At 40.5% G+C, this 70,195-nt stretch overlaps 6 protein-coding genes across 11 annotated transcripts in view; 4 read left to right on the top strand and 2 right to left on the bottom strand.

Moving 5' to 3' along the window:
- Nucleotides 1-9,161, bottom strand: part of LOC115583893 (vasopressin V2 receptor-like) — an 11,080-nt gene extending 1,919 nt beyond the window's left edge. The window contains exons 1-2 of one of the 2 annotated variants that reach the window (XM_030421122.1): nt 8,693-9,161; nt 1-92 (exon numbers count right to left, since the gene is read on the bottom strand). The exon at nt 1-92 is cut by the window's left edge and continues 783 nt beyond it. In XM_030421122.1, coding sequence (XP_030276982.1) covers nt 1-52 — 52 coding nt within the window. In that variant the 5' untranslated portion in view covers nt 53-92; nt 8,693-9,161. Of the gene's footprint in view, nt 93-268; nt 577-8,692 lie in introns of those variants that run through there. The other variant, XM_030421121.1, reaches the window with a different exon arrangement.
- vhl (von Hippel-Lindau tumor suppressor) lies at nt 1,476-4,902 on the top strand. Its single transcript, XM_030421123.1, has 3 exons — nt 1,476-1,962; nt 3,132-3,254; nt 3,671-4,902. Exons 1-3 carry the CDS (start codon nt 1,776-1,778, stop codon nt 3,862-3,864), a joined length of 504 nt encoding a protein of 167 aa, XP_030276983.1. The 5' UTR covers nt 1,476-1,775; the 3' UTR covers nt 3,865-4,902.
- Nucleotides 9,162-10,647: 1,486 nt separating the features above from the next.
- Nucleotides 10,648-17,652, top strand: tatdn2 (TatD DNase domain containing 2). Of its 2 annotated transcripts, none has more exons than XM_030421120.1 (7): nt 10,648-10,934; nt 12,191-12,500; nt 12,647-13,054; nt 13,278-14,216; nt 16,129-16,256; nt 16,633-16,816; nt 17,049-17,652. In XM_030421120.1, exons 2-7 carry the CDS (start codon nt 12,201-12,203, stop codon nt 17,187-17,189), a joined length of 2,100 nt encoding a protein of 699 aa, XP_030276980.1. In that variant the 5' UTR covers nt 10,648-10,934; nt 12,191-12,200; the 3' UTR covers nt 17,190-17,652. The 2 variants fall into 2 exon arrangements, with proteins under 2 accessions (XP_030276980.1, XP_030276979.1); XM_030421119.1 differs by having other exon boundaries at nt 10,649-10,934; nt 12,175-12,500.
- Nucleotides 17,653-18,497: 845 nt separating this feature from the next.
- Nucleotides 18,498-20,156, bottom strand: ghrl (ghrelin/obestatin prepropeptide). 2 transcript variants are annotated; one of them, XM_030418498.1, is made up of 4 exons: nt 19,980-20,156; nt 19,295-19,372; nt 19,088-19,199; nt 18,498-18,972 (listed from the first exon to the last, which is right to left on the bottom strand). In XM_030418498.1, the coding sequence occupies exons 1-4, from the start codon at nt 20,091-20,093 to the stop codon at nt 18,953-18,955; spliced, it is 324 nt and encodes a 107-aa protein (XP_030274358.1). In that variant the 5' UTR covers nt 20,094-20,156; the 3' UTR covers nt 18,498-18,952. The 2 variants fall into 2 exon arrangements, with proteins under 2 accessions (XP_030274358.1, XP_030274357.1); XM_030418497.1 differs by having other exon boundaries at nt 19,088-19,202; nt 19,980-20,124.
- Nucleotides 20,157-20,967: 811 nt separating this feature from the next.
- Nucleotides 20,968-24,728, top strand: ccdc174 (coiled-coil domain containing 174). The gene is made up of 11 exons (XM_030418496.1): nt 20,968-21,110; nt 21,325-21,438; nt 21,528-21,628; nt 21,718-21,776; nt 21,867-22,014; nt 22,260-22,355; nt 22,456-22,592; nt 22,688-22,782; nt 23,234-23,381; nt 23,486-23,638; nt 23,919-24,728. The coding sequence occupies exons 1-11, from the start codon at nt 21,072-21,074 to the stop codon at nt 24,599-24,601; spliced, it is 1,773 nt and encodes a 590-aa protein (XP_030274356.1). The 5' UTR covers nt 20,968-21,071; the 3' UTR covers nt 24,602-24,728.
- A 16,153-nt stretch (nt 24,729-40,881) lies between these two features.
- Nucleotides 40,882-65,970, top strand: fgd5b (FYVE, RhoGEF and PH domain containing 5b). Of its 3 annotated transcripts, none has more exons than XM_030421478.1 (21): nt 40,882-41,068; nt 42,010-44,494; nt 49,887-50,040; nt 50,476-50,534; nt 50,629-50,659; nt 51,791-51,942; nt 52,052-52,208; nt 56,547-56,634; nt 56,717-56,767; nt 57,197-57,255; nt 58,305-58,376; nt 58,578-58,646; nt 60,615-60,698; nt 60,986-61,065; nt 61,254-61,350; nt 61,474-61,611; nt 61,737-61,839; nt 62,942-63,072; nt 63,207-63,332; nt 63,508-63,665; nt 64,891-65,970. In XM_030421478.1, the coding sequence occupies exons 1-21, from the start codon at nt 41,059-41,061 to the stop codon at nt 64,925-64,927; spliced, it is 4,341 nt and encodes a 1,446-aa protein (XP_030277338.1). In that variant the 5' UTR covers nt 40,882-41,058; the 3' UTR covers nt 64,928-65,970. The 3 variants fall into 3 exon arrangements, with proteins under 3 accessions (XP_030277338.1, XP_030277339.1, XP_030277337.1); XM_030421479.1 differs by having other exon boundaries at nt 56,544-56,634; nt 63,207-63,305; XM_030421477.1 differs by having other exon boundaries at nt 56,544-56,634.
- The last annotated feature ends 4,225 nt before the right edge of the window (nt 65,971-70,195 follow it).

The raw sequence follows: 70,195 nt of genomic DNA, 5'->3' as shown, positions 1-70,195 counted from the left end.
GAATCTCATCTCTCGGCACGTCCTCTGTATCCACAAGGTCACTGTCGTTCATCGTGAGGGAGATAAGACTATACAGGCGACCGAAGAACAGGCTGTTGGGGAAAAGAAGTACAGATAGTCAGGTTATAGGCTACTGAAACTTGACATGTTTCCAAACAACAACTTTAAAACTGAACAAAGTTTTTAATTTGCCGAAAGGACCCTTTAAAATACAGCTAATAAAACAGTTATCCCAGCAAGGAACTCCGTGACAAATATCCTCTCCTACCTCAGAGTGAACTGAAGCTCAACTTTTTGTGGGAATAATCTCAAGAGAGGAGGGTGCTCCTACTGGAGAAAGTCTCTCCAGCTGTGCCCCTTTGTTTTATATATGGGAAGGAACTGGGTGGAGCCTAGATTCCTTCTGTGATTACCTACCGAATACATACCATTGTTATTATCATTATTCTTCAGGTAAAAATAATAAAGACTGGACTACAGGTCATATGACTGAAAGGTCTAGAACAGCTATTTAATAGACGATGAGAGGATCGTTTTTAAGTTATTGTCACGTTTAGTTAGACATTCATCATAAACCAAACACAATAGGAAGAGTTCCTTATGCGTAATTGCTTTTAATGTGTTGATTGGCGGTGTTGAAAAAGAACAGATTCAGGTTTATTTGAATTATAGCAACAGTTTTTAAACAGCTTCAGAATCATTTTGATGGTTCAGCGACTTGTAACACGGTGAATGGTGTCTCTGTCTCAGCTATTATTTGTTTCTGCACTATGTAACTTCAGTGAGAGGGTAGGATCACAGCTTTACAGACATTTTACTTCAAAATACAGGTTTTCAACATATAACATTGTTATGATGTAATGAGTCTTGTTCGTAGTAAGCACCTGGCAAATTGTTACAGATGGGATTTGTATTTAAGACAGTGGTGTTTCACTCTGAAACTATGAGGGGCTCGCATTTCTACATAATGTGGCTTTAAATAAAGTTTTAACCTGAAAACTGTCACTGTCATCCAAAATCAATTAAAAACTGGCAAGGGATTCTCATCTTCTGGGTCAACTTTATATAAAAAGCCAAACGCAGATAAATACAAGTTAACATTATCTAATGTATGTCACCTTAATACAATCACAAACGGGCCAAGGGAATCAAAGGTTCTAGTACAAAAAAAATAAAAGGGCCCAAAAATCAAGGATTTATATCATCATCATCATGTACAGCTGACAAAGGTTATATGTTTTTGTTATTCTGATTCTGAAAACATTTATTGTTTCACTTAAGAAGCCAGCTCCAAAAAGTTCGGCTTTTTGTTCATGAAATTACTCATAAATAATCAGCAAATTGATCCCTGAGAACAGATTCCTGTCATAGTCAAATGAATCCTGACTAATAAAAACAACACGCCCGCATTGGGACTTCCGTGGGACCGTGATGTCATCATGCCTCTCGACCAATCACAGTACAGAATAGTTTGACTTCCCAGGACTTTTCAACCGGAAGAGGGAGTGTAAACACAAAATAGCTCGAGAAGAAGTCACAACAGACGGTTCTCCTGACGTAGTTTCACTGAAACAGTTGATAGTGAAAAAAGTAGGCAATCTAAAATACGTGCTAACGTACTAATATATTAAGTGATTAAGTCATACTGATTCGACGATCTTCGTGTCGGCCGCTGTCGACATACATGGATAGCTCACCAGCTAGCTGCTAGCTAGCATTAGCTAAACAGCTAAAACCACTGCGCTGACTATTTTGCGTTCGCTAATTAGCGACCAATGCCTCAAGAGGGAGAGCAGTCTCTTCCCCTGGTCCGCTCCCTGAACAGTCGGATACCCGTGAAGGTGGTGTTTTGTAACCGCACTCCCCGCGTCCTGCGACCACTATGGATAGATTTCCGAGGGGAACCTCAGGCATTTGACGACTTACAGCCAGGGACGGGACGGCTCATTCACACCTTCATCGGTGAGAGAACTTGTCTGATATCATAAACTACTTGTGCGCAGATTTGGGTTACGTGTCCGATGAAAATTAATTATCTAGGACCAGCTAATGTCCCCATTTATGTTGGTGCTGGCTTAAAACAATACACCAGATTCGTATAGTCCTCGTTGTTTTGTCTTCATAATATTTTGCAGCTCTTTGATAAGTGGACATGGACAGTTTCCTCACTCACAGGAGACAACAGAGGAGCTGCTGCTCAGACTTCATCCGAGGATGACGTGTCTGCAAAACTCACATTCAAACAAATATCATTTGAATGTATGATGTCATGAGTGTTGGGGAGACTTAAACTACGCGTAGTTTAACTACAATTTGCTGTAACTTGCTGGTAGTTAAACAACATTCATATTTTGTGCTGCTTCAAGTATTTCAACTACCTTTTGGGTAATTTTTTGTAGTTTAAATACTCAATTTACAAAATACAATTTTGGCCAATAACATGAAATATTTTTCATAGAATTAAGACCTATATAATATATATATATTTTTTTCTATCTTTGATGCCAAAATGGATGAGGTGAAAGCCTTTGTGAAGTCACCAGATGAGTCCCCACAAACCTCTGCCCAAAATGTCCAAAGTGTTTAAGTTCAACACTGGTGTCCCAGCCCGTGCAGCATGTGAGCGGCTTTTTAGTGTTGGTCAAGATGTTTTTAGTGCCAAACGGAACCGGCTGTGTTAGTGCCTCTGAAAAATCCTCTTTAAAAAATAAAACTTGAGTTTAGAGGCAAATTTCTGCTGGCATGTGAATTTTTTGTAGGCTATTATATTTGGTTTCATATATATATGTTGATTTATTTAACACTGAGTTAAATGAGTATAATGAGTATAAGTAGTTGCTAAAGCTACTTTTTTTAGCAGTAGTTTTACAAACTACATTGCTCCAGGGGTAGAAATGTAGTTTGTTCAAACTACTGCCAGGCTGAACTACATGTAGTTTTGCAATGTAGCTTCCCCAACACTGCATATCAGACAAAAACATTGTAAACTTTTAAGTTGGTCACCAATTCATGTTATTGGACCACCGAAAAGTGTGCCCTGACGACATTAAGTCATAAAGTCTCGATGCGGTGATTCGCTATTTGTTATCACTGTGTTATACTCAAAAATGTTTCCTGTCTGGTTTCCCAAGGTCACCCATGGATGTTCAGAGAAGCAGAGACTGATGAGCCGCTAAGGGTGAATGGCAAAGAACTGTTTCTCCCTAAACCAGCAGAGGGTGAAAATGCCACATCTGCCACTATTACTTTACCAGGTAAGGTCAGCCAAATGCCTTTAAATACCAGCTACAAAGAAAGAAAGAAGTTTACTGACAGACAACAGACAGTTGTGCCATTCAGTTGATGCGTTTTGTGGTGAACACAAATACAGATATAAGTTGCAAAATATTTGTCCGCATGATCATTTTAGCATTACCATTTTCTTTAGGGGAAACAACATGATGTGACATCTGTTAGGGTCCGTACCAAACAAGCATGAGAACAACATTTGTTAGCCGGTACATCTCTGCAGCACTACACATTTTACCTTCCAAGAAAATTGTAGCCTCTTAGTCTAATAGTCTAAGTCTAATAAGACGATTTATTGTGCAGCCTTAAATGCTATATTAGGAAAGCAGTCTCTACTCAACATATGCTCAACATTTGACAAACACTTCTTTGACTCCTACAGTTTACAGCCTCAAGGATCGTGCTCTTCAGGTTATCCGCCGTATGGTACGACCTGAGGACTACAGGAGGTTGGAAATAGCACGGTGTCTCCATGAGGAACTGGAAGATTGTCCCAGTGCGTTGATGGATCTCCGTCGCATGAACCAGCGAGTAGAGCAGCATCTGCTGGAGAGGATTCAAGGCCAGGAAGAATGAGGCATGAAACTGGATGGATACCAGCCACTTATGGACAACAATATTGTATTTCACACTATTAGAAAAAGTAAAGAATCTTTAGAATATAAGATAAAATGTGGAGTTACTTCCTGGGTGAGAGAGCAGCTGTTACAAAGAGTTCCCCAGAGATCTTACATGTTCCAGCAAAGGACTTTCATCTGCTGCCTTTTATACTGAGTCTTTGGCAAATGTCTTCCTCAGCAGAAGTAAAGAGGTGATTTCTATAATGAGATGCCAACATCTTCAAATAAACAATATCGTTTGTCCTCTAAAATGTTATTGAAGCATTTCAATGCTAATTCCTGGAAGACCACTAGAGATATGTGGAATACAAGCCTTCGATACCTGTCTGATTATGTGACTCTACTGTATTCTGCCACATTGACAGGTTCTGTTCTTACTTAAGTCCCTCCAAAAAAAATCCCATTTGACCATTTGCATGACCTTACAAGGAACTGACAAGAATGTTTTCCGACATGGATATAATCAAACTTCTGCCCTAAACATCACAATTTCTAAAAGATGCAAGATAAAAAGTACATAGTCACATTAGGAAGGATTTTAAGATAGCTTTATGTTGTTAATATTCTTATTGGAAATGCCTGAGATGATCCAGTTTACTCCCCTCCAACAACATCTTACTTTGTTATCAGAGCTATAAGCTCAGCAGTTTAACAAAGATTTCGCTTTCAGCACTTTCAATCCAGAAATGAATGTTTATGGATGCATTTTTCAAGATGACCTATTTTGGAAAATGGAGACTTTTCAGAATAAACCTGCCAATGTAAACAGGTAGAATGGGTTCTAAAATGTTGTCTTTCCAATAAATTTCCTATAGATTAGGATGTGTAACACTGTGACTGAGGAGCATATGCCTTTGTTTTTCCTATTTTATTATTCTCTGCCTCTTTTGTTATTCCATCATCCTGTTAAATTCATACTCCTGCTACTGTATCTCAAAGTCTTTAATTGTCTATTTGTGTAATAAATAAATAAAAGATATATTTCTTACTGAAAGGTGCTGTGATGAGCATTATTTTAGTTATTTGTTCAGGTTTTATGAACTAGTCAATCATAAACATGAGGTCACAAAAACAAAAATCATGAAATTGAGACCTGATTTCTCAGAACATACAGAGGTGATTAGACACTACAATTGTATTAATCGAAGACTACAACAATTTAAGGAAAATATTGACACCCAGCAGCATCTGTTATGACCACATACACAGAAACTATTACAATTGTACAGTTGTATGCATGCAATGTATTCATGAATGGAACTACTGATTTATGATTTAGATATGAACATGTAGCGCTGTAAAGCACAATTAATTTAATTTAAGTTCCAACACTCAGATGATTATTTGACATACCCTATAGTTTGACATGCAAGGATCTTCTCAGAATTTTCTCAGAATTTCTTTATATTTATGATATATCATATGTCTGATATAAAGTAAATTGATTACATTTGACAACATATAACTGAGCAGCATTCAGCATTTGTGAACCAATGCCATTACTGGCAATTCTGTCAGTGCAGATAAAGGGTTTTATCTGGAATACATCAAGCTCGGCACACGCTGAATAACTTGACATAATTAACACTTGTACGAACCCAAACTGTATAAGCTTACAGACAAACACAAAGTCACATGTCAAATTGTGAAATTATAACCAGCCCCAGTTTAGCACAGCAGGGCTACTGTTGCCAAATGGTTGCTAAGCGACAAAGTAACACAACCCATCTCTGTGTTCGAGAGTGGCGGTGAGCCTGGTGCAGTAAATATCTGGAACATGCAGGCAGGGGAGAAGAAAAAAACATGGGACGCGAGTCGTTTCAGGCGAGAGCAGTAAGTACTGTCAGGGGCTTTCTGTGTGTCTCGCATGCATGCACAGTACTTGTTTTGCAGCTGGGATCCAGTGCGTGCTTGATGTGGAATAGGAGTTACTAGCTAATATTCATGATCCTTCAATTTTCTCCACCAGCATGACGTTTTGGTCAAGGAGTGACCCAGTCACGTTTCCACATCTCCTGACAGACCACTGGAGCAAAATGAAAACAATGGTAAAATGAATTGAAACAAAACCTTCTACTAACAGAATGATACAGACACTAATGTGGCTTTATTGATTACTAATTTAAAAAAAAAAAAAAAAAATTACATCCTTGTGATACTAAATACAGTTAATCCCTCCCAGGTTCCAGGTTATCTTGCATCAGTTCCAGCTGCCTTGTTGAAGGACAGAGGTTTGTGGAAATTACCCTGTTTAACAGATAACGTAAATTGGGTTTTGTATACGTCTCTAATTTGGCTTTATTACATGCTCCAGTACATGCATCACATGAAGGCCTGTTACCTCCTCTGACTTGGGATGAAACTGCAGTTAATGATCCCTTCATGGTGCACAGTAGGTCCAACAACAACAGTTTTTTTTTTTATTTATTTTTTACATATCTTCATTTATTAGTTTCCCATGTGTTTTTCTAACATGTTTTTCTTTAGACGTGCATCAACACACACCAAAAAGCTCCCCTCAAAACATGCTGCAGTACAGGAATGTGTTCAACGACCGTGCCAGGAGAGACTTCTGCTACTGGCTTGTTGAAAAGAAAGGCCCGACATGTAAGTAATGATTAATGTTCTGACTGCAGCAAAATGTCACCTACACAATAAGTATCAGCTTCGTGTCATATTCACACTCACATGTGGCTGAAAGGAGTGAGATCCATATTCTAAATGTCTTTCTTTACTGCTCAGCCTTTAAAACCGGCCAATACTCGATCCTGATACTGATACTGACATTACTGAGTAAAACATTCTTATATCAATATATATGGGTCCGTATACACACACTTTTTGCACTGATCCCTCAAACGTGATTATAAAAACACAGTTCAACAATAAACTTTGCCTTTTTTTAAATGACAACTGGCAAAGCAATAATTATTAGTCACCTCAAGCATCCTTTTCTGCATTATTACTTCTAAAAATATATATATGTGTATATGATGATATTAAAGATCTGTAATAAGATAATATTGCCTGCCACCTGAGACATTGGTCGGGCTCTAGTTTTGAAGCTTACTTTCAAAGCTGAAGTCCCTCCCTGCTCTGTCCTACTGACCGACTCTGGTACATTGTTGTGTGCAGCCGCTCAGACCTCCTGGCCTGTATGCGTATCGTTTCCATGTTGGTAAATGATTGAGTGATTGGGGTCAGGATCAAAATCGGCTGAACCTGTTTGTCTGAACAGATGATCAACATCTTCTGTAGTTCATAAAATGAGTGCAAACGCATCTTGATGTCTATCATAAGTTTTCACAATGGTCAGAGGACTGATGCCTCTTCATTACCTCCTTACAGGTAAAGGATACAGCTTTGGCGCCTACAAGACCTCTCTGGGATTACCAAGAGTCTGACAAAAACTCTTACTGTTAAGGATTCCCCCTGCCTCTTAAACCATTTAATTTCATGCATTATTTCGATGTTATCTGAGTGTGTCAACACACTGAAGCTGTCAAGACAATCAATGTTCAGTACCTGAAGAGTGAAATGCCACTAAGTGTAAATACGTTTAAAGTATTAAATTTGGGATTAAAGAAAATTAATGAATTAATGTGTACTCTTCGGATAACATGCTGCAAGCCAGCCAAATTAGTGCATTTTTCAATTAACTTATTTTATCAACAATCAGACAAAAACAATGATTCCAATATCAGAAAAATGCTGAATATCACAACTGATAATTGGCCAGGTAGAGAATCATTCAACCCATAATACATGCATTCAATTAAATATATGTATCATTTACTTTTACTTGTACTTTTGATACTTTGGTACATTTGTGGCCATGGGATTACTTTTGATAAGAGAGCACATTTAGTTTCAGATACATTAAGACTTTTAGTCAAGCACTATTTAGATATGTGAATTCCACATTCCAAAAGTCATATTTTATCACAACGTCTTTAGTTTAAAATCAAGCATGAGTTTTGGTCATTCATACAACACTGTTAAAAGAAGAAATTTTTGTTTCAATTTACAATGTTGTCAGTCTTTCTACAGCTACAGCTCCGAGACCTTGCGCTGGTGCTCTGTACAGTCTGGACTTATAGTTGGATTCGCCGTGTCGGGACGCGAACTTCCCACCTCCGCTTCGCAATGGCTGTGCGCATGCGTACAAAATTCTACTTCAATTGCATCTATTTAAACCGCTCAGCCACCGTGGATAAGGGTAATCTAATGCATATAATCCCGCTAAATTCACGGGTGGCATAATCACGTCCGGTGCCATAAACTATGGATTACCAAATTACAAAACACTGAATCAACGACAGCAATATTAAAGAACACAATCTCTAAGCACGTTAAGATATTTTTTTTCACAAAATCACAACATGTCGTGATGATGACGATTAAAAATATTCATATTCATATTCATATTATAAGCCTATTAATCAGTCATTTTCTCATTGGTGCACCAATGAGAAAATGACTGATTAATAGGCTTATAGGCAAACTTTAAGATAGATCAAAGTCATTCAAGCCATAACACGACGAGTGTGCACAGATGCAAACATTTACGCAGCCAATGTGTAAAGGCCTTTAGATTGACACGTTACACTTCGGTGCACCCTAGTGATCGCATCAAGAACACAATGAAGATTAACTACATACAGGTGAAGGATGCGGCTCTGGTGCCTACAAGACCTCTCTGGGATTACCAGAAGTCTAACAAAAAGTCTTACTGTTAAGGCGACTTTCAAACCACTTGATGTCATGCATTATTTAAATTTTACCTGAGTGTGTCAACACATTGAAGCTGTCAAGACAATCCATTTTCAGTCCCTGAAGAGGCAGTTTGGCACTCGCTCAGTATAAATGCTGTCAATTTTAAAATATACTATTGACTAAAAACAATGTGGTGAACTCAATAATATGTTTAAGATAATGAGTTATATAACTGTTAATCTAATCATTCTTATTCGACTCTATTCATCCCACTAGATAAGTTATTAATCTAATTCATGTTAAAAAATAACACACCAACCACATGTCAGTGCGGCAGCTTGCCAGATCTCAGTCCTACCCGACTCGGCTCCAACGCTAACCCGAGTTCTGTGTGTTTAACATACTGAGTAACTCCGTTGTGAAGCGACACATTGAACACTGACCAGAGTTCAGTGTGGGTAACACACTAAGTTACACAGGTATGCAGGGACCATCGCACACACCGAACCTGGATCAGTTTGGATCAACCGAGCCTGAGAGCCTCCAGCTCGCTTCTTATTCATAACGAATTCCACAGCTATTTAAAGGGCTCCAGTGGAGACCTCGTCTCACTGATGGTGCCAATAGTTTTTTTTTGTTGTTGAAAATATTATGCCTGACACACTCTCCCAACCAAAACTCACTCGCATGTCACTTTTCAGATTTGAAATCGCTTTACTTTTTAAATATTTGGCCTCAATTTAGTCGAAATATAGCCTTGAAAGAATTCTGACAACCAATCCAGTGAATGTGCATTTTTTAAAATCAAATTTTCATCTCGTTTAGTCTTAGGCTCTGAATCTTCTTTACTTTATGCTATTTTTTTGCGAAAACACAACATGTCGTGATGATGCTGATTGTTAATATTAACATGAATATTATAACCCTATCAATCAGATATGTTCTGATTAGTGAGGCGGACTATAAGCTAAATCAAAGTCATAACTCATAACATCTGTGTTATGTGTATAGATACAGACCAAGTTAGACTTTGGTGCCCCCTAGTGATAGCATCAAGAACATAATGAAGATGTTGCACGTACAGGTAAGGGAAACAGCTGTGGTGCCTACAAGACTTAGAAGATTAGCAAAAGTCCAAGAAAGCGTTACTGTTACGGATTTGATTTCATGCAGAGTATTTTTATGTTACCTGAGTGTGTCAACACAATAAGGATGTCAAGACAAACACATTTCAGGAGGCTACCTGAAGTGTGATTTTGTGGCTCAGTGGAAATGCTGTTAATATATTATTAAATAAGTGTTAATCTTGGGACAAAAAAAAAGTGGTGAATTGAATAATATGCTGAAGATAATGAGTAAAATAACGTATCTACCTACAGTATGCTTAACATTTCATACGGAGCTGAACACTATCTGACCCTCTTGGTATTATTAATTTCCAAAACGGGAGGATGACCATTGCTTAAAGATGATTTGTAGATAATAAAAACATTTGAATGTAACGAGTACACCTTGTTTTGATAACTGCTCAGGATTAGATACTCATGGCTTTAATTCTGTCCTGCCACTGACCACCTTTAAAAGCTGATTTAAATTCCTATATTATCTGCTCTCCGCTCTCCGAATCTTCTTAATATAATATTTATCGCTTTTATCCTCTTTTAATTTTTCAATTTTCATTTGTTCGTTATGAGCATTGCCTCTCAATATGTGTCCAGTATGATTCTTTAATTCACCTTTCTAAAAAGCTTGTTTTCAGCTCCGTTTAATGTTTACATTTATGCAGTGTTATACTGTATATATATCTATACCTCTAATGACTTGACTACAAGACATTTCTTAAGCTAGACTAAATTGAACGTCTTAGTTCGAAGTGGATATTGCGCTTACTGTCGTCTGTCGTCACAGGTTTATTTTTAGTCTATTAATCATATCTGATCTGTTCCTACAGGAACCTTGTATGGTCTACTGATCAGTCCAACAGCCACCCCACCTCTTCTCACCAAGTACTCAAACCTCGTTGGATTATGACGGGTCGAACTGATCTCGCGAGATGTAGAATAGACTTGACGCTTGGTTGCGTTGAAACAGTTTTCCACCATCTGGCGGCTCTTTTAAACTCGAACCTCGTTATTCAATACAAGGTCAAACATAACAATGAAATATCTCATGTGTTGTTTTTGTTAAGAGACGTTGTTAAGCAAGACATCGTGTAAGATATCGAGAAGTCCCTGGCTGGCCGAACAAACCGGATAAAGTGACCGCTTACTTTGACCTCCCACACAGTCCCCCACTGTGCCCAGTGTGACGGTAATTTATCAACTCTTTATCGTTAGCGGTGTAGCTAACTTACTACATGTGTGATAAATAAGTGTAAAATCATCATTAAAAAATAACGGCGAGGGGGCCTGTTTTTAAGTGAAAAAATTTAGCCTTGTTTTGAGTTGCAGTTAAGAGGTTAGTGTTAGCTAACAGTTGGCTAGCATTAATTGGCTAAAGTGGCGGTGCTAGCCAAATGGCCTGCTTAAATTCCCGAAATGTCGCCAGTGGTTTTACCCTTCAGGCGTCTTTTCTGACTAACTTAGGACAGGCCAGACTTAAGTTATAGTTTTAAAAAAAAACCAAAACACTATTGTAGGTGATGTCCAAATAGGTTAAGTTTACAGATGTTTTGAATTGGATCCTCATTAGGTAGTTCTAACTCCGGCAACAGCAACTCCTGGTTTGCTGTGTGAGCATTTTTCGTCTCAGAATATGCACTTAGTGACCAAAATATGAGTTGAGATAATGTTGGTCGAAAGTAGATTTTGTCACATTGCTTCTCCTCAAGAAAAGATCAAGATCATATAATAAGCAATAGCCACTCAAGGGCATCATTTCAGCTGACATTGTGTGACAGTCAGTTATATGGACACCAATCCGCCAACATTAAAATGTCTGACTGCAGCAGTGAATAGCTTTGGATTATCCTGTTACAATATAGTGTTCCTCTGGGAGACCTTTGGCCTTGACATTCATATGGGAGCAGGTTTGGAGTCCACCTCCGCCAACAACATAAAAACGTGATACTCCTTGAATGAATATGAATGTAAACATGACAATAACTTGACTTGAAAAGCATTTTTCTTTTTCCTTGTTACAAAGTGCTTTTACAAAGCAAAGTATTTCAGTATACATTTAAGAATAAAACCAGATAAATTGGATAAAATAATATCTAGGAGACTTAAATAGGTATGGTTTTAGCTAACATTTAAAACAAAATACAGAGGTAGCAGTATGGATTTTGAAAAGTAATTTATTCCACGGTTTAGGCGTCATGTTCATGAACATGTACTTGTTATGCAGAGAATACTGTACACTGGATAAGAGTTATCCATTGTTTTATCTTAATCTACAAACTAAACTGTGCATGAGACAACAGCAATCCTCTTATTGTTGGAAAAATTAATGAACACTGCATCTTTTTGACCTGAGTATTTTAAAAGTAATGCTTATATGTTCTTGCTTTGATGGCTGATGATGAATCAGATGTGTTTATTTATTTATCCAGCTGTGTATTGATTTAGGATCTTCAGCATGGACAGCAGCAGAAAGAAGGTCATGTTCAAGTGGCGACAAACTGCAGTCACCTCACCTGTACATCTTCAGGGGAGAGATGTGGGCTCACGCACACCCTCTTTCTGCAATATGTGGCCAAAAGAAGAATCGCCCACTTCACCCCTTTGTGACTCTCCAGGACCTGACGGCCTCGGAGAGCTCAGTCTGTACACTCCAAAAAGAAAAGCAGCGGCGCTCGGTGAAGGCACGCCCTCTTTAGGCAAAGTTAAGCTGAGGAAGCTGTCCCAAAAAAATCATGAACATTTCTTTGCTTCAAAGGTAAATCTTAACTGCAAAGCTTGCATTGACCATCATTTAATGGTACTTCTAAATTGTTTTTAGATTCTTAAATGTGCTTTCTAATGCAATAAGTTTCCAATGCAATATGTCTGATTAATTTGTCCTTTTTGCTTCTCAACCATCAGGAAAAACCTATGGACAACTCATCCAAGCAACTTGAATTTGCAGAGAGCGAAGTATCACCACCTCCATCTCACTCTTTTGTCATGAAAAAGAAAGAGAGGACACCTGAGGAGGGATCAAAGGCTATTTACAGGAAGGCAGTGATTGCAGCCATCGACAGCACCAAAGGAAGACGCAGCACTACTGACATGCCCAAGACTTTGCTGTTCGAACCTTCCCCAGTGACGACTGAACTGCCCAGCCCAGCTTCACTTGATAGCACAGTCATGAGTATTAACTGTTCCTCGATCAAACCTGAGAATAAATCGGACGACGACGACACTGACCAGGACGACCAGGGGTCCCCCTTACGACTGTTTGAGGACAGAGAAGCCCTAGGTGACCACTCAGAGACTAAAACAGACAGAAGGGTAAGTTTACAGCATAACATGTTCATTTTCTTGTCTGTTATTTACATTTGCTCATTTGTCTATTGTTTAGAAAAACAAATAAAAGTGATAATATTTGTACAAAAGCCAGAGAATGTATGTTATTTTATCTTGTGACCTTAAAATAAACCAGGAACCACTGAGGATAAGAGACTAAAGTGAAATGCTTTTTGTAAATTTTCCAAAAATTATTTATGTTTTTCAGAGTATTGTGCTCAAAGGAGAAGATTCACCTGAGAGGTTTGTTGCCCAGGAATCCGTGTTTGTAGAGACAACCTCTCAAGATGAGTCATTTGCTGCAGGAACTACACCAGAGGCTGAGGAGTGTGACTCGCCCTTCCGCTCTCTGGACTGTGTCCCAGATTCTTTGCCTAGTCTCACAACTTATCTTACAGGCAGCCAAAGATACACTAATGAAAACACTGGGGCTTGCCTGGCAGCTGCAGGAGGCATGGCGATGCCTATCCCACCATCACAGAGGCAAGTTTTTGTTTCATTCAAGCAGTCCCAACCACCAAATACAGGCCCTTCAAAAGCATCAACAGCTGATTCTGAGAATTTTCACACCTCCAACATTATGGCCCATTTATTGGATCCCTTTTCTCTGCCACTACAATCTAACAATCAAGTATCGAAGCCTTACTTAAACCCCAAAACCACACGCAGACAGTCAGATGGTGGTTCTTCCCTGCGTCACTGTCTTACTCAAGGTGGCACGCCTAAAAGAAGACTATCCATGAGGGCAGAACCTACATGGAACAGTTACTCCTACCAGGACAGACAGGTTGGTTTCATAGACACACACTGTCATCTGGACATGCTGTACGGAAAACTTGGCTTCAGAGGGACGTTCAGCAGCTTTCAAGGGCTCTTCCAAAGCAGCTTCCCTCCAGAGTTCAGAGGCTGTATTACCAACTTCTGCAACCCAGGGGTCATGTTGAAAGAGGCCCTGTGGGAAGGTTTGCTGGCTGAAGACATGGTATGGGGGGCTTTTGGGTGCCACCCCCACTTTGCCAAAAACTATTCAAGTTTCCATGAACGCAATATACTGATGGCCATGCGGCATCCAAAAGCTGTGGCATTCGGTGAGATGGGCCTGGATTACTCCCACAAAAACTCCACGGACACCCCCAGGCAAAAAGAGGTGAGGTGTAGTTTAATGGTGTCTCAATAGAATAAGACTTTGTAGTCCCTGAGGGTTTCTCTTAAAGTCCGTGTAAACCAAAATCAGCCATTTTCTTCTAAACACATTAAACAGGTCATAAATGTGTTTACTTAAACATGTAAAAGCCATTCGGCCATGTAGAATTTAATTTTGGAGCTAGGCTCACAAACAGTTTTTCAACATTTCTGTGTTCAGGATTTAATGGGCGGGTCAGAAATCATGCAAATCATGGCCGCGTTACGTAACGCGGCTATATGATTTGCATAAACCCCGCCCTGCTGCGGAAGTGGTATAAATACGTTCAGTGCGTCAGCTTCAGCGGTTCTCCCACTCACTCTCCAGTCTCGGATAGCATTGCTTACAATAGTTTGCAGCTAGCTAACCAGTCAACCAGTCAGCTAACCAGTCATGTCTCCTCCACATCCTCTGCATCTTTCCTGGATGCCACAGTGTGCAGGGTGACGGCGCTGTTAGCTTATTTAAGTTTCCTTCGGATGACAACGTATGGAAACGGGGGAGTCCGTTGACACAGGTCAACTCCGTCCCCGGCTTGCATCCTCTCCTCCCGCCGACGAGGAGATGTGGCCGCTGCTGACCGCCGCTGACACTCTCCGTCCCGCTGACGGCGGGTCCCACCGGCATGATGTGGCCGCGCCGCAGCCGGCCCTCCGTCCCGCTGTCGGCGGGTCCCACCGGCATGATGTGGCCGCACCGCAGCCGGCCCTCCGTCCCGCTGTCGGCGGGTCCCACCGGCTTGATGTGACCGCGCCGCCGCCGGCCCTCCGTCCCGCTGACGGCGGGTCCCACCGGCATGATGTGACCGCGCCGCCGCTGACCCTCTCCGTCCCGCTGACGGCGGGTCCCACCGGCAGTATGTGGCGGTAGTATCAGGGTCGCATTATTGGTGAGCCGTCCCAGTGTGAACGGATAATCCGGAGGCGCGGAGCGAGGGCGTGTCGGTCTGACAGTCTGATAACTGCACAGGTCCTTCACTCAACTAAATACAGAGAAATGTCCCACAAAGCAACGTTACATGACCGAACAAAAGTAACGTAGTAACTATAACTGTCTTTACCAACTTAAATGAGGAAAACAAATACCACAGCTGTATGTGGAGAAGCGTCTGTCCTCCTGTCCGTCCCCTCCCTGTCCTCCCGACTCTTCCTCACATTTCTGCTCACAAAACAACGTCTGTCACGCTTGACACAAGAGTGTTTAACTCACCGAGTGTTTGACGAAAATAAATCACCGCGACCGCCAGCCCTCCTGACCGAGACTACAGGAAACTGTCCCCCAGAAAACAGCCTCCGTCCCCGCGAGTGACAGAGTCAGACAGCGTCCTGTTTACTGATGGTGATTATGTATAATTATGTAATTTAGCGCGAAAAACGTAACTCGTCACTTTCCAGGATGTTTAGTGGGTCAGGATCTCAATCACTACACGTTATAACAGCATCTATATGATTATAAACTGTCCGCGGGTTTAGATAGACAAGGGGAACACCTGGGGAACACCTGGGGAGACACCGACGTCATTAACATGATGTGTAGCCCCCGCCGCATGGGCGTGGTTCCAGCGCCTCTAACTGACACGCCCCCAGCGTTTCACAGCAGAAAGAAGTGCTTGTTTTTCCATGATTTTGAGACCTAATTTTATATACTTAACAATTTTTTTAATCTTTCAAATTTGGCTCAGTGGTCAATGATACACGTTTCTTTGGTGTGACAAACTCATAACACAATTTTTTTGCCGCTTTACATGGACTTTAAACTAGATGGGCCTTATCATTGTGCAGTGGTCAGCAATATACTGTGTGGAATGGAATGACGATGCTGTAATATAATAATAAATGTTGTGGTCTCTGTTTTGTTTCTTTGCTTCTCTGTGAAGGTGTTTGAGCGTCAGCTGCATTTGGCTGTGGCCATGAAGAAGCCTTTGTTGATCCACTGTCGGGATGCAGATGACGACCTGCTGAAAATCATGAGGAAGTGTGTCCCAAGGGATTACAAAATTCACCGGTGAGTGTTGAGATAAAGTAATCTGACTAATCATTCCCATTTGGGATGGGCGATAATATTTTAAGATAGCTTGGTGGAACATTTTGGCCATACAGCAGCCCACCCCTGATTCTAATTTTTCTGTCTTTTATAACTTTTTTCTTTTCTATCAACATGAAAAATGGTTTGGAAAGTGAGACTCTGTTCTGTCTGGTTTAAGTTATAATCTTTAAGGTTTCATGAAATCAAACACCTTTTTGATGCTATGTATTTCTTGCAATTTACATTCAGTAATTTTCTCTCTATGTGTCAGTTTTCATTGACACCACAATTATTGCTGAGTATAAGTGAGTCTTTTAATCTGTGAATATTCTTTCTTGAATACTTTTGTTTCCAGGCACTGTTTCACAAACAGTTATCCAGTGATCGAGCCATTCCTGACAGAGTTCCCCAACCTGTATGTGGGCTTCACATCCCTGATCACCTACTTTAGAGCGATGGAGGCTCGAGACTCTGTCCGCAAGATCCCTCTTGACCGCATTGTGTTGGAGACAGACGCACCATATTTCCTGCCCAGACAGGTACCGGTTAACTTCATTAGTATTTGTTACAGTCTATCTTTCAAACTCAACATTGACTGAATGATGTTTGAGCATTGCTTGAACGGAGATGGATGGAAAAGCATTTATGAGCCTTGTGTTGGAGTCCTTAACTCCAAAACACATCATAGCAACGCATCAATTTGAGGTGCTTTTTGTATTGATTAAATTTTGACTACGTACGAAAAATAAGTGTGTCTTACTCTTTTAACAGGTGAAAAAAGAAGTCTGCCGGTTTTCACATCCTGGAATGGGCATACATACGCTACATGAGCTGAGCCTGCTGAAGGGGGAGGACATGGACACGGTTCTCACCACCATCCGAAACAACACCTCTCAACTCTACGGCATATAATCCTCAGAGGTGGTGGATAAAAACCAGCATGACAGAAAACACAACGTTTCAGAGCTGGTTTGTGACGTAATCATTTTAAGTGGCGTTTTGTTTTAGATTCATTAATCCTCCATGTAGAGATGTCAGAAGATGGAGGAGCAGTCTGATTTTAAACAACTTCAAAGAGCTGATTCTGATTTTGAACTGAAGAAAAAGAAGTGGGAAAAATGGCTGAAATGAAGATTTCTCTTGTCTAATAGAGATGCTGTATATCATTGTTTATCTGATCATATTTGATGTCGTTGTTCATCCTAGAAATTAATTCCTTAATATTTTTGTTTTGTAAGTTATTGTGTTTGCTGTGTTGTTTTGACATCCTTTACCTTGTTCTAATGTGTCTGGATGTTGGTGATGTCTAGTTGATAGAGTGATACAGTGTAATACAGTGGAGACATATTAAAAGCCTGATGTTTTTTGTATTCTACAGTTGTAGTTTGTTGAACTCATTTATGCACAAGAATGTGAAGATGCGAAATGGAAGAGTGAAATTCTCTCTGTAATACAGTGACACAGATGTGTTTTTTTTTCAATGAGCAGAGCTTGTTCTTGTAAGGAAGTGGTCCTCACATGAGTCCATTAGCTTGCATTGATACCACCATCTTTTGCTCACACATTTGGCTTGAGTGCTTTTTATTTTGCGAAGTATCAGTCTGGCCTACTTGTGACATTTTCTGTTGGTTAGAAAAGGTCTTCTGAGGATTAGAGTAATGGTAGATGGATGGATGTGTCTCCCGTAAACACATCTCCCGATGTGTTAAAAATACATACATTCACCTATGCTTGGGTAATGATGAAAGCCTGAACAGTTTCAGAGAACACCATGTCCTAGCTGTGCACTTAATAAAGGCTGCGAGGTGGAAGACAGCACGACACAAGTGATCAAAGCAGTTTGTGCTTTGCCATGTTTGACCCAGTTCCTGTGATTTGAACAAGGAGTTGAACAACCATGTTCTGGGATTTGTTCATCTGATTTTTACCCTTTTGAAAGAAACAATATTTAAGCCTGTGAGATGCTAAACACCTCAGGAAGCTTTCAAACCAGCAGACCTGACTTGAATATTGTTGTGGACAGTTATTTTTATGTCCTATTTCTCTTGTTTTGTTTTGGCCAAATGCAAGGTAACACAGAAGTGTGTATCCCAACACAGAACCTGTCCTGAATTCTATAACCCCATTAAAAGGAGGAAATGTAACCTATGTTCATTCCTCCATCTAATTCAATTTCACACCGATTCTTTACTTGGACAAAGACGAGACAGAGAGACAGAGGTTTATCAATGCTTCATTTATATGGACACATGTAGGACTATGATGACAAATGAGGACAGGTTGTACGGTACATTTCTTTAGAATTACACAGGTAAGAGTCTGAATGAATCATCAGCTGAAATGAGGCTTTTACCAAAAAATAGACTATGTTTGATAAAACAGTCTGACATATTGACGATTCTCTGAGTAACTCACTGCAATTTTACATATTTGAGAGGGGAACATTCAATTTTTACCTTAAAAAAAGTAGTTTGGATCTTAAAGTAATTAATACTTTGAAAGATTGAAAGATTTAGTGATACATGCCATAGCCACATTCTGACTAATGAGCTAAAGAGTACACAAAGCTTTAAAAGAAATGAGATCAGCATGTTTCTGCCGTCAGTATATTAGGAATCACCATCTAATGAAGCTGACATTGCAGACGGCAGATTCTTAAGTTTCCTCCATGATCTTCAGAGTTGTGGCGGTCCCTCTGAAAGGTGACAAAAATGTGTTGAAAATAAAAAAGATATTGTGAGTAATTTGTTTACTATACATCAGTCGAAGGGAACACAAGTTTTGACGTATGAAACATGTATTTGGCAAACCTGCTGCCTCTGTGCCTCCCAGCAGACGCTGAATGATCTCCTGCAGCACCACACCGTACTCCGCATAGTCCTCTTCTGTCATGGAGATTCCAATTTCAAAGGGGGCGCTTATCTGCTTAGAGGAGAAGAATACCAAAAAGTAAGAGGGACGATTATTAAGGGTGTTGGTGGTTGTGTGCTGTAGCCATGAGTGTTATTTCCGCTCACTGTGATGTGTTTGTCATCAGTGGGTTGATGAGGCTCCTGCATGACTTGGCGGCCGACCCTGGAAGACTTTCCCCTGTTCTACAGAGAAATGTCATGTTTGTAACCAGTTCAGCTTCACATTAGACGTTCAGAGTCAGTGATTAACATACTTAGTAGGTATAGCCAACAATGCTGTCACCGCATTTGAATTTCATACTATGATTGCATTCATCTGATGTGGTATGTAAACAAATATCCCTCTTTTTACTCCTCCAAATGTATTGGAAATGACAAGACATGACAATGACTGGCAAAAAAGCATGATGCAGATACATTAAAGGATGCAGTTATTATTATGCAAAACAATGCTTAGTCGAAATTGTGAAAAAAAGTGTCATGAAGTGAATATCAGGCTCAGTGGGACAGCAGGATATTATTATTATTATTATTATTATTATTATAATAATAATAATAATAATAATAATAATTAATAATCTTGTTTTCTAATGAGAACTCAACAAAACTTAGTCTTCCTTGTGTTGAAAGTGATGATATAATACCACTTCATACTCAGAACACCTGGATATAAAGGAAACTGCTTAATTAAATGCTCTAAGTGAGAATTCAAACAGACTGAAGTACAATTAAATTCATAAAGAGTTAAAGCATTGATCCACATGTGCTAAAAGACAGGGAAGCTCCTTACCTGAGGTTTTTGTGACGGGCTGAGGAAGCTCGAGCCTGCACTGGTTGACTTGCACCACAAAGTCAGAGAACAGAATAAAAACACCAGCAAACAGGTGTTTCTTTTCAAAAACATGGTGTATTAAAGATGTAGGATGCTCGTTCCACTGCCAACAATATGACCCACATATGACACCAACCTGAGTTCAGCTTCTGACTTCATACCTTTATATAGCTTCCATTCTCTTTCATTTTGGTTTAAAAATGCATCCAGTATAATAGTAAATGGTGCTTGTGCTGTCATATCTTGTTTGCGTTGGACTGTTCAAATGTTTAAGTTGATAACAAAGTAGGCATTTCTCTGTTTCAACCTGCTGATCATCTTATCTGTTCAACGTGGTAATGAAAGTAATGCAGGTAATAGTATTGGTGTCATAGAGACACTGATAATGGGAACTAATTCAGCCTGTTATGCATGTTTGTCTCTCCAGCAGCATGCCAGTGTCGAGTTAATATACCCAGGAATTGTACAATGTCAAATATCAAGGTTGATATTTGACGATCACGATGCTTAACACAATAGAGCTCTTTTTAAAATGAGTCTTATCTGCAGAATTTGACAAAATCCACACCAATAAATGTTTTTTTTTTATGTGGTAAAACCTTTCAACAGGCCTCTAAGTTTTACTTATTTTTCATAATTAGAGGACAAACGTAATTAAACTAAGCTGGACTAATACAGAGCAATCTGATTGATCCAGAGTCCAGCTGGTTTCCACTTAGTCTTCCTCTTACAGTGACCGTAAACCGCCTCTTATTGAGATGACAATGTGTGCAATAAGTAGGTAACTGCTTTTTAATTTTTATTTTTAAGGGTTAGAATACATCCAATTCTATACACCGTCCATATGAAACACTTTCAATGTTCAGAGCTTCTATTCACACAGTTTACTGTAACATGACCTTGTTTGACAGATATTATAGTTACATAACAAACGCCACTAGTCGGCGGTAAAGAGACAGTTTTTTCTCGCGAGAGCTGCGCCACCAACGAAGAAGTCGGTCACAGCAGTAGCAACACAGGGATTATGTCGTAGAAAAATAACTAGTAAGCATGGAAAAGAAGAAACCCTTCAATGTGACTGCTTCATCGGTGAGTTACATTTAAAAACAGCCGTACAAACATTTTACTGATATTCTGTTTGGCTCTGGGACGTTTAATTAAATGATTATAACGGCTAACGTTAGCTAACCTGCTGTCAGGCTATATTGCTAGCAAACACAGTTAAAGTTGTTTTAGTAGCTAAAGAATAAATATAAACAGTTTGCTGTCGATTTATGTTTCGATAAAACCTTGTGTGTTACAGCTAGTGGACCTTAAAGCTGAACTTTACAGAAAGCAGGAGCAGTTCAAACAGGATAAACTTGGTCGAGAAAACTCTGGTGCTGGGTTCACATCAAAATCACACCAGAAAGTCAAGGTACAGTTTGTGGCATTTAGAAAGATATTTTTACCTGCTTGTATGACAACAGGACACTAACCGTGTCCTGTCTCCGTGCTCTTGTTTAGAAACCTAATGTTTGGAGCAAACAAAATGCTGGTGTTTCAGCAAGAGCCGAGAAAGATGCTGAGCAGCTGGCTGAGGAGCAGAACACTCTTGATACAGCAAAGTCAGTTCAACACATCATACAGCAGATTTACTGTCATGATAAAAATGGTGACCACAACCTCTGACTGCTCATTTATCTGCCTATAACAGACGCAGGTTGGAGGAGAAGGCCAAACTCTATGAGCAAATGACAAAAGGAGACTTTCCAGGTGGGTGAAGCGTAAATTACATCGTTCTGATATTTTGTTGTATGACAGAGTGTGTTTAGTTGGTAATAAACTTGTCTTGTAATTTGTCAGATGAAGAGACAGAAGGACTGTTCCTGGTTGACTTCACCCAGAAGATCATTGACAAAAAGAGAGAAACACTTGCACACAAAGAAAGAGATGATGAAGAAAGAGACAACTCATCTCCTATCCCCCCTCCTCAAAACCCAGATGAGGAATGGTAACGTCTGATTCGTTCATTATCAACGGATTAAAAAATGTAGCTGAGTTAGTATTTTGATGAATAGTATATACAATATCTGTACAAATAAACAAATCACTAGGACTACCCCCGCCACCACTTCTAATCTTAGGAATGCAAGTTAAAAATGAAAATGGTACAAATAAAAAAATAATTCAAAATGTATATGTTAGACATTCTACAGTTTGAAAGCCTTTCATTGTTAACACTTTGTTTCTCTGTAGGGTGGATTATGTTGACGCCTTGGGCCGATCTCGAAAATGCATGAAGAAAGACCTGCCAGGTTTTAAGAAAATGGACCAAGACCTTAAAGGAAAAGGGTAAATATTCTACAGGACACTACAGGTCATAGAGTTGGAGACTGGATATTGGTTTCATGTTGGGAACTTAAACTGTTTTTGATATGACTTTACTGTGTAGAAAAGCGTCAGCTGACAAGACCTTACTCTCAGAGGACATGCGGCGAGAGCTGCAGAGGCAGGAGTGGGAGATGGAGGAAGCGGAGGCTATGAAGAGGCCTGTTGGACCGATCCACTACGAGGATATTAGGGGACAAGGTCACTGTTAAAGCATTTCTAAAACGTTTCTGTGCACATATGAATTAAAGTAAATCATGTGCAGTAAAAACATGTTGTTTGTTTGTTTATCTCAGAGGCCCGGGAGCTTGGTGTCGGTTACTTTTCGTTCTCTCAGGATGAAGAGCACCGCAGGAAGCAGAGAGAAACTCTGGATATGCTCAGAGACCAGGTGAGGTGCTGATATCTGGATGAATATGAACACAGACATATTTATCTTAAGAGTGTGTGTTCAAATCATTTGACACTACAAGGAAAACTCCACGAGACCTGTGACAGTAATTATGTTATTGACTTATTGTAAACATTTTATCAACTTAACGATGTATGTTCATGAACTAGATCAGTTTTGCTGACCTCGATATTACCAATGTGTTTCATTGCAGTTTTTGTAAAGAGACCTCCCAAGTTTTTTTGTTGCATAAAAGAGGGTAAAAATGACAATAGTATTGTTTGTTGCAATTATGTCTTGCACAGTACAACGTCCAGTAAAAGTAGTTATCGTGACAGGCCTTACTCTTACATGTAGGTACATTAAACACATATATAAAGAATAAAAGCAATTTTTAAAACCGTTGAGTTTTTCCTCAGTCTCTTTCTTTTTCATATGTCTTCTCCTTCAGACAACAGAGCAGCGCACCAAAAGGGAACACCTAAAGGAAAAGAGGCAGGCCATTCTGAAGGACCGACTGGCCAAGGTGAGGCAGAGGAAGATGAAGAAGGCAAAGCTGGATGGCACTGAGGACGAGCAGAGAGAGGAAGAGAATGAAGGTTAGAATCCACACGCACCTTGTGTCAAATGTAGCTGTGACTTTTTTATTTTTGTGTTGATCACATGAATGTTAATGAAGGATTGTATTGTATCTTCCCCCTAGGAGAGGAAGGGGAAGGTGAAATAATAGGACCCTCGCCTCCACCGGAAGACTTCCCAGAGATCAGCACAGTGAGGAAGGTGGAAGTGGAGATTCAGGAAAGGAGGGACACTAAACCAGGAGTTCCTCATGTCAGAGAATGGGACAGAGGCAAAGGTAAGCCTCCTCATGTAAAGTTCCATGTTAGAAATAAGTCTCCTTATATCATAATTTCAGTAGAGACTTGAGGCTGTAAAGTGACATGTATGCACAGTTTTTTTTCTTTTTTATGGAGCTGTGCTTGGATAACTATGATAGAATGTTTCATAAGTGAGACAAGAATTCACACTGAATTATGAATTATGTCTGTTTTCAAGTGTAAAGTTACTGTGTGTCATCTCTATGTCATCATATAATTGATGTTTTTTTAACATTGACTCTTTACTTCTTCTTCCAGAGTTTATGTTTAGTGAGTGGAAAAATCGATGCCGAGACGAGCGAGATTTAGAATTTGCACCTCCCACTGCATACTTTACTGAGGACAAGAGACAAAAACCAGTGAAGAGTAAATCTCAGGAGAATAAATTTAAGACGTCCTTCAAGTGGACCAAAGGCCCAGGAACAATCTCTGACAGCAAAGAGGAACCACTATCTAAAGCTGCTCCCTCACCTCCACCAAGTCCTCCACCTCCTTCACAACCACAGACCTCGTCACAGTTTTCACTTTCAGATCACCCAGCAGCTTCAGCTGCAGTGTCTGCTCCACCATGTAATTCCCAGAATCCTCCTACTCCGATTTGTCCTCCGTTTCCTCCTCCCACCCCCCAGTTTGCTGGACCGCCTCACCTGCTCCCTCCGTTTCCCCCACATAACCCAAACCAGTATCCACCCCAGTATCCACCCCAGTATCCACCCCAGTATCCACCCCAGTATCCAAACCAGTATCCACCTCAGTATCCACCCCAGTATCCAAACCAGTATCCACCCCAGTATCCGCCCCAGTATCCCCTCCATTATCCCCCCCAGCAGCCCCCTCAGTATACCCCTCAGCAGCCCCCCCCACCTGGCCTAGACAGTAGCCAGGCCCAGCAGCCTGCACAGAGTCTAGACGACATGCTGTCCTTCTACAGGAATCTCTAAAATGTTTCACACTGCGAGTGTAAATTATAATGTTTCCTTTTTTGAAGAATCCACAGAAAATGACAGAACTCAATGCCGAAGATCTGTGGAATTTTAGGATTTAATAAATATCAGCAATTTAACTCGACAGTTTTTTGACTTGTTTGTTGTTGCGTTTTTTTGGGGGGATGGGGGAATTGTGGAATAACACTGTTGTTGAATCATTTTGATCATGACAAGAGAGCATGGAATGATCTGGTTACGAGTTGCTGTATGGATATTTCCACCAGATGGTACTGTACACCTTCCTATTGAGAGAGTCTCTGCAAGTGACCAGACTGGTTGTTTACTGCAGTGATTTATCTGAGAGGGTAAAAGAAATCCTTCTGGAGTTGCTGTTATTTTCATTATTGATTTATCTACCGATTACTTTCCCCATTTAAATGATTAGTTATGCTTTTAAAATGTTGAAACATTTTGAAAAAAATTGGGGGGGACTCCACAGTGTAACTTCTGCAAATTGAGAGTTGAGAGAGTTGAAATAACTTGATAATTATGTGATTTTTGTTCAAACATCACTATTTTTTGCTTAGATTTAGTCACCTTTCCTTATGGTAGTGTTTGAAGTGCACATTTCTGTTTTGACAGTTTGTGGCTATGATAAATTGTGTCATTTTGGTGATTTGATGGAATCACTTTAGTTCTTTCTCACTTGCTCCTCACTGTGTAATCGGAGTAATATCCAAATTATGTAAGTAGACTTATCGATGCTTGGGAGAAACACTGTGGTGATAATATTATCATGCTGTTGGTGACAGTCATTAAACGAGTATTGTGTAATCTTACAGTAGGAGATGATTTAGGGACTTCTCAGACGACCCACAGCAGTGAGTGAGACTGACTGACTGTAAAAGTGGATTAAACCATGTGATCTTATTCAGAAGGTTGAATTTCACTGGTTTTTATAGCACTTCTACTACTGTCAGGCAGAGCATCTTGAGCTCTGTATCCAGGATCAATTTAACCAATACAGTTAACAGAGACATGTAGTCTTAAAAAACAAAGGACAGTATTTCTACCGCATGTTGACACAGTCAATTGTCTGACTCTGACCTCCGCCTCTGCCCTGGTCCACAGAAATCGTGTGAGACCTGAAACAAGGTCAGGAAACTCTTCAGAGTGTGTTGATCATCGCCAGTAGTTTGATTTATGAGAGCTGGAACTAAAACTTGATCACAGATCAAAGAGCAGATCAGCCCATTAACCTCTTAATTAGATACTTGGCTTGATTTTCTGGCTCCCTCGTTTCCTCTCTCAGGCAGGAGAATAGGTAGTTGGGCACTTGGTGTGTTTTGCTGATCTCCTGTATGAAGAGGTGGTTCTCTTCCTGGTGTGGTGGATTGTTAACCCCACTGTGACCTCAAACACTGTTTTTTCCCCCATTTGTTCCTGCAGCAGCAGTCTAAGCAGGGTGGGAAGTACACGCTCAGACGGCTTCAGCACTGTCCACATAGTACGTGTGTGTTTATAAGCGTGTGTTCATATACAGTATGTGTTAAGGGTTAACTTATGTGCTTTTGTCTGAATTGTTAAAGCCAATTTGCTGCCTGAGTAAATCTGCTGCCCAGGAGGTGAGATGATGGTCATACAGTGACAAGACCTCACACAGTGATCGTCCTAAATACGCTCTTATACGCATACATTATGCTGTACAGACTGCAATATTCATATCAATAAAAGAAAACTCTTTTTATTGAGGTTTCTGGCAGAATAATCCAGTAGTCCCTTTCTTTTTAGCCATTGCAGTGTCAGTCTGTTGATCCATTGCTTTGGCCCCGACTGAAATATCTCAACATGTGCTGGATTGGTGGATGTGTTGTTCAGACGTTCATGGTTGCCAGGTTGACATTTGTGGTTTTGAGTAAAATGTCTCATCAACTCTTGGATATATTGCTACAAAATGTGGGTTTCTGACCAAAAACCAGCATAGCTCAGCTGTGTGTTTCTGCTAAATGCAAATAGCAAATGTTAGCATCACTAAGCTAATTTTGTGACTGTAGAAAAAATCAAACCAACTTAACACCAACATGTTAGTATTGTTATTGTGATAATGTTAGCATTTAGCACAGAGCACTGCTGTGCATGAGTACGTTAAAGCCCTTACAGAAATGTGACCATTATCATGATGGCATTTAACTCAAAACACTGCTGGCATGTTCATAGGCTCTGTATGTATTCAACATTTTCTTCGGCAAATAAAATAAACAGGCTGTAGCCCTCAGAGCAGTTTCTTTTGTTATTTGTTAACCGTCCATCCCACACTGAGCAGAGCAGGAAGGCATCCTGACACCTCTTCTGAAATTACTGCAGCATAAATAAAATTAATAATAAGAAAAATGTGCATCTTCTCAGCTTAATTGTACTTGCTGACTGGTCGCTTTGATGGGTCTAATCATTTATAAGGGACATGCGGGTGTGTCTCATTGACAGATCCGCCTTCCTCTCAGCGACCGGCTGCTCTGAGAAATGATCTCTGCATTAAGTTGTGGCAGTTTAATCCCGCTGTGGCTGAGGAAAATGGCAACCTGCTGTTTTCATAACAGAAAATAAATTACCTTCAGCACACGGAATGAGCTTCAGATCTAATGTAGTAAAGCAGCTTATAGTTTTATTGATATTTTTTTTGCAAAGCATTGTCTGTTTAACCAGCAGTCACTTGTGCACAGTTCAGACACACGGTCACACTCGCAGTGCAGGAGTCAGTTTACTGAGTGCAGCTGTAAAGCTGCTGTAGCACCGGAGCAAATGGCCTCTTTATGAGGAAGGATATGAGGTGAAGGTGGTGTCTGACACTTGTTCCTCAGTAATCCTGTCTTAGACTGAAGCCAGGCAATCAATGTTGTCTTTATGGCACTGCAGGTCCTTGATCCAGAGAGGGAAGGAGGGAGGGGCAGGTCTGGCCCCTTGTTAATGCAGTTTGACTGGGATAAAAGGAAACCAAGGCACGGCCTGGACAATACGCTGCAATGTTAACCCCTTCTACGAGCAAAATGAAACTTCAGACATGGTACATGTTTTACAGGCTTGAGAGGTGTTAAGATGTATTCAGGTACACCAGAGTCATGCAGAAGTTTTGTGTTATCAGCACAGATCTGCCATCGATTGTGTCTTTATTGATCCTCATCTGTAAAATTTCAGTTTTAACACAAAAGCATTGGCAAAGTAGACTAAACTTATCATGAACAGAACTAAATATTACTTTGTCTAGATAGATAGATAGATAGATGTGAGTCCAGGTGTTTATTCCTCCAGAAGATCTGGCCCCTTACCTGATGCTTATCCAGAGCTGGGTGGCTCTGAGCAGCAGAGAGAAGGTTGATATTACTCTCATTACTTTTAGCCTAGCTTAGAATGGAAACAGAGTTAAGCAGCTGACCTAGCTGTGTCTGAAGCTACAAAAAATCCACCTAACAGCAACATAAAGCTCACTGATTAACAAGTTATGTATCGTTTCTTTAATCTGTCCAGAAAACGTGTTAAAACTACAATTTGCCATTTTACCAGACTTTAAAGAATGTCTTTGCTTTTGCTTGTACTGTAACATCACACAGGTCTTCCCCAGAAGCTGCATATAGTTTACTACTGGTGTAACTCCCAATGAGACCCAGACGCGGTGCAAGCGCGGATAAGACACTCGTCTAGAAGAGATTTTTAATTCTTCGGGCTCAGAGTTTCAATGAGCCAACTGGGGACTGAAGTCACAGACTGGGAGAGGGAATCAAACTCATAAATTGTCGATCCCAGGGTAAATGCTGTAACTACAAGTTCACTGAGCTGGATGAATCTTTGATATTGGAAGGATTACTCAACACAAGAGCACTGCAATTTTCCACTGCAACAAAAGACTCAAAAACAGCCCCAGAGAGACAGGATTTTGAGCTTTCAGGATCAGTTCGGGATTCTTCTTTAAATTGCCTACATTAACATAAAAACAAGTGAAGGGAATACTACTGGCTCCATTAGGTATAATAGGCCATTAAGACCCGATCAGTAAAATCAAGCATATTGAGCCAGCAAACAAATTTAGAAGACTACAGGATAATGAGAGGTTTATAAAAATGTTAAAACAACAGTCTTAAGGGACAATGCAGTTTTCCTACCTAGAATTTCTCCTTAAACATTATTTCAATTTCAATGGCAGTGACACTGAACATCAAACAGTGTTAATTGGTCCATGACCGAGGTTTTTCATTCTCTTTTTCTATTTCTATGAGCATCCGTCCGTTTCCATTCTAGCATTCAGACATTTAAGTGGAGTATTATAAATGCATTTGTCATTTGCAGTTTTGCTGTCATGTATTCCATTAGACTTGTTTCAGTCTCAGAGTCCATTGAATTTATGGTGGCAAAAGCGCTTTCCTCCAATGTTTATTTTGATTTTTCTTGCAGTCATTAAATCTATGCAAAGTGTTTATCTTTGGTCTTTTCCTGTTACATTTTGGGGTGATTAGTAAAAACAACACAGGATCCATTGGGCTGACACTCTCCTCTTCTTCCAGTCTCCTCTTTTATATCTTACCAATAACCCTGCAATACTGGACAGTCCCAGGAAATATGTGAATTGTCTCCCACCATCTAACTAATCCTCCAACACAGAGGTGAGCCTATATTAAACAATAGAAAGAAAAAGAAATGTCATCCTTCCAGTCAAATTCCTTCAATTGATGACTGTTGTGTTGTGGCCCTGCAGGGCAAATCGCAAAGCCCAAACATAACTGTAAACCACAAAACACAACGCATTACTTCTACTGGAAAATGGAGAAAAAGTACCTACCTTCTCTGTTAGGGGTTTATATCATCAACTTACTTCTTTTGCGGTTCTATTTTTCATGTTTGCTTTTGTGATTTGCACTTCAGAGCCACCGTACTGTTTATAACTTTGTGGCTATTACGCACTATAAATTGCTCCTGAACACCAATGGAAAAGTGTTATTTTTGTCAAACCAAAGCCAAGAACTTAGACAGATTTATCAAAAGCAGAATAAGATATTGATGCACAACACTTCATACCAGTGGACATATAAACTCACATAATGAGTTTCATAAGATTTGTTCAGGATCGAAGGTGAACATATTGTAAGTAAGTACTACTGTCTTGTCAGGATATTTGACAAGAGATTTTGTGTTATAAATCATAAGTACAAGAAGAATAGTTTAAATAAAGACACACACTGTGTTAAAAGAACATTGATAGAAAACTGCCAGACAAGCAGTAAAGTAACTTTGAGATGAGTGGTTTTTTTTGTGGGGTCATAAAACAATAGCGGGTCTTTTCGTGAGGTCCAGGAAGACCGAAAGAGAGACAACGTGGAAACATAGCATTCATTAGAGCTTATTACATTTCATTTCTGATACGTAAGCAGGTTTATCCATCTAAATTAATTTCACCTTCTGTACTGTACCACCTGAGATGGACAGCTGGTGGATTTCATTTCCTTTCACTGCGACATGATTCTCGCTTTGGGATGTGAGTTGTTCTTCTGTGTGCTTATCTCAGCTGTGGAGCGCTGCAGGAGTTTAACTTGTTATCTGATGTCAGACTGCTCCTAGAAATGCCACACGATATAAACTAAATGAAAGCTGAAATATAGATACAAGGAAGGCCGTGTTTTTGATGCTTCACATGTTACACTTATCACAAACTCATCACAGGGAAGTACATTTTTCACAGTTCTGAGAGTAAGATCTGCACAGAAAAGTAAAATATTAAGACATAAAAAAAACAGACTTATTTGACCAAATGCTTTCAAATACTATCAGTGTCCACGGGCCAGACAATCACAACCCATTATTGCCTCGACACCCCACACTGCTCAGCGAGAGCACTGTTTTGCTGCTGTAGGCTTCTTTAATGGTCCATCAGTGAATAGCATCTTCCATCGGCGTGCATCGCCACCTCCACACCGTGAGACGATGTGCTTCAGATGGAGGCCCGGGTCCCTCTGTCAGCATCACCACACAGTGAGCTGTAATGAGTTGGTGTGTGCCGTAATGAAAGCTAATGCTGCCACAGCTATTGAGCCGCTCTTGCCACCAGGCCATAATGCCACTCCTGCTGTGTTGTGTCAAACAGCCACATGCAAAACAGACTGGTGCCAGTGAGCTTGATGGCAGGCCTGCTGCAGCGTCTCTCCCAGCAGCAGATGGATCACAGAGAGAGGGACAAAGGCCCCGTGGAGCCTCAAATGACAGCGTTTGGCTTGCAGTTCAGCTCACAACATGGGGCGGCAGAAGTTATGTTGTAAGTAACACCTTTGCTCTCTGTTGACCATGTTTACATCAGGGCTGGGTATCATTTGAATGTTTTCAGCTCTGTTGGCGATACAATGCCTGAGATTTGGTCTTGATACTGATACTTGTATACAAACATGCTTTCTAGAAAACCCTGCAAAATTAACAAAAGTACCTACCACTCTTAAATATTAAAAGATTGGCATTGTGCTACAATGTTAATGTCAGGAAATCCCGTGAGATGACCTGAAGCAGCAATGAATTGATCCTGCTATAGTAAGTGTTGTCTCTGTAACCAAAGCCTCTGTGCCTTTGTTCACCCACTGTTGTCCATCATCTATTAAAACACATCAAAGCCTTTAGCACCCACAGGAGTGAAAGCAATAATCGGATCCTTTAAGTGAGTCAAAGTACACATACATTCATGTGAAAGAACTCATGAAAGAATTCAAAATCCCACTAAATTAGACTGGCACTCAGTATAGTGCATAGCTCCTCCCAGGCCCAACAGTCCCCTTTAATCCAGTCAAACCTAATCACTGTTGGTACCTTTCTGAATCCTCATCATCTCAGCTGCACTTTGATGTTAGATGGACGTTTTTTTCCCTACTGGTTACTATGTAAGTGGCAGAAAAATACAACCCCCTGACAGCACATTTAAGTCTAGATCTGGATTTTTATTACGATCTACATTAAAATTTACTCACTTCTAGATACCAGCCAACAAAACATGCCGGATTCTTTTCATCAGGAAGCATTATTCCCTAAAAATTAAAGTAAATCTTATTTGTCATGTTAATTTCTGGTCCTGAACCTAAAGTTATTGAGGGCCTTTTCTGGGCCAAGACCCGTCCTCCAACAAAATTTCACGGAAATCCATCCAGTAGTTTTTGTGTAATCCTGCTGACAAACCAACCAACCAGCAAGCAAACAGGTGGAAACACAAACTCCTTGGTGGGGGTAATTAAAGGTACCCTTAATTATGACAGTTAATAATGATGCAACATAAACATAACATAAACAATATATAGATGACATTGAAGCATGGTGTAGTAAAAGTATAACGTGGCCTAAAATGGAAATAATCAAATGATATACAGCTTTGTTAAGAATGAACATGGGAACTGTAGTTTTTCATTGAGCCAGTCCCCGCAAATGTGACTCGATAGGGCTCAAATGTGTATGCATCTGCATGCTGAAAATAGTCCCAATGAAAATAATTTTTACTCCTGTAAAACTATGTGACCTAGCATTAAAGATACGTCGTCAGAGAAAGCGATGGACTTGAGACTGAAAGCCACAGACAGATCTAGGGAAGTCAGAAAAGGTTAGTGACAGATTAATGACTGATCTTTTTGATACTTTCATTAAATTTGTGGTCAATAAGAAATGTTTCTCAGAATAAAACAGGCTAACAGGTAGACATGTAATTAATAGCAGGAAACAAGAAATTCAATTCAATCTTTCAGTACTTTACACTTTTTTTAAACACTCCATGCTACAGACACATTGAAGTTATCATAAAGACACCCAGCATTTATAAACATATGCCTGAATGTATTTCTGTATGTTGGTGTGTTACATCGTGCACTGCGTAGATTTCAATCCTCTGGGCATCACAGAACATTTTGGTTTCTTCCGTTAATGTACAGATTTATTCATAACAACAGAAATCTTGGGCTGAATTCATTAAGTACGTCGCTGGCTGCCTTAAAGAAGCCAGCTAATGTGTTTAAAAAGCTGAGGCCTGTTAAATGTCCGAAGTGTTTACGTGTGTGTTCAGCTGAACTGTGAGCTGGGGGGGCAGTTTGTCTCCTGGGCGGTGTGTGTGTTGTCTGACAGGTCCCCCCGCTCCTCATGCTGCTGGATAAAGATATTAGCTGGCCACTGTTGACACTGCATGCACACCCGTAATGGCCTCATAAATTCTGCTTGTGTGAAAGAGAAAAAGGGAGTGAAAAAGGCAGGAAAGGGACCGTGGTCTCATTGGCAGTCCACTCTCACTCTCTGGCTGCTCCAAACCACCCAGCATGCTCCCTACCTGCAGTTAACTCCGGGGTTGCTTCATATTATGGTTAAATACGGTAAACTTGGTCAAATAAGCACTGATTAATGATGAGATTTTACTCAGCCAGTGATTGCAATGCTTTGAATATAATTGTTAGTGTCACAGTGATTTAAAAAGTGTAATATTATGGAGATTTTATGGACAAGGTGACATGTTCCCCCAAGTAAGTTCATGTAAATCTATAATGCACCAAACCACCCCCCTCCTCGCCTGTTTGAAGGTGCAATCTTTCAGAATAAGGTGTTTGGTGTCATTCAGATGAAAATGCCAAACTGCAAAAACTTATTGAAGCACCATCCTGTACAAATACAGCTACAAACTGGTTGCTATTTTCTGCTAAAGTTAGAGCTCTTTTGGAGTTCATTTTAGCTCTCATTTGAAGTTTGAAGTTCATAAATGGGCGTGGCTGGAAAAAACTCGACATCACAAAATTTCAACAGCGACCGCGTGGCTTCTCGACAGCCGCAGTCCTGACGTCACGCCTCTGTTCCACTAGCTTCTGTAACTCAGCGCAATTTCTCATCCAGCAGTTTTTTATTAGTCTTTCTGAAAAAAACTAAGCGTACTCCTGAGATTTACAAACCACCTTTACACAGATAAATATATAATATATAATAAACCTAAATTGCTGATTAAATGATTAACTTGTGATCAAAAAAACTCTGAAGTCATGGTTTTTAATTTGATCGTTTATTTCCGTGGTGTTTCTTTTTCATGAGTTGTCTAGAGATTGTTAAGAGTGTCTCAAAGGCATAACATGTAACATTCTACATTTAAATGTCTATAAGTGACAGGACCGTTATTATTTGTACTCGTATTTAGCAGGTAGAGCAGATCGGCTGGTGATCAGAAGGTTGCTGGTTCAAATCCCAGGTCCGGGCTGAGCTGAGCTGCATGTCGAAGTGTCCTCAAGTAAGATACTGAACCACAAATTGCTCCTGACGTGCGGTTGGCACCTTGCATGGCAGCCTCTGCCACCAGTGAGGGCCCTGCGATGAGCTGGCGACTTGTAAAGGGAGTACCCTGCCCCCAGAGACAGCTGGGATTGGCTCCAGCAAAAACCCCCCTGACCCCATAAAAAAGGATGGATGGAAGTTTTATTGATTAAAATCAATCAATGAATATTTTTCTCTTCCGATGAAAATTTCCTCACAAAACTACATAGTGCACCTTCAGGTGGTGTGCTTACAGTATCCCAGAAAAATCTGTAATTTCATTCCAGGTAACAGTAAATAACAATTGCACTGACACCATCTGCGTAAAGATTGGTGCCCTTTAAACCTCACTTTCACCGGGCTCTTCATTCCGCCACCAGGCTGGATTTTTCATCCAAAAATGAAGGTATTAGTACGAAACAAAGGAAGTGTGTCCGCCATTAGGCAACCAAAACAGGAAGCAGCATTGTTTTCTCATGCCGCTATCCCCAGGTAATGGTAGAACAACTTGAATAACTGTGGAAACTCTACACTGCAAAAGAAAAAGAAGCTCACCGATGGAGGAGGCAGAGAAGTCGAAAAGGGACAGGTGAACAGACGGGCATCAACTCGATGGAGGATGCTGGTGTTGTGTCAAAGTCTGTTCCCCTGCTGACTGATCAAAACCAGAATTCTTTCTACTTGATCGGTAAGTAACCAAAGCTGCAATCTTATTGATGCTACTGAGTGTTTTACTCTGCCATTTCATTGCACTAAGAACAGGGTTTCTAGGTCCAACTGGGATTTTTATAGTTGTTTTTTGCTTTGGACAGTAGCCAGACTGCTAGCGGTTGCTAACACTGTGGCACCAACTGGAAACACTCGGATGGTGGAAAGTTAAAAAGTTATCTATTTTCACTTTCACAATGAAGATTACAACTCCAATGATGCCAGTTACTCATGTAGACTCCTTGTAGCAGAAATGACATATTATGCATTTAATATCAGTTAGATGTTAAAAATAATTGCTTGATGTTCAATGTTGGCAAATGCTTGGACATTATACGTCTAACGAAACATTTGCAGTTATAAACCTTAGTTCAACAGTTGGAAGCTGGTCTGATCTGGCTGATCTAAAGTGGTTTGGTTTATGTTGAGACCTTTAGTTAGTGTGGATGTATACCTGTTGTTGATATGTGACATTATCAGCGTGAATTATGTAATTTTTTTCAATGTCTATTTATCTTTCCTGACACCAAACATTTCCTGGGACTGAAGCAAAGCCTCCATCCATCCATTTTGGAAAATAACCCCACCCTTACATGTGTTAAATATCAATGAATCTCCGGTTTTTATCTCTATTTCAAGTTACAACTTGCTCTATATAAAAGATACAACACTGAGATCTGTGTTTACAACATCTTCATCAGTCAATTAAACTTTATTTGGGATGGATTTGTGAGTCTTGAGACCAGCGCATGAGGAAAAGTCGGCAGCTGAAGGATAAATAAGAGTTTAAACTGTGCTCGGTGTTGTCAGATCAGGTCACCGATGGTAAAATGTGACTGTCAGTGACTTTGCTTAGATTAGACACTTCGAAAGAGAGGAGGAGAAGGCAATGTTTCTTGGCAGCACCGATGTCACTCTCGCTCGCTCCAGTGTCACATGGTCAGTATTGATTGTTAGATGCAGGGGCTGTTAAGGGGCTACTTGCATCTCAATGCAGTAGAAGATTAATGTCGCCTCTAAAAAACACACACTCTCTCCCTCCTGCATTTCTCTTCATTAATAATTAAACCTAAACGGCAGTTTGCCAAACTAAAGTAAACATCTGATTTTAAACACACAGCAGAGCAAGCACAACAAACTAGTAGAAGGATATAAAATCATTGTGTAAACAACGACTATATAGAATTATGTAGCTGTAAAACAAAGGATTAAAGAAATAGTCTGACATTTTGTATGTTGGCGTTCTTGTATTAAATCCGTCTTGTTCGCTGCATACAAACACACACACTGACAATTATTGAAGTTTCATGCGACTCATGACAAAGGGTCAGTCCAGGTTAATCCAGTGTGGTTTTATGGAGATGTGCGATCTGTGCTCACATTAATATGGACATTAGACTTATTGCGTCCTGTGACATCAACCTGATGGATGTATTGCTCAGTTTCAGTTAATAGCTGCCACTTAAATCAACAGTGAATAATCTGCTGAAAGTCAAAGCCAATGAATAAATCTCAGCAAGTGTTTTAATGCCCATTATACCACTGAATTCCCTTAGCATAGAAAATGCTTAGAAACAGATCTGTTATCGGCCAAAGGTTCCTGGAAAAGGATCAGTATTCTGAGTAAAGTAGGTAAATAGACTTTTGTATTATCTACGACTCTGATGCTATAAAAAATTACATATACTATCAGGGGTAAGCAGTCACTCTTTCAAAGCATCTGTAAAGGGCAGAATTAGCCGATGTGATGCTAGCACCTTGGTGAACTGAAGGTCATTTTGAGGTGGGCTGGATTTTGTCTATTAAATCTTTGGTTGCTATACTGGAGAGTTTGTTTAAATGAAAAATAGAGGCCATTTAAAAAAAAAGCGTGTACTGATACTGAAAACACTTGTTGCCTTTGTTTGTGTTAAACATTGCTAATCGGGATCAAACTATGATACAGGCACGACTGGCTTACTCATGTTGGCTTTGTTTATTTTAGTGAGTCAAAGTTGCAGTGAATCTCCTCAGAAGTTTCACGAAATACCCTCATTTGATGGTTTACCGTATGGTATGTTCACGTCTAGTCACTGTCCTTTTCTGATATCTGTTCGATAATGTTCTCAGACCAATTGACTTATTATCGCTTTATCAAGATAGGCTTCCCTGCAGTGATTCTGTGTGTGGTGAAAGTATTACAATAATGTTTATGCTTTGGTCAAACTGTACCGACGGCAGCTGAGAAAAGAGTGAAATAATCTTTTCCATTGTGAGAAGTCTTTCTTTGGCCGTTCTTTGCTCTTCTTTTAGTGAAGAAATACCCTCCGGCTCTGATACAACTGATGCTGTTGCAGCATTTAAGCAAACCCTCTTGAGGAACATGTTGCTTCTTCTTCTTCACACCTAAAAAATGAATTCAGCCATAAGAGTTTAGTTTGAGGCCTGACAAGTTGGATTAGCACGATCGTATAAATGTGTGATCTCACAACATCACCTGCCTTGCGAGGTAAAGCGCTAATGCTCAAGTGATGAAATTTGCAAAAAGCCTGCAACCGCTGCAAGAAACCTGATGAGCAGCCTCGAGTAATGAAGCAGCATCTATTATACATTCCAAGACTACCTGTTTCGTATCTGTTTCGTAGACTGGCAGCTCAAGGCTCCATTAACCGCTAAAAGCATGACACACCTGAATCTTGGTGGTCAATATGCATTGTGGGTAATGTAGGCGCAAGGATGAAAAGTACATGGACTAAAAAAGTTCTCTGGTTCTGTTTCACAAATCTTTATCTCTGTTTAAACAATGTTACAGGAGCTCAGCATCAAACTGCAAAAGTAAAATTAAATCAAATGTAAAAATGAATCACTGTGCTATCATTTGTTACTATGACGTTAAATATCTGTCATACACAGATTTGTACTTTGAAGCACATTCAGTTAAAGTAAATGTAACACATAATATTACAGAAGTTAGTTACAGTAGAAACTTGTATAGAAAAAAAAATTAAATGATTTTGTTTCTGAAGGCTGTGTGATAGATGTGAAAAAACATATTTTTCCAGCTCTCCTTTGTCAGATTTTTTTCCCCTTTGTTCACTTGTCAGAAAGTTCTCACAGAAGAACAAAAACAACCCTCCAGCTGTGTTTTCTTCCTTGTCGTCATGATGTGAAGGGAGACTAAAATTAGACAGCCGTGACACTAGAGTTTGTTCCTGCGTTCTATTGGCCTAATAAACCTGATGGCTTACAGGATGCAGTGTCAACAATACTTTCCAAGGATACACACATGTCCATTTGTGTTCCTTCTTCTTTTTGTTTGTGTTTGTGTTTTATGAAAGTAAGTTGGACTTAAATGAATAGTGACAAGTCCTTTCTTATTGCAGTTTGTCCTTTTTAAACCAAAACAGATCAAAAAATAGAGTTTTATTGTGTTTATTTTATTCTAATCTTCTGGCATGAACCAAGTAATAATAAAGTGAGACATACAATGAGTTAGAAAAATGACATTTTGATGCTTCCTGTCAACTGTAGACACATGAAGCGAAGTGAGCGCTGATTTTTTACAACCTTATAAACCCGTGATGATGTCAAAACAGAAGGACAATGAGGCCTAGGTTGAAAATAACTGGAATTATCCTTTAAGTTATGTGACTACGCCCGCCATGCTCCAGTTTTGCTGAAAGACTTGAAAACAGTCACAGGAAGGAGTATATCAAGATGGAGTTCCTTTTTTAAGCCCCAGTCTTATTGTTCCACCTCAGAGCAGGAGAGAGGAGGAGACGCACTCTTTCCTCGCCTGACGCAAACAGGAGACACACAGACAGAGATGGACCTCAGGGTTCATGCTGCACATGGGCTGAATTGTTTTTCTAATTTATCAAGGAAAACATACTGACATTGTTCAATACTGTACACATCCAATACATCATGGCTGTATATGTGTCTGACCTGGATCTCCTTCATCCCAACCCTTATGAGAGAGATCCTCATAGATAAAGGACAACTTATTGATTAAGTGTTGAACGCCTAATCGATAAAAACACACATTCATTTTGATTCGAAGAGAGGCACAATCCATTGCGGTGTAGAGCAGAAAGTTGAAAGAATCGGTACACACTTCTGGCTTGAAAACAGTGGCAGTTATAAGAGAAGGAGGAAATACTCAAAACATCAAAGGCTATATTTTTTTCTATTGTGAACAAATCCAATTAATAAGATGAAAAGCCAACAATTAATTGATTCAAAAAAATATATTTTGTCTAGAAGAGGCCTTTCAGCTTATTCCTCTGTCCCACTGAGCACAATCTTTGTCCTGAAACACATTAGTGAGACATACAGTAGTTTCATAGCTGACTTTATTTTAAATCAGTCAATGTTGCTCTGTTGGTCAGTCTACCGGTCGCTCTACCAGTCATTCTGATGTCTAACATCTCTGCCGGTCCACACAAATTGCCAAATTTTTTGCCCCAAGAGGCTGACGTTTGGAGGTCAAGTGCGTCACTCACACAACATTTTGCCACATTTATAATGTTGTGTGAATCTGATCATGTGTCTGCAGTTACCTCATCGCAGCTTCTGCAAATTCACACTTGTTGAAAAGGAAAATATATAATTGCTATCATTTTTGAAGATTTACCTAAGAGCCACAGACAGGCTGTGGGAAGTCAACGTATTTATGGAGAACACAGTGTTTGCTCTGGACTTAACATTAGATCTGTTGACAATATCAAGATGTTGCCATGTAACCATTTAATTGTGTTTGTGTGGGGACACCCCTCATCCCGAGACATGTATTTGTATTGGCCGTATTTTCCAGAAGATCGGTCATTATTCTCCGGTGCTGCAGACTGCAGGGCCCACCTTCCTCCCCTTTATCGACTTGTATGAAAACACAATTATTGCACCAACAAAAAGGTGGTCAAAGGTGCGGCCACATAATGTTTTTAAATGAGCCAAACACTCTGCTCATGACTATAGTGTGTTTGGTCTCAAGAGCAGCACACTGAAAGAAATATCCAGGTACCTTTCTGTTCAAACGTTCATGTTTGTATGGACCATTTATTTTTTCTTCCTCCTGCAGTACAGACCCCCTCAGAGTCTCTCAGTGTTTCTACGCTACTGATTTTTGCTACTGAATCTGTGATACACAGCACAGATATTTTTTGGTGTAATAAATCTTCACCAGCTGACCACAATACAGGAGTTTAAAATAGCTTCCCTGACTTCATCGCCAGAAGTGAGTCACAGTTAATTCAACGAGGGGTTAAATTTGAGCACAAGGATGTGAAGTTGGGCTGAGCAGGAAACAGGGAGAGCAGTTTCCTGTTATGTAGAAAGGGCCCGTTGTGCACCAATCAGACCTTCGGATGGTGCGCAGGGAAACAAAGCTGGTTTATCAATAAAAGATCACAGATACTTTTTTAATGAGGCACAATTAGTAATACTGGGAAATATGACTTTATTATGTGTTTTCACCTCATCACAACTGGATCTCAACATTAAAACAAATCACAGAAGTTGTGGGAAACATGAAGGGAAACTTTGATTTGATGGAAGTTTGGTGTTTTTGAAGGTTTAATATTATTTTGGTACCACCTTATAATAAGACAACATTTACAGAGGGTTTATAAGTTGTAATAAATGGCTTTGTAATAAATGAAGAAGAAGAAGACGAAGAGCCGAACATGCTGTCCTATACATATGAGTTTGTCTAAGGTTCAGGTGTGTATCGACTACAGGTTATAAACTTTTTAAAATACAAAAACTGAGAAATTTTCAATTTTCTTATCTGTGTCGCCTGACAATATCCCTCACCAATCACCCCTAGTTAGACTTTTCATAACCTGGCAACCCAGACATTCGTATTGTTATTAAATCCTTATGGTTTATAAAGCATAAGCAAATGATTTATCTACCAGCAGGCTTATGAGACAAATAGTTTGAACTAATGGACCCTTAATAATAAGTACCTTATTATCAAGTGGTAGCATTCTTTTTCTATTATTTTCTGTCACCAAAAGTTATTTTCACGTGTAGTTTGGTTTATAATCAAGAAAAGTTCATATTTAAAGGTTTAGTATAGATCTGTAACTCACACATCGCATCCTATGCAGCCTTAACATTTTGCTCTTATGACCAGCCACAGCCTTTAAAAACAGATAAGTTGTAGGCTGATGCCATCATCATTGCCAACACTTGACTTGGATCCGCTGCTGCTCACTAAAGGGGATCCTGCTGTCGTGGTTCAGGCTTTGCTCTCCATTTGGTTTCTGGTCGCGTCCTGCGCGCCGGAGGACGCACAAACAATCAGCTGAGCGGCGTCTCCCTCCCAGAGGAAGATAGAGACAGAGCTGTGTTCAGTCGCACTCTCTCTCGCTCTCTGTTCGGAGACTTCAACTGAGTTTAGCTCCGTTTTTTATTTCCTTACTTGTGTTATTTGAAATAGTAAGAATCCAAGCTGTTTCCGCGGAGATGTTGGAGATGGTCGCGTCGCCAAAATGAACACAGGTGAGGGGATTCTTTTAAAAAAGCACAAGGGTGGTTTTGAATTTCTGGTCTAGAAAGCTTGTATTTCGGCGTGGTTTTTTTTGGTCGGAAGCAAAACAAGTAATATTTGATTTTTTTTTTTTTCTTGCTACATTTCTGTAAATTAATGGTAAGTCCAGCGGAAGCAACAGGATGTGAAGCAAACCAAAGTGGGTTTGCAGTGTTTCTTGATATCAGAGCCGAGGACAGTGTAACGGTGGAAATGTATTCATATTTTGCCTTTCTGGTCAAAAAGAAAAGTGATTTAACGTGATTTAGCTGAAATGGAGCGTTTTGATTCCAGAGCCAGCCCTTTCTAGTCACCCACAGATTTAAAACTCCTTTTTTAAAAAAAAAAAAAAAAAAAAAAACGTAAAGGTTGTCTTGTGAAGTTTATGGGTGGATATTAACACCTCATGCTAAAACCCTTGAGTGGATTATTATTTTTAAGGAATGTGGTATAATGAGCTGATTTTCCTTATCAAATTATCAGGTCCATCTCTGAAAATGTCGTATATTTTGCATGAGTTAATATATATTCATGAATTACATGTGTTGCCTGTTTGTCACTGTCCTTTGCTGCATAAAAATTATTATTCTCAAAGCCTGAGAGGGTTTTCTCTTGAATCACAGGAAGTGAGTCAGGGAAATCCCTTACATTATTTTGTACTCTTTCTCAAAGGATGTAAAGGCAAACCTTAGTTGATCTTTCAGAGCCACTTTCTAGTTTGGAAAATATGAGGAAAGTTGATTTGATAGGTTGCTAAATCAGTTAGTTGGCAAGTATTGTACACATTTTGCGACCACATGAGAACGTCTCGAATCTATGAGCAGTTTTAGGTCACATGGACACAATACAAATGACCTGTAAGCTATTTTAAAGCACATAATCTTACAGTTTCCTTTTCCTGTTGTTCTTTCAGACTGCACCAAGCCTTCTGTTGCTCCAAAGCCAAGATTTGTTTGTCACGCCAGTCTGAAGCTGCCCTCCCCTCTCATGTCTGCAGCCAGGGGTCCCAAACCTTCAATAGCCCCGAAACCTCAAGTCAAACCGGAGCTTAATGGAAACCAGGGAGGATGCATTAATGGCAGCTTAGTGCCTTCAGATGGAGAGGTTGATGAAGAGCATGAGGCAGAGAATGGCCTAAACAGGGTGGTAGCAGTAAGGCTGCCTGTAGAGAAACAATTTAACGCCTACATCCTCAAATCACGACAGAAAAATGTTCAGAATGTAGAGGACGGAGAGGAAGAACAGGAAGAGGAAGAAGACGTGATTCAGAAGATGGACGGGGACTGGAGGTCGACAGACAGTGCTCAGACAGAGGAGGTGGACTCCCAGGAGACACTGTGGGTCAGTGACGGTGGACTCACAGCGGACTCGGAGGAGGTGGTGGAGATGGTGGACACGGACATGACGGAGGAGATGGAGGCTGAAGGTTGTGACGCTGGCGAGGCGCTGGCTGACACGGATGGCCTCTCAATGGGAGACATTTCTGTTAATAGCATTGATGAGGACGCAGGCTGCTGTTCTGCCGAAGTGGAGAAGGAGCAGGAAAAGCTCCAAATGAAGGAGGATGAAACAGGAGATGATTTAACTGAGTCTCTCACAGACGAAACCAGTTTAATCATCAATGACACCAATACAGTTTCTCAAAAAGATGGAGGGGAGAAAGCTGAGGAATCTGCTCCTGATTGTGGCATCACGTGTAACATCCTGAAGTTTAGGTGTGGCCACAAAGAGAAGGAAAAGGAAGAAAACCTACAGAACGACTTTGACCAGAAACAGGTCTATGATACAAGTAAGAGACATGTGGCCAAAGTGGATGGTCCAACTCATGAGCCTTATTACGTCTCTTCGGAGGACATTATTAACAGAGAGATGATGCCAAGAAGTCCAGTCAGAGCACAGAAACTTTTGTCTGTAAACAGCAGTGGACTCTCAGTTGGGAACTATGTGGAAACCACAGAAAATGGACAATCCTCTGAGGATTACGTGGAGGTTGTTAACAATGGGAACAGCTGCCACACTATTGATGAAAACAAGGTAAGATCGTATCAGAAATGGACGAATGTCAAAGCTCAGGCAGCGGAGGCCTTTCTGAATCATCTGGACTGCCAGCCGAGGTTCAGGCTGGTGTCCATCTCAGTGCCAACGGACGCAGACGCATCGCTGACATCTTCTTTCTCAGACAGCCAGCTGCTCTCCCCGAATGACTCCGATGTCTCCAGAGACGACCTGGAAGACCTGGATGGTCACATAGTGCCGTTTCTGGACGACACCACAGACACGGAGCAGGACATCAGTGATGAGCACGTCTATGAGGAGCCAGGCCACAGTTCAGAGGGTGAGAATGTTTTTCCTTTTGACAAGAGGTCAGCAGAGAAGCGGTCACGCTCCCTGTCGCAGCACAATAATAATAATGTGGCTGAGATGGGAGTGCAGTTCGTTCAGAGGCCTTACATGAGTGGATTCGGACAACCTGCAATGAGCAGCAGCCCCATGTTAAGCTCAATGCTGAACAAGAGCTACGCCAAGCCCCACTATTTGTCCCTGTACCCCCGCTCCCTCTCCATGGAAGGACAGGACACGTCTGTGGGTGCCTACAGCTACCGGGAAGGATCCCCAAGACTGGGAGGTGCCATTTGTTCATCTGGAAGCTTCTCCCGCTGCTCACCTCTGTCATCCAGTGGCCTGTCCACTCCAACATCTGTAGTGGATATCCCTCCTCCGTTTGACCTGGCCTACATCACCAAGAGGCCCATCACAAAGAGTTCCCCCTCGCTTTTCATCGAAGGAGACTCATCTGAGAAAAACAGGAAAAAGAAATCCTCCATTAAGCGCTTCCTGATGCTTAAATTTAGACGGAAAACAGACAGCAAGCCTGTGGTGGATGTCAACCCATCCTCCTTTAAGGCCTCAGCAGAGCCCAGCCACCACATACCCAGCAGATTGCTGAGTCCGGACAGACACAGCATAAGTAGCTCTCCACGACTCAATTCACGCTCTGTTAGTACACCTCATGTCTCACCTGAGCCGGCTTCCAAATTCTTGTTCAGCAAAACAAAAGGGAGCTCTGTGGCCTTTCTCAATCGCAGCGTCGTCCGGGTGGAGTCCTTTGAGGATCGCTCTCGTGTGCCTTTCACACCTCTTCCCCTGACCAAGCCTCGCTCAATCTCCTTCCCCAACACGGATACCTCAGACTACGAGAATGTTCCTGCCATCAGCTCGGATTACGAGAATGTTCAGGTCCCACAACGGAGGCCTGTTCGACAGCCGCCGTTCGCAGACTTCTTTGGGCGTCCCTGTCGAGTGCTGTCCTCTGCCAATGAGACTGACGGTTATGTGGACATGAGCAGCCTCCCTGGGTTCAAGAGTCAAACTCAGTCGCCCGAAGAGGAAACAGAAAGGTACGTAAAAAAGACAACAAGAGTCTACAGCCAATTATCAGATTCTGTTTGATTTATGTTTATGTTAACATGCTCAATACAAATAATAATGTCAACATGCTGATGCTAGGCAGGTGTAATGTTTGACCATGTTCACCATCTCAGTTCAGAGTGTTAGCATGCTAACATTCGCTGTGAACACAAAGTGCAGCTCATGATGCAATCCATTGAAAAAAACAACATGGAAAAATGCACTGGAATGATCATCCAAGTTGATATTGTTGAGACAGACACAACAGCTGTCGTGGCTATGTTTGGGCTTCGCTACTGTCACCGTTGTCTTACTATAATATGCACAACATGAGACTGTTTTTACGCCAATGCCGCGGGGCATTGCAAATAATTACGAGGAACAACCTCGTTGTTCCCACCGTCCACTAGTTTTTTCACACACACACACAAATTCCACTTTCTGTTAATCATGACAAGGTAGGCTACGGAAGCTGTTTAGGATCGCTGCAGACATCAATATGAGTCAAAGTATACAGGAATCAAAGCAATTATTCAACTGTATTTCTCAACATTGCTATAAAAGAAACCCTTTCTTTGTGCTCTAGAAAATTATATTGATGAAATTTACAGACTTGCCATACATGCACCTGTTTGCTGCAGTTATGCATGTTTTCCAGAGCAAACACACTGGGACACGGAGTTAGAAAACCAGACTTCAAAATGTTGACTTCGGACTTGCAGTTGATTGCTGTGTAAGGTTTATGGGGACACCTTTGCTTTGCAGGGGTTTATGTCATGAAACAAAGTGTGGGACAAATTAATATTTTTATCCTGATGATGGTGCTGGAGAAAATGCCCAGGTGTCAGGTCTGGATTGCCATAGAGCCATGCTGCTAGTCATTGTGTGAGTGTGTGTTCATGTAGATTGATGCTCCTGGACATAATATTAGTGATCTTTGCCATTTTATACGCGGAGCACAAGTCTTTTTTATTACTGCTCGGCCACTGTGAGGGTTTCACAATGCCATTGGGGAGGAGGATTTATAACTATTTATTATGTTGAGTCCCCTGACGCTGTGGTCACAGCGGACATGGTTGTGGTGATGAGAGGTACAGTAGATAGGACAGCGGCGTAGCTTCCCTTTTGCTGTGCAGTGAGATGTAGCGAGCTGTGATGTATCTGTGTGCTGTTGAGGCATGTTGGGTGGTAGGGAAGGAAACGCTGGAGGTGGAGGTGGAGGTAGAGGTGGAGGTGGTCTCTTCAGATCTAAGTGAAAACAGGCTGGTTTAATTCATAAATCATCTCTTGAGGGATAAAAACAGGTTCCTGTGTTGATGCTGAAGGTAGAGCCTCTGGTGTCCCTGCTGTGGTGATATTTGTTGCTATGATCAGCCACGCTGTGCTAACATTAACCCATCCCCCCAGCATTCCTGTTGGCTGTGCCCATATCATACCGGCCGCTCAGGATGATTAATAGTCAGAGCATTGTGGAGTCATTGCTCTTCTCTATCCAGTCAGGAACAACAGGCTGAGATAAAATCTCAGTATGTTCTGTAGTCAGCAGTTGTATACTGCAGTGGTTCCTCCTCATCACTGTGGTTGTTGTCTGTGGATGAAAAACGGTACAACTGAGGCTCTGAAATAACTAGTTATGTAAAAAAAAATGGAGGGCAAACATTTGGCTTGATATTAAAACTTAATGTTTTGTATTTCCTAAAATCCACATGATACACCCACTCTTCAGTGTATCCTCTACTTCACCCTGCTGGTGCCTCCATCCTGTGGCTCCAGTCACAACAACATGATGACTTAGTCCTCCAGCAGTCATTTTCTCAAATGAGTGAGTTTAAATGTTTGTTTATTGTTTGCAGGCATCAAGTGATCCAGAATATAAATATCAGCCTGTGTAGACTCTCTGGGTTCACAATGAGCGTAATTGTACTGGTTGTTTCAGATTTCAGCATTTGGTCACATAGTTGTTTGTAATTTTTAGAAGGTTTTATCTGTGTGTGCCTGGAACACATTAAATTAGATGATAGGAGCTTGTGTCTACTATGACTTTGGATATTGTCTATGAATGACTGATATATCAGTTGTTCAACAGAAAAATGATCAGCTATGATGAACTCATCTTTGACAGAGCAAACGTTAGCGAAGTACATTTCTGTAAAACCAAAGAAAAGTTTCTTTATGTTGCAACTTTACATTTGTTAAATTTGTTTATTATTTCTCTCTTGTAACAACGCTGTACTTATGCTCTGGTTAGGTATTACACACAAAAAACAATTTGTTAGGGTTAGATATGAAAAATTGTTTGTCTTAAAATATGTGTTTTGGTTGGCATAGATGGAGAGGGTCGACTCGAACTACGGTTAGCCATTTGGCAGTCAGGTTAGCTAAGAAATAGAATGTTTGGTACAAATATCAAACTTTGACGTATCTGTGGCGACAGGGCTGAAACATTTGTTCCACATTTCTGTGTTTTGTATCAGAAGACCCAATGAGAGCATGCCATTCTGGAAAAAGGAAATTGCAATTGGCTTTTTCCACAATTTTCAGGCATCATGGACCAAATGATTAATTAATTAATCAAGAAAATAATGGGAAGACTTGTCCCCAGGTCCCCGTTTCTGAATAATTAATATCTGGTAAAGATGATACAGTTATGGCAGTCAGGTAAGACAAAAGTTAAACGCAAACAGCTGCTGATAAAGGAGACCTATTATGCTTTTTCATGTTTTGTCTTTCCTACAGTATTATCTGTCCTTGTGCATGTAAAAGCTGAAAGTTTTGAAAGTTAAAAAGGATAAAGTCCAAACTAACAGAAGCTCTTCTCTCCCACAGTAAACACTGCTCCTTAAATGTTTCGTCAGTAGTCCCACCTTGAATCAAGTGACTTTGTGACATCACACTACGTCACTATGTCATACATTTGTATAATTATGCCTAGCAGCTAGTTTGGTATGTAAGAATTAATTAAGCACAGCTGCTCTGTTGTTGTTAATGGTGCTGTCTCAGGCTTGTGTGAGCTGACCAATCAGAGCAGTCTGGGTTTTTAAAAGGGATGCCCTGAAGAGTCAAGAGCTAAAACAGAGAGTTTCAGAGATCATAATATGTCTCCATTAAATTAGAAACAGGTTCCATACTATGTCACTATTTTTTTATTACATATCTTATTTGTACCCCTTCCCATAAAACAGTGGCCTTGACTCAACACATTTTTAAAGTAAACCTGAAAAACATATGTCTGTGAATGAGGACAGGTGAGACTTCACAGTTTAGTGAAACATTGGATGATTCATTTAGCACTAGGTTTTATCTCTTTCTTTTCTTTTTATATCATTGCTTCTCCACCGTGAAGTACACAATTTTAATAACAACTGTTTAACAACAGCAGTATGATTGTCATTTTTCACACACTTTGAGCTTCCAGTGAAAACAGTAATCACAGCAAAGCAATATCGGAATGGACAGCAGAGTCAGTGGTTGAGGCTGTTAGTTTTACAGCACCCTGAGGGGACAATATTGGCACATCATAGTTTGGTGATCATTGGCATCTTTGCCCCATCACTGCTATCAGCGGAACAAATAGGCTCACCAGTAAACCTGAGGCGAAAAGAAAATGACTATTTCTTATCTCCTCCTGTAATTCATCTCCATAGATTTCGCCTTGAGCCTTCGTACAACAGAGCAGGACTGTGGGAAGAGGCAGAGGCAGTTTATGTGGAGTGATATAAATGCCTAATATAGAAACTGCACATGTAGTTTGAGGTTGAAACACCCCCCTCTCTGGTATCTCATCCAAAGTTTGATCCCCTGAGCAGTAATGGGCCATGCCGCTTTAATGTGTGTGGTGCAGAGATCTGAACTGCTCACATATGCTGTTCATAATTTGCATCTCAGTGGGGTTAAATCCACTGGTGCTTGGAGTGAAACATGGCAGGAACATTGGCAAGGCAATTGGTCACATAGAGGACTAATGCATCACTACTGTAACTTAAGGACGTGTTTGTATTTGCATATCTTACACTCCCCGCTGGGCTGCAACCATTAGCATATTCATTTGTGCTCCCTGCAGAAGAGAATCTCGTTGCATAAAACACCGACATGCGTCCCTTGTCGGGTACAGTTGTCACCGCAGGCCCTTCAGGATCACTTTATTGGTTCTCTAGACCTGCGATGTTTTATCTATTCACATTTGCTTCTAACACTGAATATGTTTATTATAGCGATATTTCAATGCACACCACCATAAAGGACCATAAAGATGGTTTGGATGGTTAAATGAAATTCATCTGATTTATTCTCAAATGATGGAGGTTTGAGGACTGAACACAGTTCACATTATGTAACCAATGCGTCAAAGTTGTGGTAAAAACCCTGTAGTGAATGGTAAAAAGTGCTACTTTATAGACTTGGACAATTGTTTCCAACCTTTGGCGTCGGGACCCCATCAAGGCGTCAAAGATGATTAAAGGAATAAGAAGGAAGAACATTTATTCCAACAGTTTGCTGATTATTGGTTTGTCTTGAGGAATACTGAAAACCATCACATCTTTAGGTGCCTCAAACAGTAAGTGAATAGTAAACAGTAGTGTAGTAGTAGTAGCAGTTTTGGGAAATACACTTATGTTAGTTTTTTGGCAGAGATGAGAAGCTCTATTTCACATCATGGCTGTACAGTGAATATGAGGCAGCTGGTTATCTTAGCTTAGCATAAAGACTGGAAATGGGGCAAAGCTATCCTGGCTCTGTCCGGAGCTAACAACATCTGTCTACCACCGTTAAGCCTAAAACCATATCTTGCGAATGATTTCTCAGTCCATGACAGTTGCCCCACTACCAACAGTGACTCAAGGAAGTGATTGAATGGGGTCTATCCCTGGCCAAGACCCATCCTCCATCCACGTTTCATGAAAATCTATTCAGTCGTTTTGTGACACGAGTGAAAACATAACCTCATTGTTGGAGGTGATTGTTAGGTGAAAGCTTACATGTAGAATATAACATTCGCTCAGTTGCTTGGAATCATTCGCTCCACAACAATAACGCCTACGTTTGGCTTATTTCTGGACCACACGTGTCAGTCGCAGCTGTAGACTCTTCAGCTTTATCGCCCAGTTTTTCCTTTCTTCGAAAAGCAATCCAAAAGTAAAAATAAATAAAAAAAAGTTACATTACTTACATTAATTACGACAGACTAATTAGAATAGTTAAATCACTTGTTACATTTTTAACATTGTAACTAGTAATCTGTGATCTATTACATTTCAAAAGTAACCTTCACAATAATTGTAATGCAGTTATTTGAAGTTTAAGATGGCAGCTAGACTTTGTCAGTCAGGAGTCAGTTATCAGTTAGTTTACACATCATTTACTGAGCCCCTTCTTTCTCACCAGTGCCTACACAGAAGCCTACAACGTCTGTTCAGTGGCAGTCGCTCCACAGACTGTTTCAGTGGGTGATGTCGGGGGAGAGACGACAGGTGAGGAAGACCAAGGACGTACCTCAGAGGAGGAGGAAGGAGGCATAGACAGCAACTATGACAGACAGGTAAGTTCTGATAAATGTCTGTTGCGTTTGTGTAAAGATGGTGTGTAAAAATAATGTATTTTCATACCAATGTGGGAATGTTGGATTCATATTGTGAATTCTTTATGGATTTTATGAAAATTAAACTTGTTTTGTTTTGTGCCACCGTGGTCGGCAGATATAATGACATATTTGAAGAACGAAAAAAAGACAAAACAAGGTGAACTGTTTTTTCTCTTTGGGCAATTGCAAAATTGCCCTCACAAGCCAGGATTTTAATGTGGGTTAATGGAGGTTAATGGGCTACTACAAGGCTGTCCTCATTATTTAGAATTTGATTGCCGCCCGGAGATGAAGTGGAGAGAGGAGCCAGCGATATTTGTTGAACTGCCGCCAAAATGCTTTAGCTCTTACCAACCCTGGGCTTATAACAAGTAATACTATGATTGTTTACAGCCTGACGGACGATCCAGGGCCTTTTACATCGCCAAAGAGCTGGTGGACACAGAGAGATTGTAAGTTACTAATTTCCCTTATCGGTCATCTCTGCATATCGGCCCAAATTAATCAGGTTCCTGTTTAATCGTGTATTTATATGTCTGTCCACAGACATGTGAAAGCCCTCAAGCTCCTGCAGGAGGTAAGTGATCAATATGCTCTTTCAATTTACTATAGCAATATAATTCTCATGTATGTAACTAGATATAATCTATGTGAGGGAATTACAGTAGCTTCTAAAATAGGCCATGTGTAAGACTGAAGATGAGGAGTTATATATTAAAGAAAAGCAGCTTATGTTACATATGCACAATATATACAGCTGTTTTAACATTATAGCTTCAAAATCAAAAGTCGAAATGCCTGGTCTCGCGTTACGTACTGTAACATGGAACGAGTGGGTTCGATCATGTGCAAGAAGTGTGCAATGCTTTACATCACACACCACCAACAATGGGTCTAAGAAGGAGCAACATTAGCTCAGTTTTCTTAACACAGGCCTCATGACAGAGGCGAAGAGACAGTTGTTGTTAAGATCCAAACCTTTATGAAAGATTGCGACTTAGGTTGTCATCTCAACTGTGTCATCGTCTCATCTAACCTCAGTTCCGGCTCAAGGTTGCATGCAATTGAAAAAATTCAACTCACAACCAAAAGTCTTGTCAGTCTTTGTTAATCTCATGTGACAGCTGCGGCCAGAGGTGTTATGTTTTCAGATCCGTCCCATTCTTCTTCAGAAATGACATGTTCTGTCTGTATTTATTAGCAGATGTGAAATATGTTTATTTCAATTCCATCAATATAAATGTACACTGACTATTCTATTTGTTTTGTATGTCTGTTCTTAATTTAACGTGTTTCGATGTGCTCCACACTCGTTCACATTCGTCGGTACAGTACAAGCTTCAAACACAGTCTGATCTGCTGGCCCCTGAGCAGAACCACTGGGTCAGTTTGGGCACCTCAGCAGTGATAATGAGGGAGGAACAAGTGCTTCCCTTTCACTTCCCTTCCCAGATGTTATCCCTTTGGGTTTTGGGATTAAATTAGTGAACCAGACCTCCACGGCTCCGGCGTTCTTATCAATGATGGTGTCTCTTGATATAATAGCTCATTTACTCCCTGCTGTCAGATATTATCTTTTCATACTACTACAGAAGAATGGAAGGAAACACATTTGAGAAAAGCAGACTGCGGGGAAATTTAAAGTTTGGTCAGAATTTAACGTAAACTATGAATTATAAACGTCCCTCCACACTTGCCCATGCACCAGGACTTTCGGGAAGCAGTGGGAGCAGCAGTTGGGGACGAGGGGGAGGCTGTGTTGGATGAGGAGAGGCTTCGAGAGATTCTCAACGAGCTGCCGGATGTTTACACACTGCATCGCAGAATCCTCAACGAGCTGGAGAATCGAATCCGACACTGGTGAGACTTCTTCTTCCCTTTTCTTCCACAGAATTCAAGCATTAAAGCAGCTCTGAAAAGCATTTTCCATGTAAATGCCCTTCCATCTCACCTCTGTTTTTCCATGCAGGGAGGAAAGCCAGAGGATTGCAGACATCTTCCTATCCAGAAAAGCAGAGTTCTTGGTTTTCACCACCTATATCGGCCACTACGACAGAAGCATGAACCTGCTGGAGGACAGCTGCCGAACTTCTCCTGCCTTTGCAGCCATTGTTCACCAGTTTGAGGTCAGCACTACCGTCCTTCTCTAAAACAGTTTTACACAGAAATCTGCACTTAAATGTGAGTTGTTTAAATGTGGGTAGACCCTCTAAATGCCAATAGACGAGTTTGCCTGCCATCTGGTTTTTTCTGGTATGTTACATTCGATGTCACGTAAAACAGTAAAAAGCAGCATGGAGGCCAGTGACAACGTAATGGTGGTTACTTTTTTATATCTTTTACTTAATTCTCTTTCAAACTCAACACTGACTCAAAGATGTTTGAACGCCACTTGAACGAAGACGGATGGAAACATATTTACACACCGACATTGAGAACTTCAACGTGTGTCATAGTGAGGCGCCGTAAATGGGGCAAAAATGAGCGCATTCAGCCAGGTGTCATGTTTCATTCACAGCTGATTGAAGCTGGAGCCAATCGATACCCGTAACTACTGCAGATACCATTTGACACGTGAATGAATGCTTAGTGTACCATTTCCTATTGAAGACAGAAAGCCAGATGTTAGTGGGTGTTGGTTTTATGTTCAGTGTAAAAGGGGTTTAACTCTAAACTCAAAACACGTAACGCAACACATGACACAGTCCATAAAAACTGACGTGTTGAAACCTTGTCAGAATTATGATAGTGTCATGAGTGATTTCATGAGAAAGCACAGAGCTAGCTACAAATATCTTTACTTACCATCAGGCCAAACTCATACGTCTGTACTTGTATTCCTATTCTGGTATGCAAATTAAAAGACAAAACACAGTTGGGTACATGAAGTGTATTTTATATATATATATATGTATGACATTTAATACTCTCACTGGCTTCAGCGAGAGATATCAGTGTGCTCTTTGTCCTCCTCTTTCTTAACTGATGTGTCATACGAAGGTTTTGCTCCCTGCTTAAATGTGTACACAGCAAGAAAACAGGACTACTGGGACCGTTTTGAATAACTGAAAACTTAAATATGAGTCACTTAAATTGAGGTGGTGGAAAATTTCGGAGGTTTTCATTAAAACAGCAGTGCAACTTCAACCTCACACATTTGATTGTTATTAAGCGCCTCCCTTATCTTCACATCGTCTCCTATCAGCAGAGTTCAGTGTGTGTGGTTCTGGCCATTGTCAGTTTGAGAGAGTCCCTTGTGACAAAAAGTATAAGATGCAAACCTTTAACAGGTTCAAGCAAAAGGCCAACAGCTAAGTGAATAAAAGCAGTAATTTAATTTAAAGCATCACCTACACAATGTTCTTGTCTGTTAATAGACGCTGTCATGACACCCGGAGGAAAAACAAACCGTATGTTAAGATGTTAAGAATAGATGATGGTGCGAGCCACTCAGAACAACAATTAAACACTGAATGTCTCTTTGAAAACAGGGGAATCTTAAAGTTTACGTAGGATGTGTTTCCCAGCAGCTTTTCCGGGCTCCACAACACGCCCAGACGATGCACTTTAGTGAGGAGTTTTAATTAAATCAATTAAATGACCAGACACAAGGCAGCATTTTTCAAACCATACAGCTATTAAGTTGATACGTTTGGAACATGAAACTGTTGAACAACACTGTTGAAAAGAATAAGACATGGTAGTATGATTGGAAGTTCAAGAGGGAGATTGCAGCATGTGTTCACTATCCACTCATTTACAGTCAGGTATTATCCAGCCACGGACGGTTTTCATTATTTTTCCCCTTGGTTTATAGAGCACGGAGGAGAAGTCTTTGCAAAGGTGGACTGTTTTCTCCGTCTGATTTAACAGCATCCGTTTTTAAAAGTCCTGAGTTTCTCTTAAGCCTGTTGTGTGTTAATATGAGTGCAGTAAGCTCGTTGACATTATTATTAGTTTTATTGATTATAAGTTTTCACAGGAAACAGCTGACAGAATAGTTTCCTACACTTTTGTATTTAACCAAGGACCAAAACACTAAAGCTGTCGGTTGAATATTACTAAATATGCAAGACCAGTTCATTGAGGACAGCTGGTGTACAGAGATTTTTTTGTACAGAGATTCTGCAACGAAGACTCACTTCTATGCCTTTGATTTTTCGTAGGCAACTGGACTTGTTTCAGTTTCTTAAAGACATTTCACCTCTCATCCAAGAGGCTTCTTCTGTTCATGAGGAACTGGTGAAACGTCTTCAAGAAACTGAAACAAGTCCAGTTGCCTACAATACAGCACCTAGATTTGGCATGACCTGGATGACTGAGAACCTTGGTCAACACATGAAACTAGAGTAACACATGAGCGAAAGTGATTTCTAAGTCCTTCAAAGAGGACAGTACGCCCTTTAAGGCAGGCCTACTCAATTATTATTTTTAGAAGGGCCGGATTTGAAAAACGTAAAGTTCCAAGGTGCACATCAGGTACACATCTGACTTAAAGCCCCAGTACAGACTTTTCATTTAGTGTTTATTTTGGCGGCCCCGCTGGACGAAAGCGGTAGTGTTTTGCCGGAATGGAGACTGCATTTCCCATGAGCTCTGGCGCCCACTGTCGTGAAGACGTTTGTCTGACCGGCGCGTGTAGATTTGTTTTGGAAACGTCGGAAAGACGACGGGACTTGCTTTGAAAACTTTTTTTTTTATTATTATTTTTTTTTAGCAGCTACCTGCAGCGTGCATATGGACGAGGTAATGTGTCTATTTGTATTTCTACTTAATATAATATGCCGCCGGTGAAACAAAGTAATGCTGCTGTTGCACTGCTATTTCCCAGCTATATATATTACCCACGGTGCTACAGAGCTAGCGTTACAGCAAAGTCACAGTGATTGTGATGGATGTTTTGTTCTAAGTAAGAAACTGAATCATTTATAATGACAGAGGATATTACCGATGCATCGTTGCAGGTCGGCTGGGCTGATCACACAGCTGAAATGGATGCGTGATCTAAGACGTTTGTTGTCGTTTTCACGAGTGTAGTATCTAGAGCTAATCTAGTGGTAACGTTAGCCAGCTTTGTTGTAACAACATAAATTCATGTATTGCTGTAAACTACGTCCCGCATTACATTTCATAAATGAAATAAAATGTACAAACCTGTCTAGGAGGAATCGGGCGAATTCTGGATCCGACCCTCCCTTCAAGCCCCGCAACTCTCTCCATCTCTGGAAGGAATCGCCAATGTTTATCCGTGTTTTAGCCCTAGCTCGATCGGATTCCCTCTTGGCCTTTCGTTGTTCTTCGGTTCGAATTCTTTTTCTTTTCTTTGTCTCATTATCAGCCATGACAAAAGTTTTAGCTCGGTTAGCACTGGCTAGCGTAGCAACAAAACAGCTATGCCGTATCCTGAATGTCGTCAGTTCCGGTCTGACTGCCGTAAATCGTTTCGTCAGTGGTCCGACCCGACCAAGGCCTTTCAGAGGTATAGAATTATACTACTTAGAAAAAGCGTATCTTCACGCTGATGGGCTCATTTGCTGTTGTAGGTAACAGAGACGCATCAGCAGAAACCAGAGACTTTTCTATATCCAGTTAAAAACTCCGTACAGGGGCTTTAAAAAACAACATTTAGAACAACCAATGCTTTGACTTTTTCTTTACTTTATTACTTTTCCCAGTTGAAATAGGATTATATAAAAGAGCGGGACAAACATTTCCTCTGCTTAAACTGATCACTAGATCAGAAAGTAACAAAATCTGCCTACTGAGAAATAATACTGATTTTGAACCGTCTGAAGTCCGGTTGGTGCTAAGGAAATACCACCGAGTGAATGCCCATCCGACAAATTTTGTTTTACCTCGTTTTCTATCACTCTACCTCTTCTTCGCCGTCTCCACAGTTAGTCCAGTTGTTCCACTGTTACCTGGGAATAGCAGCCTAATCTATACTTAGGTGGTGCCATTTTTTCTAGAGTCATTACACCTTGCAATCAATTTTTACTTCAGAATGATCAGTAAAAGCTAAATTGACAATTTTAAATAATGAGAGAGAGAGATATAAATAATTATTAAACATTTAATTACTGAAAAATGCGTATGTAGAGGTGTGAGCATGGCTGTCTTTGCAGATTCACACATACAAACAGGCGTACACACACTTGTTTTCTTGTAAGGTGCTGTGCTGACCAGCAGTCTGTGTTATTGGCCCTTGTTCACACTTAAAATATGAGTATTGCTGCTGCTCAGGGGTCCAGTGAGGTTTCATAATTTGCTTCTCAGCACAACATGCACTTTATTTGCCAACGGTTTTTTTTTGTTGTTTTTTTTACACATTCAGATAAATAAATTTTAATTATTTTAATCAATCAAACATCAGCCGGAGTTCACATGGTTTATTTCAGTAAATCTGTTCCTAACGAACAACAGTGATACAGTGAAAATGCTCATTGGTTGATTTGTCTCAGCAGCAGAGCCCGGCCGGGGAGAACGTGTCCCTGAAACATCAGCTCCTGCAGGTCATTGTTCGTGTGGCTCAGTATCGCATGCTGCTCACCGGTGAGTCATGTGTACAGGATGAATCAAGGAAAAACATATTTTACTCATAGCGGTTGTATTCATTCTTTCACTCCGTTCACAGATTATCTGAACAACCTCTCCCCTGATTCCAAGGAATATGAAGACACCCAAGGTACCTTAAACACACAGCAGAGCCCGTGTGGACAGAGCTGCTCACAAGAGAGCCTCTGTGTTTGTAGCTCTGTTCACAGCAAATGTATTTGTTCTCATTTGGCATGGAGAGATGGCCGTAAGGGGGGACAATGTAGCCCACCAGACAGTCATTTCTGCTCTCTTGTGTCTGAAAACTGTGATGTGGAATTCATGAGAAGACCTGCGTCAGACACAATATCTTTTATCTCCGATAAGGGAGCCAACCCAGTCCAGGCTTGTTGACACAGCCGGGCTCCTCGACTCATTCTGAGTTTCACATTTGGTGACTTTCTACACAGAGAAAAAAAACAAAGAAACATCTCAGAAATTATTATTCATGGTGAAAATTGACATTTCTTCTCATTAAGTGTCTTTTCTGATTCCTTCTCTCTGTGTTTGACTCAAACAGCTGCTGTGGTGGTAGTGTCGGACATTGCAGATCAAGCAAACGACAGCTTAAAGCATGGGGTGAGTAGCATGTGTAGGTGCACGTAGACAAACATTTCCATCCAGAGCTGCACATCTTATTTTCAAGCTGAACCTCTGTACAGAACACACAGACATTAAAGCACACATTGGTGGCGTCCCTCACATTAGTAATTCTAACAATATGGGCTGTGTCTGTGTGAAAAAAAACCGAATTCTATAAATTTATAAATAACTCCAACCCTTACAACTTTAAGTTCTTCCATGTTCAGTCATCCACCTAAAGGTTGGCCCCTATACAGATTAATCATTATGGAAAGTTAACTGCTCTGAGTAAATGTAGCGTCACTTCTCACAGTACAGATTTGACGAAGTGTAAACAGAAGAAGAAATATGAGCAAATTATCAAAATGATATCACTGAAACCAGTCTCCTATCTCTAATGTTACCATATAGATACAAATCACAGGCTTTACTTGAGGTTGAATCTACGTTCACGAGTCCAAACTCTGGCACCAAAATGTGAAGACGTCCATAAAATGTGACCTGTTTTTTGACACTTAACCCTATTTACAGGAAAGCTAAAACAAGACATGAGCAAACTTTATCCTGATTTTGTTTATTTAATTCAATTTTTAATATTAAAACTGGATTGCAATATACTTAATAAGCAATATTTTGACATTTGACTTTAATCATCAAGGTAACAGGTAACCAAAGACATCAAGTAATGCTGAAATAAAGTAAAATAGTTTCCTTTTGAATGGTGACTTCACCAGCTAACCGCCAGCAAGTTAGCATTGTCATTTTTGAGCATGTTAGCATGTTGAGGTAGCATTTGGCACAAAGTGCTACAGTTCCAAAGTCTCAACGAGCCACTTGCATGGCTGTAGACTGTCGTTTGTGGCCAGTAACACAGTAGTTAAAGAGCCTCATGTCAAATTATGACATTTCTGTCCATCTGGATCATTCTGAAGAGAACAATATCTGACATGCCAGCCTGATCCAGGTGATAACTGACAAAAGAAGAACATTGTTTGGGGTTCCTGGTAATGCTTATTCACTGTTTCTTTTCTCTCTTTGTGTCTCAGGAGAACTTGTTGCGTCTGGTCAACATAGAGTACAGCGTTCGTGGCCAGCGGGACCTGCTGCAGCCTGGCAGGGTATGACTCTGATAACAGCATTGTTTCTGTCTGTTGATTGCCAGCCCGCCCTGTCTGCCCTGCACCACCCCTGTGTTGCCCTTTACACAATCATTCAGCTGGGAATCCCCAGCTGGCCTGGGTTTAACAACAACATTAATTACTGCAGATGCCCTCCATGTGTCATGACTCGCAAAGTTTCTGTGTACTTTTTTATATCAGGTCTTTGTGAAGGAGGGCACCCTGATGAAGGTCAGCAGGAAGAATCGACAGCCCCGCCATCTGTTTCTGGTAAACTCTGCTTCCTGTTTGTTGTACATAAGCTGATAGACACATGTGGTTAAACTTTGCCATATTTTGTATTATCATCATGTAAGCACGGTGAGTTTTTAAGTAAACTCTGTCCAAACTTTTGCCGTTTTCTGTCTGGTCTGTTTCTGCGTCCAGACTGAGCTATTAAGAGCAGGGTTTCCTGGCAGGATGTTTCTGAATGCTGACTTCCTGAGCCAGTTCTTTACTGACAGCTAAAGGGAAGGTCAACCCCAGCTCCTTATTAACTGAAGGATCCATGTACACCTGTGACCTTTTATAATCCTGTCTGCTGAATATTAGTCTGACGTGTCTGCAGCACCTATAATGTGGGCGGTGTTTTTTCAGCTGAGTAAGATAACACTAAAGTAAACCGCAAGAGGGATGTGATTTTTAAGTTTTACGTTTAAACTGATCACTTTTATATTTTATACCAGGAAAGAGAAAGTTGAAATAGACTGAGGACACACTCTACTCAACATCAATTCGTAACATCATAATGAGAGAGGTTATAGCCCTGAAATGTTATAATCAAGAGAGATTAGAAAATTACACGCCTTCGCAAATTATCCATAGAGCATCATCAAACGAGCTGCTTCTCCCTCCTGTGGCTTTTTCAAAATTTGTGGTCTGGGCTCGACATTAAAAAAGCTCGTAAAACTTCTCTTCTCGAGCAATTGTTGCTAATCCTCGCTGCATAACTTTATCCTGCTTGTTTAACAACCCAGACAGTGATCACGAGTTATCAGCTATTATTAATGTTGGAGACAACACAATAAAAACAAGTCTGCAGGAGCTGACAGCCTCAAACAAAAGTACTAAAACACACTGGGGGAAGTGAGTAAAATGAGTCACTGGAAAAATATTACAGAGGTTAATGATCCAGTTTGATATCATCTTTGATATCTGTGTACTGAAGTATCCACTCGTGTATGATCATAAAAGTTCACGGTGTGAGGTTTTAAATTTATAGAACCCCTCCAGGACATGTTTTAAGACATGAACAAGTACTCATGGTGTTAAAATTCTGCCAATGAATCCATTTCTTCTCCCTCATTGAAAAAAACCCCTGAAATTTATAAACATGGAAATATCTGTTCAACATGGACATCACATTGTGTGCATGCGAAATAGTCACATCTTGGTCACTCAGTGTCAAGTAAGACAAATTAACTCAGCTCTTTCACATTTTAGATGTGTTTTTGGTTTTTTTGGCACACACAAGCTAAACAATAAGGTTGTAGCATTTGATAAATCTTAAAAATGGTGCCACTCACAGTCTCTCTCCTCTCTGTGGTTGTAAATTATATTGACATTAATGTGACATAAATTTCTGGCTAAATTTCCTCTATTTTTCATAACTCAATATACACAGCAGAAAACCAAAATATTGCCAGCTTTTTCCCAACGTCCTGCAGCCCTAATGCAAATATTTTTCTTTCAGTGCGTGACACAGGATGTCACTGAAAAGTCAATTCTCAGTGTGCGAGCAGTGCAGGTTTTCACAGGCCTCCAAACTACTTGTGATGTCACAAAGTCTTGTTGTCCATACCTGTCTTAAACTCAGATTTAAGTTATAACAGCCTGCTAGAGTCAAACTCTGTACATACTTTTGTGTGTGTGTGTGTGTGTGTGTGTGTGTGTGTGTGTGTGTGTGTTGAGCTGGTAGATGTTCAGCATGTTGTGATTACACTGTGAGAGAAAAACTACATAGAGTTTGGTGTGAAGTTCTTTCCTTCACTGAATCAGCTGCGTGAACTCGCTTAGTAGAAGTCGAGTTTTATATTAGCTTGTAGTGCCACCTACTGGAGAATCCCTGCACATGCATGAATAATGAAGTCTGAGTGTCCAGGCTGTTTTTCCTTGTTTATGGTATGTTTTAATGTTCATGCATTTGTGTCTTCTGCAGATTTACTGTGAGTCACGAGTGTTATTTCCCTCTGTTTTTAGATGAATGATGTGCTGCTGTACACCTACCCTCAGCAGGACGGGAAATACAGGCTGAAGAATACTCTGCCACTCGCTGGGCTGAAGGTCAGGGTCTTTCATTAAACAACCTCATTTTGTGTTCTGTTGAATTTTTTAACCATGTTTTCCCACAATCCCACATAAGTTGATGTACAATTAAAACTAGAAGTAAAAACAGTCATCGAAGCATTAAGTTAAATGGATTTTTAACAAGGTGATTCACTAGTTTGCAGTAAATAGAGAATGTGAGAATAGCAAGATATGTTTTTCTCAAACTGTCAGACTGTAAATGTTTGCCCTTTAGTTCTCCATCGTCGCTCTGGTCTGATTTATGATTTTTTACTGATTCCCAGGTCAGTAAACCCATCATAGAAAATGTCCAAAATGCACTGAGGATTGAAGGAATGGACATATCCATCACTTTGTCTGCAAGGTGGGTCAAACATTACTGGGTCCTGCTGAATAATGAATATCTACATTTAAAATATGTAAACGGTGTAAAGTGTTTACTACAGCGGACAATGTTTTCCATATTTGGTGTTTTTCCAACTTTTATATGGTGTCAGCTACTGAATTCTTTCAGTAATAACAGTGTTTTGTGTTTCTGTGTATTTCTTGCAGTTCCTTCATTGAAAGAGAGGACTGGTTTTACACTCTGAGCCGCGCTGTGACCGAACACACTCGGGGATCTGTAGCATTCAACAGCTCCTCAGGAGAAGTGAGCAAACTCCTCTCCTCTGTATTGATCTGTTTTGATTCATTATAACATTTTCTTTTCACAAGTTATCGTCATCGATCTCCATGTGATACAGCAGGATTTTTTTCTCTGTGTTTGTTCCAGGGCAGGGATCGTTTGCGGCTGTCTCTGGGAGAGAAAGCTCCAACACTTGTTCCAGTCTCACAAGTGATGATGTGCATGAACTGCACCTCGGACTTCAGCCTCACTCTTCGGAGACACCACTGCCACGGCTGCGGAAGAGTGAGTCACACGCAAATCAAACACAGTGCTCCTTAAACACTTCAGTATCTGTGAGACAGGATGCAATATATATTTTAATGTGTATTTGTATATTATCTGCAATGAATTTATGTTGTTTGATGCAGATTGTGTGTCGGAGCTGCTCCAGGAACAGATACCCACTGAAATACATGAAAGACCGCATGGCCAAAGTGTGTGATCATTGTTACAACGAGCTGAAGAAGAGAGGTGGGAAAACTCGACATTTTTGGAATTCATCGTCAATTTGTGTGTCAGTATGTTTGTCAGCCCAAAACTTTTAGTATTGCTGTTCTTCCTGCTTCCATGAGAAGCAATTTGGTTATCCCTAACATCACTAATTGTAACCACTGTCATCACCCACTATCACACTTGCCAACCTCGACACCTCAGAAATAGGATTTTAAAACCAAAGTGCAAGTCTGTGGTAATAAATTTTCATTCCATTTTGTGCCCCTGACCCTTATAGAGTCTGTGTGGGTGTGTCTCTCCAGGACATCTATGATTTGCTTGAGTATTTCTTTCTCTTCTCCTTTTGTCTGTGGGTCTCTCACTCAGTGAGGAGGACAAGGTGTATATTAAGCTAGAGTAAGCACAGTGCCAGAAACAGGTTATCATAACTAAAAAGTGGGAAACGGTGTGAGAAATCAGGAGAAGCACAGGAGAATTGTGACCCCAGGAGGAAACTGGGAGAGGGAGATAAAAAAATGGGCATCAAACCTGGAAAATCAGGATGCCAAGTATCAGTCTGTGGTTTATACAGGGGAAGTTGATCTGAAATCAGACAGAGCTGGCAGATGTTTTACAGTAAACATGTTCATAAAACAGAGAGCGTAGTACATTTGGAAAAGTGTAAAAAAAAGTCTATTTTTACTTAGTGCACAATAGATACATCAGTACCAGTTGCACCATTATATAATAAACTGTCATAAGTTCAATGACCACTGGGTATAGCATGAAGCTCATGTAAGATGTGTAAGTCAGTGATGATTAGTGTGTTTCATTCTTTGGGAGTGAGCTCACGCTTCAGTTTATGTAGTCTGTGTGTAAGATTCAATGAATTTTTATCAGTAAAGGAAAACCTTTAGTTCCCATTCCTTATTTCCAAAATCATATTTAACATTTGTGGAAAACAAGTAATCATATTGGAGGAGTAACCTTGTTCACTTATCCATACCCTCACTATGACCCACTCAGAAGGATATAGCCTCTGCTGTGGTATAGTTCAGACACAGAGGTTGCACAATGACAAGTGGGTGTTATAGTCTTGTCCCTGTCCTCTGTTGTAAAAGGAATGTATCTATTTCTGCAGGTGGAGACGTGTCTGCAGGTAAGAACAGCCCTCGTCCAAACCGCTCCAGTCGTCCTCTCTCTTCCGTGTTCCAAAACATCCATCCTCCCAACATCTGGAGACATCGGAAAGGCACCATCTCCTTCAACCAGGTACACCTGCAACGTGTTGGTTTCTCTCTCTGCAGAGAGGTGCACCGCACAGTGCTCACGTGGATGACTGCAATGCCATGTCTTCTAAGTAACATTGCCAATTATCAATCCTTTCCTGCTCCCACGTTTGGCAGGCGACCGTGTCCGAGGAGGGCTCCATTAGTGGAAGTCTGCAGCGCAGCAAGAAGAGCAAGAGGAGCTGGAAGAGACTGTGGTTCCTCCTAAAAGACAAGGTGCTTTACACCTACCGAGCTCAAGAGGTGAGGGGAAACATGCACTCCCCTTTAACCTGAACAGCACATACTCACACTTAAATAGACAGTGAGGTTGAAAGCCATCAGATGTCTGAAAATAACTAAAAGTGCTGAAATGCCCTCAAGTACATCACTGTATTTCAATCCATTCCTGTTCTGCTGATGCATTTTGTGTCTGCAGGAGAAAGTAGCATCGGAGAGTTTACCTCTGCTGGGCTTCACAGTGAGGCTACCGGACAAGCAGGAGGGAGAGGAGGAAGAGGCCAATATCTTCCAGCTCTACCACAAAAACACTTTGTACTACACCTTTAAGGCTGTGGACAACCACACAGCCCAGAGGTGAGCAGCCATTGACAGCTGTTTGAAAATGTACTTAGATCAACAGTTACAAGATTTAGTCTGACTTCACTGTGCAAACAGAACGTATTGTAGTATGAAAGTCTTGTCTTGCGAACTGAAGCTCGAACAGACTCACCATAAGCTGATGTGTTTGCCAGTGTGAGTGACTCACAGGGCCGCTTTTGATAAGCTGTTGCTATCATGGAGAAAACTAAGAAAAACAGTCAAATTTATAACTCTCAGTTGCTCAGTGGGTTCCAACAGATTTATTTTTTGTTCTTCTTGACTGACTAATGGCCATGTCATCCTTGACCAGTGTTGGTGAAGAAACTTTGCAAGCTACCAATTATTTTTTACTGGAAGAAGCTGAACCACAGAAAAGCTTCTGAAAGAAAGTTTGGTTAACTTTTTTTTTTTTTTTAGATGTCAAATGTACAATGTACATTGGATATGAAATTAAAGAGCTGTCAAGTACTGAAGTAAAAATACTTTGTGGCTGTACTTAAGTAGATTTTTCAGGTATCTGCTTTTTCTGACAACCTTTACCTTTACTCTCTACATTTTACATTAATGTCTGTACCCTCTGCTCCTTACATTTTCAAAACAGGTTCGATACTTTGGTTTTTATGCATTTGACACAAATAACTAAATAATTTTGCACGCCGCCTTCCCATCATCACAAGACTAGTTTCAACCTATCAGTGCATATCAGGCACAACAGACGTAGCAAGACAACAGAGAGGGAGGCTCGATTGTGTTGAAAAGACATGTGATGGCAAAGGCTCAGGTTCAGTTAGCTTTGCACAGAAATGACGGGTAGAAATGTCCTTCAGAGGGATACTTTTTTAATTGTATACTTTTAAACTTATATGTAGTTAAACAACTACTTTGATTACATGTAGTTTACTACACTGCTGATTACACGGTCTGAAGGGGAAATATGAGCTTCACTAATTGTTGTTGTTTGAGTATTTTCTCTGAGCAGCAACAATGTGAGCACTGAGTTTACAGAAACAGCAAAGTTAATAAAACTCACCCCTCAAGGCAAAATACTATAAATGTTCAAATTCAGAAGCGAGTTTCAAAATTTGCTCAATTAAAAATGTAGCTGTTTGTCATGCTGCCAAGCACATAGCTGGAAGTTTGAAGTAGACTGAAATGACTCTGTCAGCACAACTGAAACTCGTGTTGTTTTTCCCTAATGTGGAATCCTCTTCTCATACAGGTGGGTTAATGCCATGGAGGAAGCCACAGTTTTATAGGACCGGCCCTGGACTGCCTTGTCCTATTCTCCAAATCAGACTGTGACAACATAAAGGGAACAAAGGGAATAAAACACAATATTTGATTATGTTTGCAAGTTTTAACTTGCCTTGCTGGACTGAATAAAAGAAGACATGGTGTTCTTTGAGAGGGGACACGATTACCTACTTTGTCAACCTCCAGTGTCCCCTGCCTGCTGCTACCGCAGGTGTGATCCTGAAAGCAGCGAGAGGCGTTGGCCCAGATACCTGCCTGTGTGGAACATTACATTGATATGTCCTGTATTTCCCTCAGCAGCTGGTCAGCCGCATTCCTCCAAATCACTGGGAGGATCGTAGATCGTAGAGAAGAAAGCTGTTGTAGGATTTTATAAATGCATCTATTATTTCAGAAAGTGAGCAAATCATTTGAATAACTGAACACACATTTTAACCACAGTCATTTTACTGTCTTTACATAGAGTCAGAAATAAGAGCAACACATTTCAACCTCATTCAAAAATGCAAATGTGGAATGGCCTTCGGAAAAAGAATTATTTAGTTCTGCTTTCATTTCAGCATGCGTTCTTACAATTGATTCAAAGCACCTCTATGACTTGTACCTTGAAGCACAGGCTGTATCACAGAATGAGTAATTTTATTTGTAAAGATGTGTCTGTAGAGGAGTCCGTAGCCATGTACTGTATTGTTGGAGATGGTCCTGCCAGTGGATAAATATGCTTTTTTGCACTGATATACAAAGGAATGAAACTTAAAAAGGAATATGAGTGTACCTTCATCATAGAAGGCCAGCTGAACTTCACTTAATGGACATGCTTTTTGAGAAAAATGGTGCCAATTTCATCCAAAACAGGTATAATGTAAATTCTTATCTGTACAAAAAACTCCAGATCCAGATGTGCGCAGTTTGTTTTGCTCTGAATCAATGATATCACTGATATTCATCAGTGTCATGGACTTTGTACTGTACTTGATGATTATTTAGTTTAAATTTCTAACACTGTTATTTTAAAATCAAGTAAAAGAGGCTATAATGATGGAAACGGTCTGTGTCTGTGTTTTCTCTTTATTCACTTCCTGTCCTCTAGATGGCAAGTGGGTTAAACATTAAAGCACAACAGGCTGTCATTGACTTCCTGTCACTGTGTCCTCACTGATGGAGCTCTGTAAATATGTCAAAAGTGGAAACATAGTGCTCTCAGCAACCCCCTATATGAGCGTGTCCTGTGTGCGCTGACATGTAGTGGACGTGTGGCCTTTTCTGACGGAGCGACTGTGTCAGATCACACTTGGGAAGACACTGGGGATTGAGTGACACATAGACCAGTGTGCTATGCGGCCAAAGAAAGGCCAGGCCTGCTCTGCTTCTCCTCTCCCCCTGAGGCTTCCTGACCCAGAATAATATCAGGCACAAAGTTTGCTTTCTGGGGCTGCTGAAAAGTTGCAGACACCTTGTCCTATATAGAGGACGGATCATTCATCACTCTGCTCTCCCTCTCTAGCCCCAATTCTGTTCTCTCCCTCCTCTGTTGCCTCACTTTTCCCAAATCTTTGTAGTGTTTCCTCCTCTTTTTTGTTGCTGTCGGTTGAAACACAACACAAATTCCTTACAAGTGACAGATTTCACAAGAATGTGTCACCCCACACCTGCACCTGTTCCTTCTAATAATAATAATAATAATAATAATAATAATAATAATGATAACAATAATACATTTTATTTGATAGTGCCTTCAAGTCACCCAAGGTCACCTTACATGGAGTAAAAATGTAAAATAACAACATCACAGAGAAAGATCTTGAAGGATTCTTCTCACTGAATCCTTCAAGAACTACTCTTAATTTGTTGTCATGAAAAGAGTATTTGAATTCAAATTTACGCAACAGAGCACAAATCAGTCAAAATACCTTTTTTTCACCTGAATACAGAAGTGTTATATGTCAGGTTTCATACGTAGGACACAGCTTTCCTGTTTTCATTTTTAACCATCCTTCTGCTTATGATTTTCCTCTCACAGCAAAGCAGCAAGAAGGATTGCAAATTGGGGTTAAAAGTTCATTCTGAATGCTGATTAATTCAATAAAGGAATCTAAGTTTTCTATGTGGCTGATAGTGGAAAAGATAGGCTTTTTCTTTACAGCAGGGCAGCAACAGTCTCATAATCCAAGCTTACTTCCATATCGCTGCAGGCAGGAGCAATGCAGAGAGAAGCAAATAATCAATCATACACACACAGCCTACTCAATAAGGTCGGATGCATTCAGCTCTGTTATATGTGCTCAGCCTCGGGAATCATTAACAACTGATGCCAAAAAAGCTGAAATATTCATCTGAGCCAATAATTTTTTTAACAAGTGAGTTGTGTGAACTCTGCAATTTTTAACGCCAAACTCAGGCTGACAAACTTTCTGGTCTTTTTCGGCCTCAGTCTGAGAAGACGATGTGGTGTTTGTATTGATGTCGTGAGTTACAACAGCATGCTTTCTCATCGCTCATAATGTTGTGTGGGCAGCCGAGCCTCAGGGGAAAAGAAAAGATTTTATTACATAATAGCTGCAGAATTAAATAAAAAAGACCAAGAAATAGGACACGGGAGGGGGAAAAAAGCTGCATCCACTTGACATTGGCTTGACATTTCTAGGTTTGCACCTTGTCTTGTGTCTCTCGGCACCCTTTCAGAGACGGGGAGAGGGAGAGAGAAAAATTTTATGTTGGAGAGGCTGGAAGAATAGAGGGACGCACTCTTATGTCCCACTTTGCAAACTCTTTGCAGCCTACACTGCCAAGTCAATGTTACACCTATTCCACCTCCCCTAAAGCTTTAAATAGCCCACTCTCCCTGTGCAGGACAAACAGAGAGAAAAACATACAGCCTTCAGCACACTCTGCACCTCTGACTGAACATTTATTATCCCTGTTGCCTAAACATAGAGTCGACATCAGGCTCTCCATTCTCTCGTGACCATTCTATCCTCAGCAACTATCTGCAGAGAGAGTAGTATAAACACATGTCAGCGGGGCCGGCAGCTGTCACTAAGAGATGTCAAATCTCTCTGGAGCTTTTGGGCCAACACAAAGATAGTCAGAGTTTACACTTTTTGCTTTAATATTGAAATGAATAGTTTGACATCTTGGGTTATAGCTTTTAGCTTTCAGGCCGAGAATTGGATGAGAAGATTAATACCATTCCTTGTCCATTCAATATGAAGATAGCTCCAGCAGCTGGTTAGCGTAGTTTAGCAAAAAGTCTGGGGAAAGTCAGAGAAAGTTGGTAACAAAAGATGCCCCAGAAATGAAGCTCAGACACAGCTGCTAGCAGAGACTCCAGGAAGTCAGTGCTCTGGTCAAGAAATACTCCATCGTAAAATGCGTGCATTATATGAATTGTGGTTTTATTCAATTTCATTTGGATTAAACAATCCAGATATAACTTGCTCATTAATGAGCATTTTAGAGTGCTGCTAGGTTTGGACATTTGGACAGAGCCATGCTGTTTCCCCTTGATGCTAAGATATTCTAGCTTCACATATTAGCTACAAACAAATGACATTGATGGTCCCAGCACAACTTTGCAGATGCCAAAATCCAATTTTCCGTGAAGGTGATTCATCAATCCTTCCATATAAACTTCTGTGGAGAACAGATGTGACAAGTGGTTAACGTTGTGAAACACCGGCAGGTTGGTTAGGTTTAGGCACCAAAATAATTTGGTTACTGTGAGATTAAGAGAACAGATCATGGTTTTGGTTAAAATAATATGTGACTTTGGCAGGAGACAGGTTTATTTTTGCTTTAGCTTATTATTAAGAAGTACATGTTGATTTTACAGTTCATGGGCAATAGGATAATGTTACAATTGGTGTTTAGATTGGTTCCTACAAACATTGCTTTTATTGTGAAATTATGTCTGCCACTGGACACCAAACCACCCAGAAAAATAAAAGTTGGCCAGCTGTGATCCAGTCAGGCTGGCAGCCTGGCACCATTTCCTTTCCCGTCTCCATTACAGACTAAGTGCTGCTGTCAGCGTTATTGTTGTTTTAGCTAACCTCCTGTCTGTTTTGCAGTTCACACTCCCCTCCCTCCTCTCTACATCATCATACTTACATGACTAGTTTCTTTTTTCGGGGCAGCTCTCTTTGGCTCTTTCTTTTCTTCCATCTTTTTAGGCACTCGGCCCATGTGGTATAACACGTCACCATGAGCATTGAATTCGGTAGCTTTCCACTTTTCCCCAACGCAAGTTCGAAGAAGTCACCATTGACTTAAGTTCTCGTAAAGGACTCAAACACTAGTCTCCTGGATACAAGTCTTGTGTTTGTTTGATCCATCTTTCCATCTCAGCCTCCAACTTATGTGGATGTCACCTGGCATCTTTCTTCTCTACGATCTTTGCCCATGAAAGGCCACAAAAAGGCTCAGTGTGGGTGGCACATGAAACATGAAACATGAAATGACACATGAAAAGCAAAACAAGTATTGTGATAACAGATAAAATGACTGAACAATTGCTGTGCTAGTCGCATGCCATGTGATGATACCAGGCAGAAATAAGTGTGACTCCTAAAATGCCAAATTGGTTCTTTAACTCTCATCATTAAAAACAGCACAGTATCATTTAAAGAAACCGTGGACTCATTATTTGCTGTAATAGCGTTACTGCCAAAGAGATTAACCTACTGACATGGCTACATGCCTACTTAAAGCTTAGAGTATTGGTACCTCTGAAACACTGGAGCCTTTTTCAATTTTTTTTACTGCCAAAATTACTTTTGGTTTACTGCCCTTAAAATATGCAAGGAGATGCTTTTGCTCACCTTGCCAGAGTTGATGTATCTCTTGATGTGATCTCTCTTAAGCCCGTCCATTGATCAACTGATCACCCAGCATCACTCAACATGCTTTGCTAGAAATGACTTATCCGCTTTACAAACATCCTTATCTTTCTTCACCTGACTATTTTTCTAGATGGTGCTTTGATGATGTTCTTTTGAATCAGTCGTTACCAGGGTGGATGAGGTATACATTTCTAACAGAGCAGATGTAACAGTTTTACATTTTTCTGTTGTGTAATAATTGCTCTCAGTGTATATAACCTTAAATAAGTAATATCAGATATCAGTGGTTCTCAACCTTTTTGACTTGTGACCCCTAATATGAACCAATGTGTATATTTGTGATCCTGAATAATGGGTTGTAATCTTATTGTTGACATAACTGGTAAATAATTGAATCACATGGTTTGATTCAAACGACTTTTAGGTTGC

This window comes from Sparus aurata, chromosome 6 (genome assembly GCF_900880675.1).
Source record: "Sparus aurata chromosome 6, fSpaAur1.1, whole genome shotgun sequence".
Lineage (NCBI taxonomy): Eukaryota > Metazoa > Chordata > Actinopteri > Spariformes > Sparidae > Sparus > Sparus aurata.
Note: the sequence above shows the minus strand (reverse complement) of the source record. Positions and strands in the feature narration are given on the sequence as shown.

Bases quoted from the DNA above. Each gene is read 5' to 3' on its own strand.
- ccdc174 (XM_030418496.1), top strand. From the start codon at position 21,072: ATGGAAAAGAAGAAACCCTTCAATGTGACTGCTTCATCG. The intron at 22,015-22,259 runs GTAACGTCTGAT...GTTTCTCTGTAG, and splicing joins CAAAACCCAGATGAGGAATG to GGTGGATTATGTTGACGCCT. The intron at 23,639-23,918 runs GTAAGCCTCCTC...TTCTTCTTCCAG, and splicing joins AGAATGGGACAGAGGCAAAG to AGTTTATGTTTAGTGAGTGG.
- ghrl (XM_030418497.1), bottom strand. From the start codon at position 20,093: ATGTTTTTGAAAAGAAACACCTGTTTGCTGGTGTTTTTATTCTGTTCT. The intron at 19,373-19,979 runs GTAAGGAGCTTC...ATTTCTCTGTAG, and splicing joins GCCCGTCACAAAAACCTCAG to AACAGGGGAAAGTCTTCCAG. The intron at 18,973-19,087 runs GTTTGCCAAATA...GTCACCTTTCAG, and splicing joins GGGAGGCACAGAGGCAGCAG to AGGGACCGCCACAACTCTGA.
- vhl (XM_030421123.1), top strand. From the start codon at position 1,776: ATGCCTCAAGAGGGAGAGCAGTCTCTTCCCCTGGTCCGCTCCCTGAAC. The intron at 1,963-3,131 runs GTGAGAGAACTT...TGGTTTCCCAAG, and splicing joins GCTCATTCACACCTTCATCG to GTCACCCATGGATGTTCAGA. The intron at 3,255-3,670 runs GTAAGGTCAGCC...TGACTCCTACAG, and splicing joins TGCCACTATTACTTTACCAG to TTTACAGCCTCAAGGATCGT.
- tatdn2 (XM_030421120.1), top strand. From the start codon at position 12,201: ATGGACAGCAGCAGAAAGAAGGTCATGTTCAAGTGGCGACAAACTGCA. The intron at 14,217-16,128 runs GTGAGGTGTAGT...TTCTCTGTGAAG, and splicing joins ACACCCCCAGGCAAAAAGAG to GTGTTTGAGCGTCAGCTGCA. The intron at 16,257-16,632 runs GTGAGTGTTGAG...TTTTGTTTCCAG, and splicing joins AGGGATTACAAAATTCACCG to GCACTGTTTCACAAACAGTT.
- fgd5b (XM_030421477.1), top strand. The intron at 44,495-49,886 runs GTACGTAAAAAA...CTTTCTCACCAG, and splicing joins CCCGAAGAGGAAACAGAAAG to TGCCTACACAGAAGCCTACA. The intron at 56,768-57,196 runs GTACCTTAAACA...TGACTCAAACAG, and splicing joins GGAATATGAAGACACCCAAG to CTGCTGTGGTGGTAGTGTCG.